General features: G+C 42.8%; 1 protein-coding gene across 3 annotated transcripts; it reads right to left on the minus strand.

Moving 5' to 3' along the window:
• Nucleotides 1-29,020: 29,020 nt before the first annotated feature.
• Nucleotides 29,021-60,579, minus strand: syk (spleen tyrosine kinase). 3 transcript variants are annotated; one of them, XM_058057264.1, is made up of 15 exons: nt 60,560-60,579; nt 59,780-59,923; nt 52,128-52,579; nt 51,488-51,648; nt 42,092-42,230; nt 39,560-39,641; nt 39,422-39,477; nt 38,127-38,189; nt 37,483-37,558; nt 36,610-36,769; nt 36,199-36,408; nt 34,800-34,989; nt 33,706-33,846; nt 31,001-31,113; nt 29,021-29,167 (listed from the first exon to the last, which is right to left on the minus strand). In XM_058057264.1, exons 2-15 carry the CDS (start codon nt 59,814-59,816, stop codon nt 29,095-29,097), a joined length of 1,953 nt encoding a protein of 650 aa, XP_057913247.1. In that variant the 5' UTR covers nt 59,817-59,923; nt 60,560-60,579; the 3' UTR covers nt 29,021-29,094. The 3 variants fall into 3 exon arrangements, with proteins under 3 accessions (XP_057913247.1, XP_057913248.1, XP_057913249.1); XM_058057265.1 differs by lacking the exon at nt 60,560-60,579 and having other exon boundaries at nt 59,780-59,939; XM_058057266.1 differs by lacking the exons at nt 59,780-59,923; nt 60,560-60,579 and adding an exon at nt 55,116-55,286.
• Nucleotides 60,580-60,948: the final 369 nt, after the last annotated feature.

Genomic DNA, 60,948 nt, shown 5'->3' on the forward strand with positions numbered 1-60,948 from the left:
ATATTGCACATGTGTGCCACGTCCAAAAAGGCACTCCACTTGCTCAGCGAAGAGCGTTTTGGCACTTATGGAACACATTTAGTGTGATGTGCTTTATTGCTTGGCGCACACAACCATTGTTCGAAAATGCACTTTATTCACTCTCAATAGCATTATGAGGAAAGGATAATACGGCGTGTCATTGTGAGCCAGCTGAAAGTGCCAGGAGGCTCAATCCAAGTGTGCCTGATGCGGCTTCGCATCCCGTTCTATCTGCAACAGTTTCATGGGTCTGAGAAGCACTGCTGTGGCGTTAGAGCAAAAATGACAAAAAGTGTTTCACTAGCTGTAATAATGTATTTCAAGCAACCTATAGGCTTTGTGGTAAAAAATCTTCTCCACATATGGCACATGTGTGCCACGTCCAAAAAAGCACTCCACTTGCTCAAAGAAAAGCGTTTTGGCACTTATGGAACACATTTAGTGTGATCTGCTTTATTGCTTGGCTCACACAACCATTGTTCAAAAAAATCACTTTATTCGCTCTCAAATGCATTGTGAGCAAAGGATGATACGGCGCGTCATTGTTAACCAGCGGAAGGTGCCAGGAGGCTCATTCCAAGTGTGCCTGACGCAGCTTCTCATCCCGTTCTATCTGCAACAGTTTCGTGTGGCTGAGAAGCACTGCTGTGGCGTTAGAGCAAAAATGACAAAAAGTGTTTCACTAGCTGTAATAATGTATTTCAAGCAACCTATAGGCTTTGTGGTAAAAAAATCTTCTCCACATATGGCACATGTGTGCCACGTCCAAAAAAGCACTCCACTTGCTCAAAGAAAAGCGTTTTGGCACTTATGGAACAAATTTAGTGTGATCTGCTTTTTGCTTGGCTCACACAACCATTGTTCAAAAAATCACTTTATTCGCTCTCAAATGCATTGTGAGCAAAGGATGATACGGCGCGTCATTGTTAACCAGCGGAAGGTGCCAGGAGGCTCATTCCAAGTGTGCCTGACGCAGCTTCTCATCCCGTTCTATCTGCAACAGTTTCGTGTGGCTGAGAAGCACTGCTGTGGAGTTACAGCTAAAATGAGAAAATGTGTTTCTCTCGCTGTAATAATGTATTTCAAGCAACCTATAGGCTTTGTGGTAAAAATTTTCTCCATATATGGCACATGTGTGCCACGTCCCAAAAAGCACTCCACTCGCTCAGAGAAGAGCGTTTTGGCACTTATGGAACACATTTAGTGTGATGTGCTTTATTGCTTGGCGCACACCACCATTGTTGGAAAATGCACTTTATTCACTCTCAATAGCATTATGAGCAAAGGACAATACGGCGTGTCATTGTGAGCCAGCGGAAGGTGCCAGGAGGCTCAATCCAAGTGTGCCTGGCGCAGCTTCGCATCCCGTTCTATCTGCAACAGTTCCATTGGTCTGAGAAGCACTGCTGTGGAGTTAGAGCAAAAATGAGAAAACGTGTTTCACTCGCTGTTATAATGTATTTCAAGCGACCTATAGGCTTTGTGGTAAAAATCTTCTCCGTATATGGCACATGTGTGCCACGTCCAAAAAGGCACTCCACTTGCTCAGCGAAGAGCGTTTTGGCACTTATGGAACACATTTAGTGTGATGTGCTTTATTGCTTGGCGCACACAACCATTGTTCGAAAATGCACTTTATTCACTCTCAATAGCATTATGAGGAAAGGATAATACGGCGTGTCATTGTGAGCCAGCTGAAAGTGCCAGGAGGCTCAATCCAAGTGTGCCTGATGCGGCTTCGCATCCCGTTCTATCTGCAACAGTTTCATGGGTCTGAGAAGCACTGCTGTGGCGTTAGAGCAAAAATGACAAAAAGTGTTTCACTAGCTGTAATAATGTATTTCAAGCAACCTATAGGCTTTGTGGTAAAAAATCTTCTCCACATATGGCACATGTGTGCCACGTCCAAAAAAGCACTCCACTTGCTCAAAGAAAAGCGTTTTGGCACTTATGGAACACATTTAGTGTGATCTGCTTTATTGCTTGGCTCACACAACCATTGTTCAAAAAAATCACTTTATTCGCTCTCAAATGCATTGTGAGCAAAGGATGATACGGCGCGTCATTGTTAACCAGCGGAAGGTGCCAGGAGGCTCATTCCAAGTGTGCCTGACGCAGCTTCTCATCCCGTTCTATCTGCAACAGTTTCGTGTGGCTGAGAAGCACTGCTGTGGCGTTAGAGCAAAAATGACAAAAAGTGTTTCACTAGCTGTAATAATGTATTTCAAGCAACCTATAGGCTTTGTGGTAAAAAAATCTTCTCCACATATGGCACATGTGTGCCACGTCCAAAAAAGCACTCCACTTGCTCAAAGAAAAGCGTTTTGGCACTTATGGAACAAATTTAGTGTGATCTGCTTTTTGCTTGGCTCACACAACCATTGTTCAAAAAATCACTTTATTCGCTCTCAAATGCATTGTGAGCAAAGGATGATACGGCGCGTCATTGTTAACCAGCGGAAGGTGCCAGGAGGCTCATTCCAAGTGTGCCTGACGCAGCTTCTCATCCCGTTCTATCTGCAACAGTTTCGTGTGGCTGAGAAGCACTGCTGTGGAGTTACAGCTAAAATGAGAAAATGTGTTTCTCTCGCTGTAATAATGTATTTCAAGCAACCTATAGGCTTTGTGGTAAAAATTTTCTCCATATATGGCACATGTGTGCCACGTCCCAAAAAGCACTCCACTCGCTCAGAGAAGAGCGTTTTGGCACTTATGGAACACATTTAGTGTGATGTGCTTTATTGCTTGGCGCACACCACCATTGTTGGAAAATGCACTTTATTCACTCTCAATAGCATTATGAGCAAAGGACAATACGGCGTGTCATTGTGAGCCAGCGGAAGGTGCCAGGAGGCTCAATCCAAGTGTGCCTGGCGCAGCTTCGCATCCCGTTCTATCTGCAACAGTTCCATTGGTCTGAGAAGCACTGCTGTGGAGTTAGAGCAAAAATGAGAAAACGTGTTTCACTCGCTGTTATAATGTATTTCAAGCGACCTATAGGCTTTGTGGTAAAAATCTTCTCCGTATATGGCACATGTGTGCCACGTCCAAAAAGGCACTCCACTTGCTCAGCGAAGAGCGTTTTGGCACTTATGGAACACATTTAGTGTGATGTGCTTTATTGCTTGGCGCACACAACCATTGTTCGAAAATGCACTTTATTCACTCTCAATAGCATTATGAGGAAAGGATAATACGGCGTGTCATTGTGAGCCAGCTGAAAGTGCCAGGAGGCTCAATCCAAGTGTGCCTGATGCGGCTTCGCATCCCGTTCTATCTGCAACAGTTTCATGGGTCTGAGAAGCACTGCTGTGGCGTTAGAGCAAAAATGACAAAAAGTGTTTCACTAGCTGTAATAATGTATTTCAAGCAACCTATAGGCTTTGTGGTAAAAAATCTTCTCCACATATGGCACATGTGTGCCACGTCCAAAAAAGCACTCCACTTGCTCAAAGAAAAGCGTTTTGGCACTTATGGAACACATTTAGTGTGATCTGCTTTATTGCTTGGCTCACACAACCATTGTTCAAAAAAATCACTTTATTCGCTCTCAAATGCATTGTGAGCAAAGGATGATACGGCGCGTCATTGTTAACCAGCGGAAGGTGCCAGGAGGCTCATTCCAAGTGTGCCTGACGCAGCTTCTCATCCCGTTCTATCTGCAACAGTTTCGTGTGGCTGAGAAGCACTGCTGTGGAGTTACAGCTAAAATGAGAAAATGTGTTTCTCTCGCTGTGATAATGTATTTCAAGCAACCTATAGGCTTTGTGGTAAAAATTTTCTCCATATATGGCACATGTGTGCCACGTCCCAAAAAGCACTCCACTCGCTCAGAGAAGAGCGTTTTGGCACTTATGGAACACATTTAGTGTGATGTGCTTTATTGCTTGGCGCACAACACCATTGTTGGAAAATGCACTTTATTCACTCTCAATAGCATTATGAGCAAAGGACAATACGGCGTGTCATTGTGAGCCAGCGGAAGGTGCCAGGAGGCTCAATCCAAGTGTGCCTGGCGCAGCTTCGCATCCCGTTCTATCTGCAACAGTTCCATTGGTCTGAGAAGCACTACTGTGGAGTTAGAGCAAAAATGAGAAAACGTGTTTCACTCGCTGTTATAATGTATTTCAAGCAACCTATAGGCTTTGTGGTAAAAATCTTCTCCGTATATTGCACATGTGTGCCACGTCCAAAAAGGCACTCCACTTGCTCAGAGAAGAGCGTTTTGGCACTTATGGAACACATTTAGTATGATGTGCTTTATTGCTTGGTGCACACAACCATTGTTCGAAAATGCACTTTATTCACTCTCAATAACATTATGAGCAAAGGATAATACGGCGTGTCGTTGTGAGCCAGCTGAAGGTGCCAGGAGGCTCCATCCAAGTGTGCCTGATGCAGCTTCGCATCCCGTTCTATCTGCAACAGTTTCATGGGTCTGAGAAGCACTGCTGTGGAGTTAGAGCAAAAATGAGAAAACGTGTTTCACTCGCTGTTATAATGTATTTCAAGCGACCTATAGGCTTTGTGGTAAAAATCTTCTCCGTATATGGCACATGTGTGCCACGTCCAAAAAGGCACTCCACTTGCTCAGCGAAGAGCGTTTTGGCACTTATGGAACACATTTAGTATGATGTGCTTTATTGCTTGGTGCACACAACCATTGTTCGAAAATGCACTTTATTCACTCTCAATAACATTATGAGCAAAGGATAATACGGCGTGTCGTTGTGAGCCAGCTGAAGGTGCCAGGAGGCTCCATCCAAGTGTGCCTGATGCAGCTTCGCATCCCGTTCTATCTGCAACAGTTTCATGGGTCTGAGAAGCACTGCTGTGGAGTTAGAGCAAAAATGAGAAAACGTGTTTCACTCGCTGTTATAATGTATTTCAAGCGACCTATAGGCTTTGTGGTAAAAATCTTCTCCGTATATGGCACATGTGTGCCACGTCCAAAAAGGCACTCCACTTGCTCAGCGAAGAGCGTTTTGGCACTTATGGAACACATTTAGTGTGATGTGCTTTATTGCTTGGCGCACACAACCATTGTTCGAAAATGCACTTTATTCACTCTCAATAGCATTATGAGGAAAGGATAATACGGCGTGTCATTGTGAGCCAGCTGAAAGTGCCAGGAGGCTCAATCCAAGTGTGCCTGATGCGGCTTCGCATCCCGTTCTATCTGCAACAGTTTCATGGGTCTGAGAAGCACTGCTGTGGCGTTAGAGCAAAAATGACAAAAAGTGTTTCACTAGCTGTAATAATGTATTTCAAGCAACCTAATGGCTTTGTGGTAAAAAATCTTCTCCACATATGGCACATGTGTGCCACGTCCAAAAAAGCACTCCACTTGCTCAAAGAAAAGCGTTTTGGCACTTATGGAACACATTTAGTGTGATCTGCTTTATTGCTTGGCTCACACAACCATTGTTCAAAAAAATCACTTTATTCGCTCTCAAATGCATTGTGAGCAAAGGATGATACGGCGCGTCATTGTTAACCAGCGGAAGGTGCCAGGAGGCTCATTCCAAGTGTGCCTGACGCAGCTTCTCATCCCGTTCTATCTGCAACAGTTTCGTGTGGCTGAGAAGCACTGCTGTGGAGTTACAGCTAAAATGAGAAAATGTGTTTCTCTCGCTGTGATAATGTATTTCAAGCAACCTATAGGCTTTGTGGTAAAAATTTTCTCCATATATGGCACATGTGTGCCACGTCCCAAAAAGCACTCCACTCGCTCAGAGAAGAGCGTTTTGGCACTTATGGAACACATTTAGTGTGATGTGCTTTATTGCTTGGCGCACACAACCATTGTTGGAAAATGCACTTTATTCACTCTCAATAGCATTATGAGCAAAGGACAATACGGCGTGTCATTGTGAGCCAGCGGAAGGTGCCAGGAGGCTCAATCCAAGTGTGCCTGGCGCAGCTTCGCATCCCGTTCTATCTGCAACAGTTCCATTGGTCTGAGAAGCACTACTGTGGAGTTAGAGCAAAAATGAGAAAACGTGTTTCACTCGCTGTTATAATGTATTTCAAGCAACCTATAGGCTTTGTGGTAAAAATCTTCTCCGTATATTGCACATGTGTGCCACGTCCAAAAAGGCACTCCACTTGCTCAGAGAAGAGCGTTTTGGCACTTATGGAACACATTTAGTATGATGTGCTTTATTGCTTGGTGCACACAACCATTGTTCGAAAATGCACTTTATTCACTCTCAATAACATTATGAGCAAGGATAATACGGCGTGTCGTTGTGAGCCAGCTGAAGGTGCCAGGAGGCTCCATCCAAGTGTGCCTGATGCAGCTTCGCATCCCGTTCTATCTACAACAGTATCATGGGTCTGAGAAGCACTGCAGTGGAGTTAGAGCAAAAATGAGAAAACGTGTTTCACTCGCTGTTATAATGTATTTCAAGCGACCTATAGGCTTTGTGGTAAAAATCTTCTCCGTATATGGCACATGTGTGCCACGTCCAAAAAGGCACTCCACTTGCTCAGCGAAGAGCGTTTTGGCACTTATGGAACACATTTAGTGTGATGTGCTTTATTGCTTGGCGCACACAACCATTGTTCGAAAATGCACTTTATTCACTCTCAATAGCATTATGAGGAAAGGATAATACGGCGTGTCATTGTGAGCCAGCTGAAAGTGCCAGGAGGCTCAATCCAAGTGTGCCTGATGCGGCTTCGCATCCCGTTCTATCTGCAACAGTTTCATGGGTCTGAGAAGCACTGCTGTGGCGTTAGAGCAAAAATGACAAAAAGTGTTTCACTAGCTGTAATAATGTATTTCAAGCAACCTATAGGCTTTGTGGTAAAAAATCTTCTCCACATATGGCACATGTGTGCCACGTCCAAAAAAGCACTCCACTTGCTCAAAGAAAAGCGTTTTGGCACTTATGGAACACATTTAGTGTGATCTGCTTTTTGCTTGGCTCACACAACCATTGTTCAAAAAATCACTTTATTCGCTCTCAAATGCATTGTGAGCAAAGGATGATACGGCGCGTCATTGTTAACCAGCGGAAGGTGCCAGGAGGCTCATTCCAAGTGTGCCTGACGCAGCTTCTCATCCCGTTCTATCTGCAACAGTTTCGTGTGGCTGAGAAGCACTGCTGTGGAGTTACAGCTAAAATGAGAAAATGTGTTTCTCTCGCTGTAATAATGTATTTCAAGCAACCTATAGGCTTTGTGGTAAAAATTTTCTCCATATATGGCACATGTGTGCCACGTCCCAAAAAGCACTCCACTCGCTCAGAGAAGAGCGTTTTGGCACTTATGGAACACATTTAGTGTGATGTGCTTTATTGCTTGGCGCACACCACCATTGTTGGAAAATGCACTTTATTCACTCTCAATAGCATTATGAGCAAAGGACAATACGGCGTGTCATTGTGAGCCAGCGGAAGGTGCCAGGAGGCTCAATCCAAGTGTGCCTGGCGCAGCTTCGCATCCCGTTCTATCTGCAACAGTTCCATTGGTCTGAGAAGCACTGCTGTGGAGTTAGAGCAAAAATGAGAAAACGTGTTTCACTCGCTGTTATAATGTATTTCAAGCGACCTATAGGCTTTGTGGTAAAAATCTTCTCCGTATATGGCACATGTGTGCCACGTCCAAAAAGGCACTCCACTTGCTCAGCGAAGAGCGTTTTGGCACTTATGGAACACATTTAGTGTGATGTGCTTTATTGCTTGGCGCACACAACCATTGTTCGAAAATGCACTTTATTCACTCTCAATAGCATTATGAGGAAAGGATAATACGGCGTGTCATTGTGAGCCAGCTGAAAGTGCCAGGAGGCTCAATCCAAGTGTGCCTGATGCGGCTTCGCATCCCGTTCTATCTGCAACAGTTTCATGGGTCTGAGAAGCACTGCTGTGGCGTTAGAGCAAAAATGACAAAAAGTGTTTCACTAGCTGTAATAATGTATTTCAAGCAACCTATAGGCTTTGTGGTAAAAAATCTTCTCCACATATGGCACATGTGTGCCACGTCCAAAAAAGCACTCCACTTGCTCAAAGAAAAGCGTTTTGGCACTTATGGAACACATTTAGTGTGATCTGCTTTATTGCTTGGCTCACACAACCATTGTTCAAAAAAATCACTTTATTCGCTCTCAAATGCATTGTGAGCAAAGGATGATACGGCGCGTCATTGTTAACCAGCGGAAGGTGCCAGGAGAATCATTCCAAGTGTGCCTGACGCAGCTTCTCATCCCGTTCTATCTGCAACAGTTTCGTGTGGCTGAGAAGCACTGCTGTGGAGTTACAGCTAAAATGAGAAAATGTGTTTCTCTCGCTGTGATAATGTATTTCAAGCAACCTATAGGCTTTGTGGTAAAAATTTTCTCCATATATGGCACATGTGTGCCACGTCCCAAAAAGCACTCCACTCGCTCAGAGAAGAGCGTTTTGGCACTTATGGAACACATTTAGTGTGATGTGCTTTATTGCTTGGCGCACAACACCATTGTTGGAAAATGCACTTTATTCACTCTCAATAGCATTATGAGCAAAGGACAATACGGCGTGTCATTGTGAGCCAGCGGAAGGTGCCAGGAGGCTCAATCCAAGTGTGCCTGGCGCAGCTTCGCATCCCGTTCTATCTGCAACAGTTCCATTGGTCTGAGAAGCACTACTGTGGAGTTAGAGCAAAAATGAGAAAACGTGTTTCACTCGCTGTTATAATGTATTTCAAGCAACCTATAGGCTTTGTGGTAAAAATCTTCTCCGTATATTGCACATGTGTGCCACGTCCAAAAAGGCACTCCACTTGCTCAGAGAAGAGCGTTTTGGCACTTATGGAACACATTTAGTATGATGTGCTTTATTGCTTGGTGCACAACCATTGTTCGAAAATACACTTTATTCACTCTCAATAACATTATGAGCAAAGGATAATACGGCGTGTCGTTGTGAGCCAGCTGAAGGTGCCAGGAGGCTCCATCCAAGTGTGCCTGATGCAGCTTCGCATCCCGTTCTATCTGCAACAGTTTCATGGGTCTGAGAAGCACTGCTGTGTAGTTAGAGCAAAAATGAGAAAACGTGTTTCACTCGCTGTTATAATGTATTTCAAGCGACCTATAGGCTTTGTGGTAAAAATCTTCTCCGTATATGGCACATGTGTGCCACGTCCAAAAAGGCACTCCACTTGCTCAGCGAAGAGCGTTTTGGCACTTATGGAACACATTTAGTATGATGTGCTTTATTGCTTGGTGCACACAACCATTGTTCGAAAATGCACTTTATTCACTCTCAATAACATTATGAGCAAAGGATAATACGGCGTGTCGTTGTGAGCCAGCTGAAGGTGCCAGGAGGCTCCATCCAAGTGTGCCTGATGCAGCTTCGCATCCCGTTCTATCTGCAACAGTTTCATGGGTCTGAGAAGCACTGCTGTGGAGTTAGAGCAAAAATGAGAAAACGTGTTTCACTCGCTGTTATAATGTATTTCAAGCGACCTATAGGCTTTGTGGTAAAAATCTTCTCCGTATATGGCACATGTGTGCCACGTCCAAAAAGGCACTCCACTTGCTCAGCGAAGAGCGTTTTGGCACTTATGGAACACATTTAGTGTGATGTGCTTTATTGCTTGGCGCACACAACCATTGTTCGAAAATGCACTTTATTCACTCTCAATAGCATTATGAGGAAAGGATAATACGGCGTGTCATTGTGAGCCAGCTGAAAGTGCCAGGAGGCTCAATCCAAGTGTGCCTGATGCGGCTTCGCATCCCGTTCTATCTGCAACAGTTTCATGGGTCTGAGAAGCACTGCTGTGGCGTTAGAGCAAAAATGACAATAAGTGTTTCACTAGCTGTAATAATGTATTTCAAGCAACCTATAGGCTTTGTGGTAAAAAATCTTCTCCACATATGGCACATGTGTGCCACGTCCAAAATAGCACTCCACTTGCTCAAAGAAAAGCGTTTTGGCACTTATGGAACACATTTAGTGTGATCTGCTTTATTGCTTGGCTAACACAACCATTGTTCAAAAAATCACTTTATTCGCTCTCAAATGCATTGTGAGCAAAGGATGATACGGCGCGTCATTGTTAACCAGCGGAAGGTGCCAGGAGGCTCATTCCAAGTGTGCCTGACGCAGCTTCTCATCCCGTTCTATCTGCAACAGTTTCGTGTGGCTGAGAAGCACTGCTGTGGAGTTACAGCTAAAATGAGAAAATGTGTTTCTCTCGCTGTGATAATGTATTTCAAGCAACCTATAGGCTTTGTGGTAAAAATTTTCTCCATATATGGCACATGTGTGCCACGTCCCAAAAAGCACTCCACTTGCTCAGAGAAGAGCGTTTTGGCACTTATGGAACACATTTAGTGTGATGTGCTTTATTGCTTGGTGCACACAACCATTGTTGGAAAATGCACTTTATTCACTCTCAATAGCATTATGAGCAAAGGACAATACGGCGTGTCATTGTGAGCCAGCGGAAGGTGCCAGGAGGCTCAATCCAAGTGTGCCTGGCGCAGCTTCGCATCCCGTTCTATCTGCAACAGTTCCATTGGTCTGAGAAGCACTACTGTGGAGTTAGAGCAAAAATGAGAAAACGTGTTTCACTCGCTGTTATAATGTATTTCAAGCAACCTATAGGCTTTGTGGTAAAAATCTTCTCCGTATATTGCACATGTGTGCCACGTCCAAAAAGGCACTCCACTTGCTCAGAGAAGAGCGTTTTGGCACTTATGGAACACATTTAGTATGATGTGCTTTATTGCTTGGTGCACACAACCATTGTTCGAAAATGCACTTTATTCACTCTCAATAACATTATGAGCAAAGGATAATACGGCGTGTCGTTGTGAGCCAGCTGAAGGTGCCAGGAGGCTCCATCCAAGTGTGCCTGATGCAGCTTCGCATCCCGTTCTATCTGCAACAGTTTCATGGGTCTGAGAAGCACTGCTGTGGAGTTAGAGCAAAAATGAGAAAACGTGTTTCACTCGCTGTTATAATGTATTTCAAGCGACCTATAGGCTTTGTGGTAAAAATCTTCTCCGTATATGGCACATGTGTGCCACGTCCAAAAAGGCACTCCACTTGCTCAGCGAAGAGCGTTTTGGCACTTATGGAACACATTTAGTGTGATGTGCTTTATTGCTTGGCGCACACAACCATTGTTCGAAAATGCACTTTATTCACTCTCAATAGCATTATGAGCAAAGGATCATACGGCGTGTCATTGTGAGCCAGCGGAAGGTGCCAGGAGGCTCTTTGCATGTGTGCCTGGCGCTGCTTCGAGTCCCGTTCGAGCTGCAACAGTTTCCTGTGGCTGAGAATCACTGCTGTGGAGTTAGAGCAAAAATGACAAAAAGTGTTTCACTCGCTGTGTATTTCAAGCAATCTAGGGGCTTTGTGGTAAAAATCTTCTCCATATATGGCACATGTGTGCCACGTCCAAAAAAGCACTCCACTCGCTCAGAGAAGAGCGTTTTGGCACTTATGGAAGACATTTCGTGTGATGTGCTTTATTTGCTTGGCGCACACAACCATTGTTCGAAAATGCACTTTATTCACTCTCAATAGCATTATGAGCAAAGGATAATACGGCGTGTCATTGTGAGCCAGCGGAAGGTGCCAGGAGGCTCTTTTCATGTGTGCCTGGCGCAGCTTCGCATCCCGTTCTAGCTGCAACAGTTTCCTGTGGCTGAGAAGCACTGCTTTGGCGTTAGAGCAAGAATGACAAAGAGTGTTTCACTTGCTTTTATAATGTATTTCAAGCAACCTATAGGCTTTGTGTTAAAAATCTTCTCCACATATGGCACATGTGTGCCACGTCATTCCAAAAAAGCACTCCACTCGCTCAGAGAAGAGCGTTTTGGCACTTATGGAACACATTTAGTGTGATGTGCTTTATTGCTTGGCGCACACAACCATTGTTCGAAAATGCACTTTATTCACTCTCAATAGCATTATGAGCAAAGGATAATACGGCGTGTCATTGTGAGCCAGCGGAAGGTGCCAGGAGGCTCTTTTCATGTGTGCCTGGCGCTGCTTCGAGTCCCGTTCGAGCTGCAACAGTTTCCTGTGGCTGAGAATCACTGCTGTGGAGTTAGAGCAAAAATGACAAAAAGTGTTTCACTCGCTGTGTATTTCAAGCAATCTAGGGGCTTTGTGGTAAAAATCTTCTCCATATATGGCACATGTGTGCCACGTCCAAAAAAGCACTCCACTCGCTCAGAGAAGAGCGTTTTGGCACTTATGGAAGACATTTAGTGTGATGTGCTTTATTTGCTTGGCGCACACAACCATTGTTCGAAAATGCACTTTATTCACTCTCAATAGCATTATGAGCAAAGGATAATACGGCGTGTCATTGTGAGCCAGCGGAAGGTGCCAGGAGCCTCTTTTCAAGTGTGCCTGGCGCATCCCGTTCTAGCTGCAACAGTTTCCTGTCGCTGAGAAGCACTGCTGTGCAGTTAGAGCAAAAATGACAAAAAGTGTTTCACTCGCTGTGTAGTTCAAGTAACCTAGAGGCTTTGTGGTAAAAATCTTCTCCATATATGGCACATGTGTGCCACGTCCAAATAAGTACTCCAGTCGCTCAGAGAAGAGCGTTTTGGCACTTATGGAACACATTTAATGTGATGTATTTTATTTCTTGGCGCACACAACCATTGTTCGTAAATGCACTTTATTCACTCTCAATAGCATTATGAGCAAAGGATAATACGGCGTGTCATTGTGAGCCAGCTGAAAGTGCCAGGAGGATCAATCCAAGTGTGCCTGATGCGGCTTCGCATCCCGTTCTATCTGCAACGGTTTCATGGGTCTGAGAAGCACTGCTTTGGAGTTAGAGCAAAAATGACAAAAAGTGTTTCACTCGCTGTAATAATGTATTTCAAGCAACCTATAGGCTTTGTGGTAAAAAAAATCTTCTCCACATATGGCACATGTGTGCCACGTCCAAAAAAAAATCCACTCGCTCAGAGAAGAGCGTTTTGGCATTTATTGAACACATTTACTGTGATGTGCTTTATTGCTTGGTGCACACAACCATTGTTCGAAAATGCACTTTATTCACTCTCAATAGCATTATGAGCAAAGGATAATACGGCGTGTCATTCTGAGCCAGCGGAAGGTGCCAGGAGGCTCTTTTCAAGTGTGCCTGGCGCAGCTTCGCATCCCGTTCTAGCTGCAACAGTTTCCTGTGGCTGAGAAGCACTGCTTTGGAGTTAGAGCAAAAATGACAAAGAGTGTTTCACTTGCTGTTATAATGTATTTCAAGCAACCTATAGGCTTTGTGGTAAAAAAAATCTTCTCCACATATGGCACATGTGTGCCACGTCCAAAAAAAAATCCACTCGCTCAGAGAAGAGCGTTTTGGCATTTATTGAACACATTTACTGTGATGTGCTTTATTGCTTGGTGCACACAACCATTGTTCGAAAATGCACTTTATTCACTCTCAATAGCATTATGAGCAAAGGATAATACGGCGTGTCATTGTGAGCCAGCGGAAGGTGCCAGGAGGCTCTTTTCAGGTAAGTGTGCCTGGCGCAGCTTCGCATCCCGTTCTAGCTGCAACAGTTTCCTGTGGCTGAGAAGCACTGCTTTGGAGTTAGAGCAAAAATGACAAAGAGTGTTTCACTCGCTGTTATAATGTATTTCAAGCAACCTATAGGCTTTGTGTTAAAAATCTTCTCCACATATGGCACATGTGTGCCACGTCCAAAAAAAAAATCCACTCGCTCAGAGAAGAGCGTTTTGGCACTTATTGAACACATTTACTGTGATGTGCTTTATTGCTTGGTGCACACAACCATTGTTCGAAAATGCACTTTATTCACTCTCAATAGCATTATGAGCAAAGGATAATACGGCGTGTCATTGTGAGCCAGCGGAAAGTGTCAGGAGGCTCAATCCAAGTGTGCCTGATGCGGCTTCGCATCCCGTTCTATCTGCAACAGTTTCATGGGTCTGAGAAGCACTGCTGTGGCGTTAGAGCAAAAATGACAAAAAGTGTTTCACTCGCTGTAATAATGTATTTCAAGCAACCTATAGGCTTTGTGGTAAAAAATCTTCTCCACATATGGCACATGTGTGCCACGTCCAAAAAAGCACTCCACTCGCTCAGAGAAGAGCGTTTTGGCACTTATGGAACACATTTAGTGTGATGTGCTTTATTGCTTGGCGCACACCACCATTGTTGGAAAATGCACTTTATTCACTCTCAATAGCATTATGAGCAAAGGACAATACGGCGTGTCATTGTGAGCCAGCGGAAGGTGCCAGGAGGCTCAATCCAAGTGTGCCTGGCGCAGCTTCGCATCCCGTTCTATCTGCAACAGTTCCATTGGTCTGAGAAGCACTACTGTGGAGTTAGAGCAAAAATGAGAAAACGTGTTTCACTCGCTGTTATAATGTATTTCAAGCAACCTATAGGCTTTGTGGTAAAAATCTTCTCCGTATATTGCACATGTGTGCCACGTCCAAAAAGGCACTCCACTTGCTCAGAGAAGAGCGTTTTGGCACTTATGGAACACATTTAGTATGATGTGCTTTATTGCTTGGTGCACACAACCATTGTTCGAAAATGCACTTTATTCACTCTCAATAACATTATGAGCAAAGGATAATACGGCGTGTCGTTGTGAGCCAGCTGAAGGTGCCAGGAGGCTCCATCCAAGTGTGCCTGATGCAGCTTCGCATCCCGTTCTATCTGCAACAGTTTCATGGGTCTGAGAAGCACTGCTGTGGAGTTAGAGCAAAAATGAGAAAACCTGTTTCACTCGCTGTTATAATGTATTTCAAGCGACCTATAGGCTTTGTGGTAAAAATCTTCTCCGTATATGGCACATGTGTGCCACGTCCAAAAAGGCACTCCATTTGCTCAGCGAAGAGCGTTTTGGCACTTATGGAACACATTTAGTGTGATGTGCTTTATTGCTTGGCGCACACAACCATTGTTCGAAAATGCACTTTATTCACTCTCAATAGCATTATGAGCAAAGAATCATACGGCGTGTCATTGTGAGCCAGCGGAAGGTGCCAGGAGGCTCCTTTCATGTGTGCCTGGCGCTGCTTCGAGTCCCGTTGTAGCTGCAACAGTTTCCTGTGGCTGAGAATCACTGCTGTGGAGTTAGAGCAAAAATGACAAAAAGTGTTTCACTCGCTGTGTATTTCAAGCAATCTAAGGGCTTTGTGGTAAAAATCTTCTCCATATATGGCACATGTATGCCACGTCCAAAAAAGCACTCCACTCGCTCAGAGAAGAGCGTTTTGGCACTTATGGAAGACATTTAGTGTGATGTGCTTTATTTGCTTGGCGCACACAACCATTGTTCGAAAATGCACTTTATTCACTCTCAATAGCATTATGAGCAAAGGATAATACGGCGTGTCATTGTGAGCCAGCGGAAGGTGCCAGGAGGCTCTTTTCAAGTGTGCCTGGCGCATCCCGTTCTAGCTGCAACAGTTTCCTGTCGCTGAGAAGCACTGCTGTGCAGTTAGAGCAAAAATGACAAAAAGTGTTTCACTCGCTGTGTAGTTCAAGCAACCTAGAGGCTTTGTGGTAAAAATCTTCTCCATATATGGCACATGTGTGCCACGTCCAAATAAGTACTCCAGTCGCTCAGAGAAGAGCGTTTTGGCACTTATGGAACACATTTAATGTGATGTATTTTATTTCTTGGCGCACACAACCATTGTTCGTAAATGCACTTTATTCACTCTCAATAGCATTATGAGCAAAGGATAATACGGCGTGTCATTGTGAGCCAGCTGAAAGTGCCAGGAGGATCAATCCAAGTGTGCCTGATGCGGCTTCGCATCCCGTTCTATCTGCAACGGTTTCATGGGTCTGAGAAGCACTGCTTTGGAGTTAGAGCAAAAATGACAAAAAGTGTTTCACTCGCTGTAATAATGTATTTCAAGCAACCTATAGGCTTTGTGGTAAAAAAAATCTTCTCCACATATGGCACATGTGTGCCACGTCCAAAAAAAAATCCACTCGCTCAGAGAAGAGCGTTTTGGCATTTATTGAACACATTTACTGTGATGTGCTTTATTGCTTGGTGCACACAACCATTGTTCGAAAATGCACTTTATTCACTCTCAATAGCATTATGAGCAAAGGATAATACGGCGTGTCATTCTGAGCCAGCGGAAGGTGCCAGGAGGCTCTTTTCAAGTGTGCCTGGCGCAGCTTCGCATCCCGTTCTAGCTGCAACAGTTTCCTGTGGCTGAGAAGCACTGCTTTGGAGTTAGAGCAAAAATGACAAAGAGTGTTTCACTCGCTGTTATAATGTATTTCAAGCAACCTATAGGCTTTGTGGTAAAAAAAATCTTCTCCACATATGGCACATGTGTGCCACGTCCAAAAAAAAATCCACTCGCTCAGAGAAGAGCGTTTTGGCATTTATTGAACACATTTACTGTGATGTGCTTTATTGCTTGGTGCACACAACCATTGTTCGAAAATGCACTTTATTCACTCTCAATAGCATTATGAGCAAAGGATAATACGGCGTGTCATTGTGAGCCAGCGGAAGGTGCCAGGAGGCTCTTTTCAGGTAAGTGTGCCTGGCGCAGCTTCGCATCCCGTTCTAGCTGCAACAGTTTCCTGTGGCTGAGAAGCACTGCTTTGGAGTTAGAGCAAAAATGACAAAGAGTGTTTCACTCGCTGTTATAATGTATTTCAAGCAACCTATAGGCTTTGTGTTAAAAATCTTCTCCACATATGGCACATGTGTGCCACGTCCAAAAAAAAAATCCACTCGCTCAGAGAAGAGCGTTTTGGCACTTATTGAACACATTTACTGTGATGTGCTTTATTGCTTGGTGCACACAACCATTGTTCGAAAATGCACTTTATTCACTCTCAATAGCATTATGAGCAAAGGATAATACGGCGTGTCATTGTGAGCCAGCGGAAAGTGCCAGGAGGCTCAATCCAAGTGTGCCTGATGCGGCTTCGCATCCCGTTCTATCTGCAACAGTTTCTTGGGTCTGAGAAGCACTGCTGTGGCGTTAGAGCAAAAATGACAAAAAGTGTTTCACTCGCTGTAATAATGTATTTCAAGCAACCTATAGGCTTTGTGGTAAAAAAATCTTCTCCACATATGGCACATGTGTGCCACGTCCAAAAATAAATCCACTCGCTCAGAGAAGAGCGTTTTGGCACTTATTGAACACATTTACTGTGATGTGCTTTATTGCTTGGTGCACACAACCATTGTTCGAAAATGCACTTTATTCACTCTCAATAGCATTATGAGCAAAGGATAATACGGCGTGTCATTGTGAGCCAGCGGAAAGTGCCAGGAGGCTCAATCCAAGTGTGCCTGATGCGGCTTCGCATCCCGTTCTATCTGCAACAGTTTCATGGGTCTGAGAAGCACTGCTGTGGCGTTAGAGCAAAAATGACAAAAAGTGTTTCACTCGCTGTAATAATGTATTTCAAGCAACCTATAGGCTTTGTGGTAAAAAATCTTCTCCACATATGGCACATGTGTGCCACGTCCAAAAAAGCACTCCACTCGCTCAGAGAAGAGCGTTTTGGCACTTATGGAACACATTTAGTGTGATGTGCTTTATTGCTTGGCGCACACCACCTTTGTTGGGAAATGCACTTTATTCACTCTCAATAGCATTATGAGCAAAGGACAATACGGCGTGTCATTGTGAGCCAGCGGAAGGTGCCAGGAGGCTCAATCCAAGTGTGCCTGGCGCAGCTTCGCATCCCGTTCTATCTGCAACAGTTCCATTGGTCTGAGAAGCACTGCTGTGGAGTTAGAGCAAAAATGACAAAAAGTGTTTCACTCGCTGTAATAATGTATTTCAAGCAACCTATAGGCTTTGTGGTAAAAAATCTTCTCCACATATGGCACATGTGTGCCACGTCCAAAAAAAATCCACTCGCTCAGAGAAGAGCGTTTTGGCACTTATTGAACACATTTACTGTGATGTGCTTTATTGCTTGGTGCACACAACCATTGTTCGAAAATGCACTTTATTCACTCTCAATAGCATTATGAGCAAAGGATAATACGGCGTGTCATTGTGAGCCAGCTGAAAGTGCCAGGAGGCTCAATCCAAGTGTGCCTGATGCGGCTTCGCATCCCGTTCTATCTGCAACAGTTCCATTGGTCTGAGAAGCACTGCTGTGGCGTTAGAGCAAAAATGAGAAAACGTGTTTCACTCGCTGTTATAATGTATTTCAAGCAACCTATAGGCTTTGTGGTAAAAATCTTCTCCGTATATTGCACATGTGTGCCACGTCCAAAAAGGCACTCCACTTGCTCAGAGAAGAGCGTTTTGGCACTTATGGAACACATTTAGTATGATGTGCTTTATTGCTTGGTGCACACAACCATTGTTCGAAAATGCACTTTATTCACTCTCAATAACATTATGAGCAAAGGATAATACGGCGTGTCGTTGTGAGCCAGCTGAAGGTGCCAGGAGGCTCCATCCAAGTGTGCCTGATGCAGCTTCGCATCCCGTTCTATCTGCAACAGTTTCATGGGTCTGAGAAGCACTGCTGTGGAGTTAGAGCAAAAATGAGAAAACGTGTTTCACTCGCAGTTATAATGTATTTCAAGCGACCTATAGGCTTTGTGGTAAAAATCTTCTCCGTATATGGCACATGTGTGCCACGTCCAAAAAGGCACTCCACTTGCTCAGCGAAGAGCGTTTTGGCACTTATGGAACACATTTAGTGTGATGTGCTTTATTGCTTGGCGCACACAACCATTGTTCGAAAATGCACTTTATTCACTCTCAATAGCATTATGAGCAAAGGATCATACGGCGTGTCATTGTGAGCCAGCGGAAGGTGCCAGGAGGCTCTTTTCATGTGTGCCTGGCGCTGCTTCGAGTCCCGTTCGAGCTGCAACAGTTTCCTGTGGCTGAGAATCACTGCTGTGGAGTTAGAACAAAAATGACAAAAAGTGTTTCACTCGCTGTGTATTTCAAGCAATCTAGGGGCTTTGTGGTAAAAATCTTCTCCATATATGGCACATGTGTGCCACGTCCAAAAAAGCACTCCTCTCGCTCAGAGAAGAGCGTTTTGGCACTTATGGAAGACATTTAGTGTGATGTGCTTTATTTGCTTGGCGCACACAACCATTGTTCGAAAATGCACTTTATTCACTCTCAATAGCATTATGAGCAAAGGATAATACGGCGTGTCATTGTGAGCCAGCGGAAGGTGCCAGGAGGCTCTTTTCATGTGTGCCTGATGCAGCTTCGCATCCCGTTCTATCTGCAACAGTTTCATGGGTCTGAGAAGCACTGCTGTGGAGTTAGAGCAAAAATGAGAAAACGTGTTTCACTCGCTGTTATAATGTATTTCAAGCGACCTATAGGCTTTGTGGTAAAAATCTTCTCCGTATATGGCACATGTGTGCCACGTCCAAAAAGGCACTCCACTCGCTCAGAGAAGAGCGTTTTGGCACTTATGGAAGACATTTAGTGTGATGTGCTTTATTTGCTTGGCGCACACAACCATTGTTCGAAAATGCACTTTATTCACTCTCAATAGCATTATGAGCAAAGGATAATACGGCGTGTCATTGTGAGCCAGCGGAAGGTGCCAGGAGGCTCTTTTCATGTGTGCCTGGCGCAGCTTCGCATCCCGTTCTAGCTGCAACAGTTTCCTGTGGCTGAGAAGCACTGCTTTGGCGTTACAGCAAAAATGACAGAGTGTTTCACTCGCTGTTATAATGTATTTCAAGCAACCTATAGGCTTTGTGTTAAAAATCTTCTCCACATATGGCACATGTGTGCCACGTCATTCCAAAAAAGCACTCCACTCGCTCAGAGAAGAGCGTTTTGGCACTTATGGAACACATTTAGTGTGATGTGCTTTATTGCTTGGCCCACACAACCATTGTTCGAAAATGCACTTTATTCACTCTCAAAAATGAGAAAACGTGTTTCACTCGCTGTTATAATGTATTTCAAGCAACCTATAAGCTTTGTGGTAAAAATCTTCTCCGTATATGGCCCATGTGTGCCACGTCCAAAAAGGCACTCCACTTGCTCAGCGAAGTGCGTTTTGGCACTTATGGAACACATTTAGTGTGATGTGCTTTATTGCTTGGCGCACACAACCATTGTTCGAAAATGCACTTTATTCACTCTCAATAGCATTATGAGCAAAGGATAATACGGCGTGTCATTGTGATCCAGCGGAAGGTGCCAGGAGGCTCTTTTCAAGTGTGCCTGGCGCATCCCGTTCTAGCTGCAACAGTTTCCTGTCGCTGAGAAGCACTGCTGTGCAGTTAGAGCAAAAATGACAAAAAGTGTTTCACTCGCTGTGTAGTTCAAGCAACCTAGAGGCTTTGTGGTAAAAATCTTCTCCATATATGGCACATGTGTGCCACGTCCAAATAAGCACTCCACTCGCTCAGAGAAGAGCGTTTTGGCACTTATGGAACACATTTAATGTGATGTATTTTATTTCTTGGCGCACACAACCATTGTTCGAAAATGCACTTTATTCACTCTCAATAGCATTATGAGCAAAGGATAATACGGCGTGTCATTGTGAGCCAGCTGAAAGTGCCAGGAGGCTCAATCCAAGTGTGCCTGATGCGGCTTCGCATCCCGTTCTATCTGCAACGGTTTCATGGGTCTGAGAAGCACTGCTGTGGAGTTAGAGCAAAAATGACAAAAAGTGTTTCACTCGCTATAATAATGTATTTCAAGCAACCTATAGGCTTTGTGGTAAAAAAAAAAATCTTCTCCACATATGGCACATGTGTGCCACGTCCAAAAAAAAATCCACTCGCTCAGAGAAGAGCGTTTTGGCATTTATTGAACACATTTACTGTGATGTGCTTTATTGCTTGGTGCACACAACCATTGTTCGAAAATGCACTTTATTCACTCTCAATAGCATTATGAGCAAAGGATAATACGGCGTGTCATTGTGAGCCAGCGGAAGGTGCCAGGAGGCTCTTTTCAAGTGTGCCTGGCGCAGCTTCGCATCCCGTTCTAGCTGCAACAGTTTCCTGTGGCTGAGAAGCACTGCTTTGGAGATAGAGCAAAAATGACAAAGAGTGTTTCACTCGCTGTTATAATGTATTTCAAGCAACCTATAGGCTTTGTGTTAAAAATCTTCTCCACATATGGCACATGTGTGCCACGTCCAAAAAAAAATCCACTCGCTCAGAGAAGAGCGTTTTGGCACTTATTGAACACATTTACTGTGATGTGCTTTATTGCTTGGTGCACACAACCATTGTTCGAAAATGCACTTTATTCACTCTCAATAGCATTATGAGCAAAGGATAATACGGCGTGTCATTGTGAGCCAGCGGAAAGTGCCAGGAGGCTCAATCCAAGTGTGCCTGATGCGGCTTCGCATCCCGTTCTATCTGCAACAGTTTCTTGGGTCTGAGAAGCACTGCTGTGGCGTTAGAGCAAAAATGACAAAAAGTGTTTCACTCGCTGTAATAATGTATTTCAAGCAACCTATAAGGCTTTGTGGTAAAAAAATCTTCTCCACATATGGCACATGTGTGCCACGTCCAAAAAAAAATCCACTCGCTCAGAGAAGAGCGTTTTGGCACTTATTGAACACATTTACTGTGATGTGCTTTATTGCTTGGTGCACACAACCATTGTTGGGAAATGCACTTTATTCACTCTCAATAGCATTATGAGCAAAGGATAATAAGGCGTGTCGTTGTGAGCCAGCTGAAGGTGCCAGGAGGCTCAATCCAAGTGTGCCTGATGCAGCTTCGCATCCCGTTCCATCTGCAACAGTTTCATGGGTCTGAGAAGCACTGCTATGGAGTTAGAGCAAAAATGAGAAAACGTGTTTCACTCGCTGTTATAATGTATTTCAAGCGACCTATAGGCTTTGTGGTAAAAATCTTCTCCGTATTTGGCACATGTGTGCCACGTCCAAAAAGGCACTCCACTTGGTCAGGGAAGAGCGTTTTGGCACTTATGGAACACATTTAGTGTGATGTGCTTTATTGCTTGGCGCACAGAATCATTGTTCGAAAATGCACTTTATTCACTCTCAATAGCATCATGAGCAAAGGATAATACGGCGTGTCATTGTGAGCCAGCGGAAGGTGCCAGGAGGCTCTTTTCAAGTGTGCCTGGCGCAGCTTCGCATCCCGTTCTAGCTGCAACAGTTTCCTATGGCTGAGAAGCACTGCTGTGGAGTTAGAGCAAAAATGACAAAAAGTGTTTCACTCGCTGTGTATTTCAAGCAATCTAGAGGCTTTGTGGTAAAAATCTTCTCCATATATGGCACATGTGTGCCACGTCCAAAAAAGCACTCCACTCGCTCAGAGAAGAGCGTTTTGGCACTTATTGAACACATTTACTGTGATGTGCTTTATTGCTTGGTGCACACAACCATTGTTCGAAAATGCACTTTATTCACTCTCAATAGCATTATGAGCAAAGGATAATACGGCGTGTCATTGTGAGCCAGCTGAAAGTGCCAGGAGGCTCAATCCAAGTGTGCCTGATGCGGCTTCGCATCCCGTTCTATCTGCAACAGTTTCATGGGTCTGAGAAGCACTGCTGTGGAGTTAGAGCAAAAATGACAAAAAGTGTTTTACTCGCTGTAATAATGTATTTCAAGCAACCTATAGGCTTTGTGGTAAAAAATCTTCTCCACATATGGCACATGTGTGCCACGTCCAAAAAAGCACTCCACTCGCTCAGAGAAGAGCGTTTTGGCACTTATGGAACACATTTAGTGTGATGTGCTTTATTGCTTGGCGCACACCACCATTGTTGGAAAATGCACTTTATTCACTCTCAATAGCATTATGAGCAAAGGACAATACGGCGTGTCATTGTGAGCCAGCGGAAGGTGCCAGGAGGCTCAATCCAAGTGTGCCTGGCGCAGCTTCGCATCCCGTTCTATCTGCAACAGTTCCATTGGTCTGAGAAGCACTGCTGTGGAGTTAGAGCAAAAATGAGAAAAAGTGTTTCACTCGCTGTTATAATGTATTTCAAGCAACCTATAGGCTTTGTGGTAAAAATCTTCTCCGTATTTGGCACATGTGTGCCACGTCCAAAAAGGCACTCCACTTGCTCAGCGAAGAGCGTTTTGGCACTTATGAAACACATTTAGTGTGATGTGCTTTATTTCTTGGCGCACACAACCATTGTTCGAAAATGCACTTTATTCACTCTCAATAGCATTATGAGCAAAGGATAATACGGCGTGTCATTGTGAGCCAGCGGAAGGTGCCAGGAGGCTCTTTTCATGTGTGCCTGGCGCTGCTTCGAGTCCTGTTCTAGCTGCAACAGTTTCCTGTGGCTGAGAAGCACTGCTGTGGAGTTAGAGCAAAAATGACAAAAACTGTTTCACTCGCTGTGTATTTCAAGCAACCTAGAGGCTTTGTGGTAAAAATCTTCTCCATATATGGCACATGTGTGCCACGTCCAAAAAAGCACTCCACTCGCTCAGAGAAGAGCGTTTTGGCACTTATGGAACACATTTAGTGTGATGTGCTTTATTGCTTGGCGCACACAACCATTGTTCGAAAACGCACTTTATTCTCTCTTAAACACATTATGAGCAAAGGATGATACAGCGGGTCATTTTGAGCCAGCAGAAGGTGCCAGGAGGCTCATTCCAAATGTGCCTGATGCAGCTTCGCATCCCGTTCTATCTGCAACAGTTTCATGTGGCTGAGAAGCACTGCTGTGGAGTTAGAGCAAAAATGAGAAAAAGTGTTTCACTCGCTGTTATAATGTATTTCAAGCAACCTATAGGCTTTGTGGTAAAAATCTTCTCCATATATGGCACATGTGTGCCACGTCTAAAAAAGCACTCCACTCGCTCAGAGAAGAAGGGTTAGGGCAGGGGTGAGCAAACTACGGCCCGAGGGCCACATCAGGCCCGCCAAGTGTTTGAATACGGCCGTTCTTTCCAAAGTATTTCATTTAAAGTCAACATACAAGCTGGCATCATGGTTTGAGACGACATTTTCATGGTTTTATCAATTTCGTTATTTGATGGGATCTGTTGTTTACAAAGTGCTCCTGAAAAAAGGGAAATGAGCACATAATAATAATATTAAATAATAAATGTATTCTTCTTATTATAAATTGATAATGCACTTTACATCAAATAAATGATCTCAAAGTGCACATATAGCAGATTGCATGACACTTTTACAGATACAATAATTTCGTTATTTGATGCGGTCTGTTGTTTACAAAGTGCTCCTGAAAAAAGGGACACAGGCACATAATAATAATAATAATAACAAATAATAATAATAATAATAATAATATAAAATAATAATAACAAATAATATAAAATAATACTAAATTTATTCTTCTTATTATAAATGTATAACGCACTTTACATCATAATAAAAATAATAATATAAAATAATAGTAACAAATAATATCAAATAATAATAAATGTATTCTTATTATTATAAATTTATAACGCACTTTACATCAAATAAATTATCTTAAAGTGCACACATAGCAGATTACAATAATGTCGTTATTTGATGCGGTCTGTTATTTACAAAGTGCTCCTGAAAAAAGGGACACAGGCACATAATAATATTAATAATAATAATAATAACAAATAATAATAATAATATAACATAATAAAAAAATATTCTTATTGTAAATTTATAACACACTTTACATCAAATAAATTATCTCAAAGTGCACATATAGCAGATTGCATGACACTTTTACATATACAATAATTTCGTTATTTGATGTGGTCTGTTATTTACAAAGTGCTCTTGAAAAAAGGGACACAAGCATATAATAATAATACAATTAATAATAAATAATAATAATATAAATAATAATGCATTTATTATTATAAATTTATAATGCACTTTACATCCAATAAATGATCTCAAAGTGCCCATAAAGCAGATTGCATGACACTGTTACAGATACAATTTAGATATTTTAAGATATGCCTTTATTTGTCCCTCAGTGGGGAAATTTCTAATCGTTCAATCATTCCACGTGGCCTCTTACGTGTAAAATATCGAGTCTGGCCCCTCGTCAATTTTGTTAAATCAATGCGGGCCGCCAGTCAAAAAGTTTGCCCACCCCTGGGTTAGGGTTAGGTTTAGGGTTAGGGTTAGGGTTGAGGTTAGGGTTAGGGTTAGGGTTAGGGTTAGGGTTAGGGTAAGGGTTATGGTTAGGTTTAGGGTTATGGTTTTGGCACTTATGGAACACATTTAGTGTGATGTGCTTTATTGTTTGGCACACACAACCATTGTTCGAAAATGCACTTTATTCACGCTCAAACACACTCTGAGCAAAGGATGATACGGCGGGTCATTGTGAGCCAGCGGAAGGTGCCAGGAGGCTCATTCCAATTGTGCCAATTGTGTTCTATCTTCAACAGTTTCTTGGGGCTGAGAAGCACTGCTGTGGAGTTAGAGCAAAAATGAGAAAAAGTGTTTCACTCGCTGTTATAATGATTTCAAGCAACCTATAGGCTTTGTGGTAAAAATCTTCTCCATATATGGCACATGTGTGCCACGTCCAAAAAAGCACTCCACTCGCTCAGAGAAGAAGGGTTAGGGTGAGGGTTGAGGTTAGGGTTAGGTTTAGGGTTAGGGTTTTGGCACTTATGGAACACATTTAGTGTGATGTGCTTTATTTCTTGGCACACAACCATTGTTCGAAAATGCACTTTATTCACTCTCAAACACATTCTGAGCAAGGATGATACGGCGGGTCATTGTGAGCCAGCGGAAGGTGCCAGGAGGCTCATTTCAAGTGTGCCTGACGCAGCCTCGCATCCCATACTATGTACAACAGTTTCACGTGGCTGCGAAGCACCGCTGTGGAGTTAGAGAGAAAATAAGACAAAGTGTTTCACTCGCTGTTATAATGTATTTCAAGCAAGCTATAGGCTTTGTGGTAAAAATTTTCTCCATATATGGCACATGTGTGCCACGTCCAAAAAAGCACTCCACTCGCTCAGGCATCAGAAGAGCGCCTTGGCACTTATGGAACACATTTAGTGTGATGTGCTTTATTGGTCGGATAAATGGGGAAGTGACACGTGATTAGGAAGACATGCTCGTCAGTTTGTGCTCAAAAGCTCCGTTTATCTGCCACGTTCTAAATAAAAGCTTGCTCCATGCTCCATCTTCCCTATGACATGTAAAATTACAACATTACCGTAAAACAGGGTTATAAGGGATGGTGGGGTAATAAGGGACAATTTTCGGGAAAATGTTTTTTGAATGATTTGTTGAATGCTTCTTTGAAAAAAGCGACACAAAGCAACTTCCTGTTTAACATGAAAAGGCAGAATTACGTTTAAAACATTTTCCTGAAAAGTGTCCCTTCTTTCATCGCCGTCCCTGATAACCCCTTTTTACGGTACTCTAATGATATTGTGACTTTTCTCATAAATGTATAACTTTATTGTCAAAATGTGTTAGTTCCGGGTCCCAAGCCTGGGCACTGTAAGGCAGATAATTTGCCTGAATTGGAATACAGGCAGGACAGCGGAGTGACAGCCAATTCACGGCAGAGTGAATTGGACTACAGCCAAGACGGCAGAGTGAAGACGATGCGTGGCACGCCCTTGCAAATTGCGTCTGACGCAACCCAGGAGTGTCCCCGTATAGCAGTCCGGCTGCAACCGGAGAGATACAAAAGTTTCCGCCTCGCACCGAACCACACAAACTGCAAATCCACGAATGTCAGCAATGCATAGCACAATAACATCCCAGAAGCATCAACAATCACCACACCGTCAAATAGTTTATTAATATAAACACAAAATTATACCTTACAAAAATATATGTGGACACTATATTTTCAAGTGTGCCACTGCTTTTTTTTCCAATGTGGCCCTAATACTTGCAAATGCTTTTTATGCCACTGAAAAACAAATTATCCCAATGGTAAATGGAAATCAGATGAATCGAGATAAAAAGTAAATCGAGATAGAAAGTCGAAATTACGAGATAGAAAGTCGAAATTTTAAGATAAGAAAGTCAAAATTACGAGATAGAAGTCGAAATTATGAGATACCAACTGCACATGTGCCGCAGGTGCTGTCTTTTTCAAGTTGTCTTCGTCACTTGGCAAAATGGCTAGACCAGTGATTCCCAAAGTGTGGGCCGCGCCCCCCTGGTGGGCTTGGGTTTCAAGCAGGAGGTGTCAGAAAATTTACCACAGTGATAACTAGCTTGTGGCGGCCAAGCGTTCATAGCGACGTCGCTTTTTGATCCTTCGATGTCAGCTCTTCATTGTGAAGCAGAATTCACCAAGCGTTGGATTGTTCACCCACTAATAGGGAACATGAGCTGGGTTTAGACCGTCATGAGACAGGTTAGTTTTACCCTACTGACGATGTGTCGTTGAAGAATTGGTAACTGCAGGTGGGCCATGAGCGGTCATTAAAAATATGATTAATTTTTTTGCAAATTTTTATTATATATATTTTTAATTATAGTTTTGTAAAATATTTATTAAACGATAAAAAGATATATATTTATAGGCTGGAGTAATAACTTATTGAGTATTATTGACCTGTCATAATATTTTAGGAACCTTATATAGTTGAGCTGATTGGAACGTAGCTCTCTGGTCATCATGCCAGTCTTGAATGCAGTTATGAAAAGTTGAAAAGTATGAAAATTAATTCTGGCTTGTGTGTACACCACAGATTAAAAGTTTGGGCTTCCTTTATCCACCTGCTCTCATTTCAATCCTGAATCTTAATAATATTATTATTATTATCATTATTATTATTAACAGCATTATAATAATAATAATAATAATAATAATTATTATTATTATTATTATTATTATTATTATTATTATTATTATTATTATTATTATTATTATTATTATTATTATTATTATTATTATTATTATTATTATTATTATTATTATTAGTGCTCTGAGGACGCAGCATTTCGTCTATGTACTGGGGAGGTGTCGTCCATGGCATCCATCACCTGCTTCTCTACCTCCCACTGAAGCCCCCCCAGGATACGGGACTGAGGAAGGATGGTCTCTTTGGGAGGTGCGTCCGAGGGAGGGGAGTACATCCTGGAGAGGGCGTCAGGCTTGCCGTTTCTGGAGCCAGGGCGGAAGGTCAGGGAAAAGTCAAACCAGGTTAGGAAAAGCGCCCAGCGTGCCTGCCGGGGGTTGAGCCTGTGAGCCGAACGAAGATAGGCCAGGTTTTTATGGTCCATTAATACAACAAAAGGGACCACAGAACCCTCCAGCCAGTGCCTCCACTCCTGCAGCGCCAATAATTCCCTATTGCCAATGTCGTAGTTTCTCTCTGCCGGGTTCAGGCGACGTGAGAAGAAGGCGCAGGGGTGCAACTTGTGGTCGGTGGTGGAACGCTGGGAGAGGACAGCCCCCACGCCGGTGTTGGAAGCATCGACCTCGACAAAAAATTGAGACAGGGGGTCAGGGTGAGCAAGGACAGGAGCCGAGGTGAAACGCGATTTAAGGTCTTCAAAAGCAGCATTGGCATCTGGGGTCCACACAAACGGATTCTTAGGGGATGTGAGCCTGTTCAAAGGTTCTGCAACCCGACTGAAGTCCTGAATAAAGCGGCGGTAAAAATTAGCGAAGCCCAGAAACCTTTGAAGGTCTTTCCTTGATTTAGGAGGGGGCCACTGGACCACAGCCTGGATCTTGGCAGGGTTGGCTCGAAGTTGCCCCTTCTCCACAATGAACCCCAGAAAAGAAACCGAGGGAGCGTGGAACGTACATTTCTCCGCCTTGACAAAGAGTTTGTTAAGTACAGGACAAGGGTCATCAGCTTCCGGTGCATTCAACAGCTCCGCCTCCAGCCAGGTGCAAGAGATCTGGAGCTACAGAAAAGGACAGGAGGGAGACCGAGGCACAAAACAAGGGCAACCGGACGTGACAAAATGGAATTGACACCGACACTGGATCCTAGTGTGTGAGCTGTGAGATGCTAACGTTTGTATTAAATAGCTCATAGGAGACAAGCGAAGACGTCATCTGAATGATTGAATACACGACACAATAGAGAGTACACACAAACTTTTATTGCATAAGCTTGTTGCATCTGAAAGCAGCAGACTTCCAGTCCAATGTGTGATTGATAGTTTTCCTATCATGACATTTGTGGGGAGATTCACTGTGCAATGTCATAATAATATTGCCGTAGTCTTGGCTCGATAACAGCAAAGGTGGGTCTTTTCTCAACCCTGAAAGACATAAAAAGACAGATGCGTCCCAGGTCAAAGAAAGAAAGAGTAGATGACATGATGAAATAAGTCATTCATTGGTTTCTTAATGACCAGTCCAGGGTGTTCCTCCGCCTCTCGCCCGAAGTCAACTGGGGGACTCCAGCTTGCCCGCCACCCTAGTGAGGATAAGCGGTATAGAAAATGGATGGATGGATGTATTTCTTGATTTCTTAATAACTTTGCTTTTTGCAGATGATGTTGTCCTGTTGGCTTCATCAAGCTTGGACTATCAACTCTCATTGGATGTGTTTGCAGCCGAGTGTGAAGTGGACTGGATGAGAATCAGCACATCCAAGTCTGAGTGTTTCTTGCCCGGAAAAAAGTGTAGTGCCATCTCTGGGTTAGGTTGCTCTCAAAGACGTATTTATATGTCTTGTATGTTTTATTTCAAAAGAGGCACAAAGAGGTGATGATGCAACTCCACAATAAAAGAGAACATGTGTAGTGCAGTTTTAAGATTAAAAAAAAAACGGCCACAAGGTAGGAGTGAAGTGGGTAGGGGGGTGAAAAGGAAATTTGTTGCGAAGGAGGTTACGCATTGAAAGGACATTTTAACGCATGCACCTGTGTGTTGTGTACACACTAGTGGTGGGCAAAACCGTTCATTTCAGTGAACCGGATAATTCCGATTCATTCAGTAAAAAGTTCCGTTCATGTCAGTCAATTAGTCGTAAGCCTGAGATCTCCCCTAGTGGTGTGTCCCATGAACGAATGGGTCAAAAGAACTAGTTGAGTCATGAATGAATCAATCTCTCTGTGTCGGTCTTTCAGTCAGCTAACCCCACCCACCCACAGAGCGAGGCGTGACGATAGGATAAGACAGGCAAGCACGCAGATAGTCCCACCCTGGAAAAGGGACAGTGAACTGACTCTCCGGCCAATCAAAAAAAAAGCATTTGCAACTGAACGGACTAAACTGGTATTTTAGGGGTGGCCTAAGTGACTAACTACTTAGGCCTAACTGACCTCGTTCATTCCATTCACAAAAAAGAACTAGTTCTTTTGACCCGTTCCTTCATGACCGACACACCACTACAGAGTTGCAAATGTGAAAATTGTAAATCGTTTATGGCGTTATATTTGTTAAAAAAAAATATTTTCATGTAAAACAACCATTTTTGTGTTGTTTATGTTGTGTCACTGTTGTTTCGACATTTTGGCTAAATATTTATGGCTAGATTTGTGTCACAGTGAAAGTTATGCTTGAAATGTATCTTTTCACAAAAAGCCTTTTTTACCGATGTTCTACTACTGATTACTAAAGAATGGAAAAAGGTAGAAACTAACTTTTTTTTCGGATTAAAGATAAGAGTGATCTTTCTCTTGGTATATGCTAGGGATGTTTCGATCAGGATTTTATGCTGCTGATTTTTATGCTCCTGATAATCCAGGAGTAAAATCAGCCAATACCAATACCTATCACATAGGTGAAGCATACATGTTTAAATGTACTACTGGCTATATTTGGGGTCACCAAGGTTTCTTCTTGTGAGTCTGACTAAAGTTCCCCCTGCACGAAAAGTACTACATAGTGTCTGCATGCTCCCAAATCCGTACTGAGACGGTATTCATCCCCAATTTTTTCCCATACTAGCAAGTACAGCGGGTTGAGACTGGGGCTTTAGCGGCTGCTTGACAGATAACATTGCGAGCCTCAAAATCACCACACCCTTCTAAGTGTTGGGCCGATGTCGATACCGTCCTTTTTCACTGATATCGACCAATTCCGGTCGAGGGCCGATCGATCGGAGCACCCGTAGTTTATACCTTGTCTATGAATGTTTGGCTTACTCATAAATCCAGCAGGTCTTCATTAGGCCATACATCTCTTCTGGACAGTCTGGCGGGGCGTCCATTCGCATTCCACTCTCGATCATTTGCAAAACCATGTTGCCTTTCATCCCCTGTTTGAAACAACCACATTCAGATTACTCTCATTTCCAGGATGTAAGCTGCTACTTTTTTCTTGAACTTTGAACCCTTGCGCTTTCTTTGGCAGGGGTCAGTTACAAGCTAGATGTGAACTTGTGACTGTCTTGCCAACCCATTGGAAATCACAGGCGGCTACTACTCCATATAACAGTCTGACTCACAGTGTCATCTTACAAGCTTGTGTAAGTTGCTGTGTGATGATTTAAGCCTTCAATGTATGATAAGTCGGACTGTTATATTGAGTAAATGACCTCCTGCCTTCTCTAATAAGGTTGACGAGATCATCGTGATATTTTTCATTGCTCATGATTGGCTCCCATCAAATAAAGAGCTGCCTGGTCCTCACGGACTCATGCATGCCACAATATTTTATATTTTATGACATGGACATGTGCAGCTTTTATGACATGGACATGTGCAGCTTATACACCGGTGTAGCTTATAGAATTTATGGTAGATGTAAATACCAAGGCATGAATCACTATATTGGCTAGTACTCAGTAACTTGTAGTAATCTACCTTGCCTACACTATGGGTGTCAAACTCACACCTTGCGGAACCATATTATGAGGCCCCCTTCTTGACACCAAAGTTAAGTGTAATTTCTGCCTGTGCACCCTGAGGAGATGCTCAGAACAAGTGCCAGCATCACTCCTGGTCCTAGGAGCACTGTTGTTAACAGTTCCTCAAAGTATATGTTTAGAGTTAGCAAAACTTGTTCTTGCTCTTTGGGCTTTTCAGCAAATTATCTCCTCCATCCAACCCTGTATTCTGCATCTGTCTCTCTCACACCAACTACCCTCATGTCAGAACACTTCACTCCAGCAGCCCTCTCTGAGACCCCTGCTGTATAGACACACAAACATGAACGTCTAAGCCATGATTGGCTTTTCAGATCTTTGAAGTACTATTTATCTAGGTCGCAGCAGTTGCGCAACATCTTACTCAGAACTAGAGAAGGCCATTTCTTTAGTGATTGCGTGTGAATTCATAAGTATTGAGGTTGAGCTGTGAGGCTGTCGAAATGTCTTGAAATGTAGAAGATGAATGTGGGAATCAGGGAAATCACCAAAAAAAAGTTAAAGTAGCGTGAATATTGAGCGGGGAAAATGAATATTTCAATTAATATACTAAGTTTACCGCCATAACCATAAATGGCATCCGGCTTAAAAACAAAACCGAAAGCATTCATGTGATGGACTTTTATGGTAGGTTTATTTTAACAGAGAGACAGAATGGAAAACAAAATAACATTTAATAAAATGTTATATTCCTTATTTATAAATGAAACATAGAGCAAGAAAACCTGTTCATGACCTTCTAAAGACGTTTTTTAACATTATTAGAGACCTCCAGACATGAAATAACACCCTTATAGTCCCATTTACACTCCAACTACACAATATAGTTGTAGAATATTATAATAGTATAATAGTATAATATATAGTAGTAGTATATAGTAGACATACTTGAGGAGAAAATAAGCCATTTAAGGCATAAATAAGACTTGCTATAAATGTGATACGAACGTGTGCAGGACAGGAAAGTTCAGTGTAGGTTGTAGCTTGGAGTAGATTACGACCGCAACAGTAGCTTGTTTTATTATTACTATGGTTATTATTGTGGTTATTATAATTACTTGGGATGTCCGATATTGGGTTTTTGCCGACAACCAACATGCTGATATTGTCCGATTCTGATATAAACCAATACCTATAAGTGTAACATCACCTATATTTTTCTTGAGTAAAATTGGTGTAAAGCAGCAATACTCTTAAATGAGTACAACACAGGCTCTGCAGTTTTGGGGAAACTTGTTGGCGGTGGCCAGCATATAGAGGACGTGGGGAGTGTGTCGTACTTATGGGGCAAGTAACTCCCCCTTAAAGGCGACTTGTTATTCTTTTCTGACCTAGATAGAATGTTGTATTCTGGTGTGAAACGATGCCAAAGTTTCAGATAATGAGGTTTTTGCACATTTGGAAGTGAGCCCTGAAAGAAGTTTGGGATGGCTCAAAATGCTCAGTTTCAGAGGGCGTTGCAAAACTGAAACTTTTGTGATGTCACAGAGGAGCAGGCTTCCTTATGGGCATGGCTGTAGGTACAATACACTCTCTGCACTCCCGCAAGCTCTGCTGGAAGATCTATAAAGTTTTCTGCATGGGTTATTGTGTGTAACTGCTCTGTAGGTGTCCACAACGCAATAAAATGTGTTGAAAAATGAGTATAATAGGTCACCTTTGGAGAAAGGCGCTTAATAAAAGAAAATACATTTACTTGTATTCACTTACAGAGCAGCCTGGCCACATCAATATGGCGGCGACGTTGACGTATGAACGCTCAGCACTCGATGCCAGCTCCACGTACATGGTAAGATTATTGTACTTGATTATTGTGTAAGGTTCAAAATGTATCAAAGTGCCCCTCCCCCCTTTCATTTGGACCTCTGCGGAAAAAGTTTGGACACCCTTGTACACTAACAATGAACATAATGAATGCTTCTTTACTGCTACTTGTAGTTTTGAGATGAGTTTAGCTGACAGTTGTGGGACGAAGTTTCATACCTTGTATGGCTTCTCCCCATAGGAGTACGCCTCCCACATGAACACGCCGAAGCTCCACACGTCACTTTTGGTTGAAAATTTGAAGTAATTGATACACTCGGGGGCATACCACTTCACTGGCCACTTTCCATGTCTCTTGGCCTGGAAAAACACAGAACATTCTAAACAGCCACACCCACAGTTCTTTTGTTCAGTAGATCTTGGTAAAGATAATACATGAAAAAAATGGTCATTTTTATTGTAATACATTCAAAAAGGCGGAGCTTTAGTTCCCAAGCATTGTGATGGAATGAGTCAGTGACCATTTGAAAGAGGAGTTTTCTCAATTTTGAATGGCTGCCACAGGGGCGCTGTAGCCGCGTCGTTCCTCTGGCAACGTTGTTCCAAGTTTTTAGACGAGCTTGAGTCTTATTTATGTCTGAAATGGCTTATTTTCTCTGATTATATCACTAATAGGAATAGTTTCAGTGAACTATGTAATTGGGAGTGTAAAGGTGTTTCATGTCTAGAGAGCTCTACTAATGTTAAAATCTGTATTTTGAAGGTTCTATGGTACATTCATTCATTATCCTCATGAGGGTTGTGCGTGCTGGAGCCTATCCCAGCTGTCTTCGGGCGAGAGGCGCGGTACACCCTGGACTGGTCGCCAGCCAATCACATGGCACCTATAGACAAACAAACATTCCCACTTACATTCATACCTATGGACAATTTGGAGTCGCCAGTTAACCTAGCATGTTTTTGGAATGTGGGAGGAAACCGAAGAACCCGGAGAAAACCCACACATGCACAGGGAGAACATGCAAACTCCACACAGAGATGCCCGAGAGTGGAATTGAACTCGGGTTGCCTAGCTGTGTGGCCGGCACGCTAACCACTCGGCGCCATGCAGCCCCTTCTATGGTACAACTACAAAAATATTCCATTTATAAATCAGGTATGCCACTTTGCGGATATTTCCTTGTCACAGTCAGGTCTGGAAGCAATTAACCGCCATTATCAACGGATTACTGTATAACATAATTACAAACTTTATAACACAACTTGTCTTTTTTCCACTGGGCAATGTCAGAGTAGCCACTGTGTCCATTTACCTTGTAGTAGTTCTGGTCATCAGCCACTGCTTTGGAGAGGCCAAAGTCACTGATTTTGGCATAGTGCTGCGTGACCAAAAGAACATTCCTGGCAGCAAGATCTCTGTGGACAAAGTTATGTTCCTCAAGGTACTTCATGCCCATAGACACCTGGTGTACCAGCTCGGTGATGTTGGCGATGCTTGTTTGTCTGCAAAGGAATCAACAGCTCATCACTATTAGTATATGAGTTTATTTTTATTTGTCATTTACATATCCATTGTTAATACTAACAATACCAGAGAAGCTCATTTGTGTCGAAATTACACGTGAATGCTGAAGAACGAGACTGAAATGCTGTATGGAAGATGTGCAATTACAGGAAATGGTAATGGTTTTATTTCATTTGAACATGCATCAGATTACAATTGAGTGCATCACATAATCAGTTCACAGTTCCACATGTCCAAAAGGAGTAGGAAGAAGCAAAGCTTATTAAATCCTACCCCTCCATCTGGTACTTTTACAATCAGTAACTGTTCCATTTGTTCACTTCCTGCTTTCCTAATATAGTTTAAGTTTTTATTTATTTTTTTAATTCATTACATTTTTTTTGTCACGTACCAAAGTACAAGGTGATATGACCATACAATGACATAATGGGTACCATAATAACTGTCAATATAGTGAAATGTGGTCATGTTGGGTGCTGAAATGTTCGAATGTGGGCACACTCCCCTGGGGGATGTTTTGAGGGGGCCGTAAGAGGCAGGGAGACTTTCAGCATTAGTGAAGACCTGCCAACATGAATGCGTTTTTCATACTCTGCACACATTTTACTCTAGGGACACATGATGCCAGTGTTTCCAGCAGGCTGGTTGGAATGTTGCTCCAGGTGATGTAGATGGCTTCACGCAGGGCATCCACTGTCTGGAACTGATGTCCATTTTTGTAAACGTCCTTTGCCATCCCCAAATGTTCTTTTTTAAAAAGCCTTCTCTCACATATGCCATCTGATGGTTATTGGACTGCACTCGGCACCAGTAACAGAGGATGGTCCTGTGTCTTGATGACAGCTAATCTGATATACCCACTCAGGGCATATTTTTGCTTCTGCCACTTGACTTTTTGGTCCATAATCCTCAGGATCTTTGAAGAATTTCCAAATGACTGTCTTACTGCATCCAACCTCAGCAGAAATGGCGTGCTGCGAGAGTCCTTGCTATGCAGCTCAAGAACTCGACCGCGTTCAAAGCTTTGCCGTCAAAAGATCGTGACGGTGTGAATACGTGACAGAAAATGACATTGAATCCATATTTTTGCCAAGATTGCGTTAACTCTGTGCAGTAAGTCCACATTTGTGTCCACACTTTAGGGATACCCTGTAGTTTTATAGCAAGTAATGCTGGAAAGCACCTACCTGTTTTTCTGCAGGAACTTGTGAAGCGGACCCAGCTCGGCCAGTTCCATCACCAGCATGAGGTTTTCTGCCTCACATATGCCGATCATCCGCACGATGTACGGATTGTCCAGCTGCTGCATGACATTTGCTTCTCGCAGCATCTCATCACGCACCGAGGGCCCGCCGTCCTCATTTTTCAGGATTTTGAGCGCAACATGCTGCACTGTCCTAACACACAGCGAAGACGAGTGTTAGGTTGACTGAAAGGCTTTTTAAAAAAATATCCCTTAACTTAAACCCTGAGCTTAAGAGCGCTATCTTGGGTATATCATGATCAGTCAGTCTGTTCTTGCTTGACAGATTATTGTCAAATTGTCCCAGAGAAGTGGGCTATTAAAGTGTTCCAAAAGTACAATAAAAAAGGCTTACGTTTTGGTCTTGTAGATGCCCTTCCTGACTGTACCAAAATTCCCAGAACCCAACTCCTCGTCCTCCAAAGTGAGCTGTTCACGGTCCACTGTGGAGCTCCTGAGTTCATCTGGATCTGCGTACGTCCTGTCATATACTGGGGTGTCCATCGGTAAGGATTCTGATGAGACAATCAGGATAAACACTTACTGCCCAATACGCAAGGCAGTATGTATTTGTTACAGTATGGAGGAGCTACTACTGGCGTAGTGACACAGTGCCTAGCTCACACAACGAGAACTAGCTACTGAAGCTGCTGTTGCATCGTCTTTGAGTTCGGAAAATGTCATTCTAGTTTATGAATTATGCCTCGCCCGTGTATAGTAGACGTTTGTGGCATTAAGCAGAAAAGTTGGTCAAATTTGAGATACCATATGCTTCCAAGTAAAAATCCGGACAGACTGTAGCAGCAGGTACTGGATCTCAACATGGACCCAACAACATCGCGAGGAAGACTCAGGTAGATGTTTCTGCTCTAACCATTTTCAAATGAATTACACTCATATTTCATAGCTGATTATTGGCAAATGACAAAATATGACTTTCATTTTTATTGGGTTTTTTTCAGAGCTTTTGGTGTCAATTGTGCCTGTTTGGGTGTCTGTCCATCCAACTGTCTATACAGCTACTGTATCTATCCACCCATCCTCCATCCATAAATCTATGTATCTTTGTATGGTGTCTGGAAATTGCTAGGACAACTACATAGAAGTATTTTCCCTAAATTGCACTCAGTATTGTCTGACACCAGGAAATGAGATGTGTCGGATTGTATACAAAAATAAAAAATAAATACAAGTGCACGTCCATACAACATCAATAGATTTGACATACCTCTGGTTACTGCTCCATTATTTGTCATTTCATAGGGGTTGAACTTATCAGGGGTATTGTGTCGGGATCCACGGCTCTGAAGGAAGGACAAAAAATGTTTTTTATGGTTTTTAATTTCCTTAAAATTGATATTTCAGATGTTAATTTTTTGCAATTCAAAAGCTCTCATTCGATTAACATTAAGATCATAAAAAGCAATATTTAATACAATACAATAATAAATGAAAGACAATGATATGAACAATGCTATCATTCTATCCCACAACCACCAGACTTGATTGCCAGAACAGGCTTTTATTGGTCTTACATCATGTATAATGACCCCCAACGATGGCTACTGTTGTGGCCGTAACCCACGCTAACTATGATCCCCCGACATCACTTACTCTCTGCCACACAGTATAAAATGGCCTATTTTCAACTATTATGTCTAGTACTATCTTGGGTAATAGGCATGTAAAGGTGACTATAGGGGTGTTATTTCATGTATAGAGGGCTCTAATAATGTTAAAATGTACTGCTCTTGCTAAGTAAGCGTTAAATGAAAGAAGAATGTAAAGCAAGGCACTAAAATGGCACTGAATGAGAAGTGTTGGGGGCCCTCAGTGGCTTTTAGGGAGGAGGTAGGAGGTGTGTTAGCGTACCTTTTGACGACCAGGTGTGGAACCAATTTTGATTTTGGCAAAGAATCCACCTGCTGCAGTTTGCTGAAAAAAAATCGTCAGAGAGGTTAAATGAATTTTTATGGAATAAGAATGGTAAAAGTTATATACGAATGGATGAGTGGATGGATGGATGGATAGATGGATAGATAGATGTGCGGTGAGCCGGTGTTCAGGGAGATGACATTGGATGTGTTGTTGCCCACTCTGACATACTGGGTTCTATTTGTAAGGAAGTCAAGCAGCCAGTTGCACAGGGAGGTCTTGAGGCCCAGTGGCTCCAACTTGCATACCAGGTCTTGGGGAATGATTGTGTTGAATGCTGAGCTGAAGTCCAGGAACAGCATCTGTACGTGAGTGTTTCTCTTCTCCAGGTGCTCCCGGCTCAGGTGGAGAGCAGTGGAGCGGTTTGGCTGGTATGCGAATTGGAGTGATGGGGGGGAGTATGGAGGTAACCACCCTCTCGAAGCATTTCATAATGGTGTATGTGAGTGCAATGTGCTTTAGGCATGTGATTGATGATTTCTTGGGCACTGGAATTATTGTGGCAGACTTGAAACACGGGGGGACGACAGCCTGGGCCAGTGAGGTGTTGAAGATGTCCGTGAGCACGTGGGCCAGCTGGTCTGCACATTCCTTGATCACCCGTCCTGGAATGGCGTCGGGGCCTGCAGCTTTCCGCACGTTGACCTTCCGCAGGACTCTCCACACTGCAGCGGCATCCAACTTGACTGCCTGTTCATCGGGGTGGGGGGTGGCCTTCCTCGCAGGGTTGTTGTTTAGATCCTTGAACCTTCCAAAGAAGTTATTTAGCTCATTGAGGAAGCTGATGTCATTCTGGCAGGTGCAGGTGTGGCTTTGTAGCTAGTGACAGACTGGATGCCCTGTCACAGTTGTCTGGTGTTGCATGGGTCCTGGAAGAAGCTTTGGATCTTCTACTTTTGATAGTCACATTAAAGGCAACAAAGGAGTGGCTCAACAAGCACCTTTGAAACCTGGAGAGGCCTTGTCAGTCTCTAGACCTACAGTTTTGGATTCTGTGCTTTTGACTATGAAGCTCAATATATATATCCGTGGGCTTGTGTGGATGATGGATGATAGGCCAAATGGTGGAAATATAACTTCGTTTTAGGAGATGCCCGCCTCCATGTGGACAAGGCTTTGTGTATCTGACAAGGAGGACACTGCTCCAAGTGACTCCACGTGTCTTGATATACACGGAAAATATATTTATACTTTACCACCACCAGCATGCACAGCACACACATTAAACTTACAAATAAAGAACCAAATCTGGGGGTGTCCCGTGGCAGCAGCGATTGTCCTAACACATCTGTGAACAAGAACATATACGCTATATGCAATACTGTATACACTCTATTAGTATGAGTATACTTTGTGTGATGGCTTCGTACCTGAGTCTCCATCAGGTCGTGGACAGGTCTCAGTCAGCACTTGTAGCAGTCCATCTGGTTTGTACGAGTAGTGTTCCACCAGCTAATAAGAACGACAGACTTAGTGTGTTCCTCAAACCAAGACTTGCTGTCTTGTGTTGTATTGTTTTCTGAGATGTTGCCTTTGAAATGGAATGATCATATGTTAGAAGAAAATTTGTATGTATTAATGGCAGCGTCCTATGATGGACCATTAGTGGGTGTTGGGGAGGTGAGTGATATGTTTAATGGAGAGCGTTGAGCTTTTTTCCTTCTTTCTTTTTTCTTTATTAACTCATTCACTACCAAAGATGTTTTTTTTGTTAGTTTTTTTAAAACAAAAAGCTCACTCCCAAAGATGCATTAATAAGTTTTCTTGCATGAGAGGCACAAGGAGGTAAAGACGTGCACAATAGAAGAGATGGTGCAGTTTTAAGCCGATTAAAACGGTTACAAGGTGGCAGAAGTGCATTTTATAAGAGCTCGGCATGCATCTCCCCCAGGAGGTGAAAAGGCATACATGGGGTTATGCATTGAAGGCAAATGCTAACGCGTGCACTAAGGGTGTGGAAAATAATCGATATTCATCGATACATCGATGCACATGCGCGCGATGCGAGTGCATCGGCTTATTCACTGGGTATGGATGCAATTGACAGGTGAAATCTAGATTTATCGTGATGCGTTTGTGGGTATTGGTAAAATCCGATGCAAGCGCTGTTTTATTAATGTTCAACTTCATCCCATATGCTGTTCCCCAGGTGCAATGCAGCATCATTATTTCCCCTTTTATATTGAATACGGACGGAAGCCGTGAGGCACATACAACTACTAGTAAAACAGCATGGACGTTTGCACGCAAGCAGCAGCGAGGAAGTTTCTATATTTAACCCCCCCGCAATGGTTAAATGGTATGTTTGGAAACACTACGGATTCGATGAATGATGGAAAGCTCAACAAAACGGTCGTCATTTGCAAAGAATGCCGCGTTGAGAAGCCGTACAATGGCAGCACGACAAACATGCAGACCCCCTTAAATAGGGGGACACCACAACACGGACAAGTCTACCCCCGCCACCCCGTCTAGTTCTTGGTTGGACACCGGGGAAACTAAACAGATCAGGTCAGAACAAGTGGATCTTCCTCTGCTTTCCAAATTGTCCAGGAGCTATTTGTTCGTCCCTGCAACAAGTGTCCCCCCCCCCCTCTGAACGAGTGTTCAGCACAGCAGGTGACATTAAAAACAATTAGAAACAATTTTAAAAGGGTAGAAGTTGTTTTCCACTTTCTGCTCCTCACTAGTGCATTCCTATTAGCAGTATGTTTTGCAAACCGGAATATAAACAAACATTGATTGCACTGTTGAAAGTGTCACTTTAACTTTGTTGTTGCTGTACTGTATTTATTGGCATTATTGTTTCATTGTTTTACTCCACCACTGAACCACTGCTATTGTAATTGCATAGCCAATGTGAAAGTGGGAGGAAAGTTGTTTTTGTTGCTGTTTTAAGATGGCAAAAAGAATGATCAAGAAGTGGTGCATAGTAAAAAAGACAAACAGCACCTTAGTTGAATTTACTGTCAAGTGCCGAGAAGGAATAAAGCCAAATCCTTTTTGTAGGACCATACTGAATTACATTTTTTCCTGTTGCTTATTTGCATCATGTTGAATTGCATCATATCGCAAGAAATTGCACCATATCATATCGGATTGCTTTGATTTGAACCAAATGATTATTGCAACATATCGCATCATGTCGCATCGTGAAGAGGGTGAATCGTATTGCATCGTATCGCCAGAAAATTCCATGTATCATTAAAGTATCGTATCGCTGGCAGTGCATCGAGATGTGTATCGAATCGTCCTCAGTGCTGAGATTCACACCACTAGTGCACATTTTAATAGTTCATGGTGTTATATTTGTAAAAACGGTTGTTTTCATTTAAAACAACCATTTTTGTGTTGTTTACGTTGTGACATAGTGGTATAAATATTTTGATCAAAGATGAGAGTCTAATCTTTAACCTACAAGAAAATGTTCTGTGTGCCTTGAAATATCATCCTAAGTCATCCTAAATGGTCAGCTGGCTTTTGAAAAAGTTCTACTCGGTTAGCCAAGTTTGTTGCCATGCTTGAACTTCCCCAAGCATAGCTTTTGTAGTTAGAACTGAATCTTCTTATCAGCAATTTCCTTTAAATCTATTTTCAGTTTTCTTAAATTGCTCAGGATGTGCTCATCATGTGAGTCAGCACAAATCTCCAACTTTGCTATCACCCAAAGAACACAAGCTGAGCTTTCTGAGAAATGTTATGGAAATGTTTAATGATGTTTTTGAATATAGCGTGGACCGATGAAAAAAAAGTTGCCGGCCCCCAGGCTGAATTTCGGACACCCCTGGTTTCTGGGAATTGTGTACCATGAATGAGCATTGAACATAACAGTGGAGGGTAAACTAAAACCAACCAATCAGGCACATAAGATGAAGATCAAATAAGTAGAAATATATTTTTACCTGCCAAAGAGTGTCAAACACCTTGCCATCTGGAATGCAGAACTTGCCAGCCCTGTCCTGGTCGATGCGGTAATGCATCACTTGGCCTTCATGTAATAGACAAAGAGCATAGGATCCATTCACATCCCTCTGACGGATACTACGCAGAAAAACAAAGCACAGAACCGATGTCAAAAAGGAGTAGCACTTTGATACATGTGGTGCATTAAAGGTGCTAAAACCAATCCATTCTAGGCCAACATATGCCCGGCGGATGCCTGTCTGTAAATCATGCGGCGGAAAAATACATCGGCGAAAAGGGTGAAAAAGGGTGAAAATGTTGTGGAGAACTGGATAAAGGCAGTTTGATAGACACAGCCCGGGTTGTATTCATCAACCACGTGACCTATGAACTCTGCTCTATGCTTGTGAGACTTAGACGCTGTACCGTAGTGACATCAAGTGCCTTGAACGCTTTCAGGAATCGTTCTATAGATCCTCAATATTCGCTGGAAGACCACATTATCAGCCACCAAGTTCTTTGCCGGGCCTCACTACCAAGTACCAAGTTCGTCACCAGCGTCTCTGCCGGGTAGTTTCCGTACAGCAAATAGAGCCCTCTCGTCTTCCAACGATCATCCTCTGCTAACAATGGGAAGAGGAGCCAGAGGAGGAATCGCTCAAACAGACCTTGGCTTAAACTAACATCCAGTCCTCCTCATTGGAACAGATTGCTACAGATTGGACAGCCCGGAGGACCTCTGTCTGCATTGGAATCCTCCCTCGCTCTCCTCTCCTTTGAGCAGAACAGACAACAGAATGAGGAAGAGAAACAAAGTGTCTTCGGCATCCTCGACCCCAGTGGACCCTCAATGCAAATCCTACCCACGTCTCTTTCATCTTGGGCGCTGACACAATGAATGAAGCAGATGACAATTGTAACAGTCTAATTCCACTTCTAACATGTCTATCTGCGTTATTTGGCAGTGTGGTTTTCCCCCAAACAATCACAGGTGAATAAGGCAAGGTTTTACATGTACGTAACTTTGCCATTTTATTTGCTTGCAACAGAACATCTTGGCGATATATTAATTGTGTTTATGGAATAACTGGCCACTTACCCAGATGGAACATTAAGATGAAGGAATACGTATATGAGGAAATGACAAATCTTTGGTTTTCTGTTACATTTGCGACATCAACAACAACAACTGTGGATGTCAATAACAGTTTTAGGGTCTTGCTTTCCAGCTCTCACAATGTTGATGTTTTTCTTGGTCTCCCTGGTTGATGCCTGTTACTTAGTACGCCAGGGGTTTCTTTCCTCATCGGGACATTCCAGATGGTTGGATTTGCTATATTTGCTATATCCAGTGTACAATGGTTCCGATTCATTTTCCGTCTTTTCTCAGATTCACAATTGCATTATAGTTTTACAATGAGTATTAAACATGATTATTAAACATTAAACAACACGCCCCCTCCTATGGGAGGGGGCGTCATCTTCCATCTTCTTGAAGTAAATTGTGTTTCTCACTTTCTTTATTAGGCCCAGTGGTTAGTGCGCAGGCCACACAGCTAGGTTAATTGGTGACTCCAAATTGTCCATAAGTATGAATGTGGGTGTGGTTCGTCTATATGTGCCCTGTGATTGGCTGGCGACCAGTCCAGGGTGTACCCCGCCTCTCGCTCAAAGACAGCTGGGATAGGCTCCAGCACCACCGCAACCCTCGTGAGGATAAGCGGAAGAAAATGAATGAATGAAACATGCCCCATGGCATGTTATTTAGCTGTTGCATTCAATTAAAAAATGCACAAACTGGGAGTCAGCAAAGCGTAGGATGCTTTGCTTGGGAGCTCAGTTCCATGAAATGATACAGTACTGGGCAAACAGACTAGTTTCCATGGGCAATATTGTATAATAATCCAGACAATATATGTAATCCAGGGCACAATTTTGGTGTAAATGTCAAAAACCGAATCATACAAAAGCTTATTAGAACACCACAATATTCATTCATTCATTCATTTTCTACCGCTTATCCTCACGAGGGTCACGGGGGTGCTGGAGCCTATCTCAGCTGTCTCCGGTGAGAGGCGGGGTACACGCTGGACTAGTGGCCAGCCAATCACAGGGCACATATGAAGAGCTTGCAACCAAAAGGCGCTAAATCCAATTTTCACTAAGTTGCATGTTTTTCATGAGTTTAATAGACCTCTGTCATGTGTATCCAAATCACATATTTTGGTCTTGAAATCATTTTAAAAAATATGAAAAAAAGTGATATGAAATTTATGCTTTCAACCAAAAGGCGCTATTTCCATTTCAGATTTCAATCAAAAGGAGCTAAATCCCTTTCTTTATTCTTTATTCTGATTGGCCCAAGTTTCCCATCTATTGATAATCTGACCAATCAGAGAGAAGAATACAATTCAGTCAAATATGAGCACTGCTTTTAATAAAATTTTTATTAATTTAATTAATAATAATTATTTTGTATTGTATGTTGAGAATGGCTTCTGTGTTGTAATTATTTTATTAACATAGCACATTAAAGCACCTTACATTCTTTTACAACAATGCCATTGAAGAAGTTAAAGGTGACTTCAAATTTATTTCAGCCAAAAGGCGCTAAATCCGAAAAAAAAATTAATTTAAAAAAATATATAAAATACATGTTGTGTGCAGGATTTTTATAGCATGCATTTTTATGACCTATATTGATAGCTCTTTCATTTGCAATATAGACTTGATGACCAAATAGATTGATATGTGCGTAGTTAAAAATCATTGATTTTCTCAAAATCAGTCAAAATGGATTTAGCGCCTTTTGGTTGCAAGCTCTTCATATAGACAAACAACCATTCACATTCATACCTATGGACAATTTGGAGTTGCCAATTAACCTAGCATGTTTTTGGAATGTGGGAGGAAACTAGAGTACCCGGCGAAAACCCATGTACCCCAGCAAAGCATTTGCCATTTTTGGAGCTTCGCCACATCAGTGTTTGTCAGCCAGCCTAGAGGTCAAAATCATTGAGGGGTCGGTGGAAAAATTAATCCATGTGCACATGCAGAAATTGCCTGTATGATGAATTCCATGGTTGCATACTTCTGTCAATGACAAGCTTAATTCGAAGGTCAAGTCATGTCTTCTGATGCCAAACATCTACTGTCTACATAACTGTCTGTAGTGCTGGAAGAAATAAGCCAACATTGGTGGTTGCCTTGCTCTCCAACTGTGAGAAGTAGAATTTCAGCTGTACATGGCGGCGTGGTTGCATTTGTGTTGTAATGTTACCCAAGCTTGTATCAATACATCCATGCATGGAACATTATGGAAAGTAAGCCAAAAGGTCAACCAAAGTAATTTTAGAAAGACAATGCAAGTACTTTAAGTTCTCATGATTTGGCTGATGTTTGGCAAGCCATTTGAAAAGCTTTGATGGGATGGATGTGACCAATGTGCTGCCTATTGAGAACCCCTGATGGGAGCCCTTGTGTATGCACACAAAGTATGACTTATTTTGTATTTTCCGAGCCAACCTCTCAACCCAGGGTTGAAGATCTTGAAATCTTGAAAGGGTTGAAGAACAGAAAATGCAGTTTTTAAATTTAATGTAATTTATTATTAAGGGAGAAAAAACATCCAAAGCTACATGGCCCTGTGTGAAAAAGTGATTGTACCCTAAAGCTAATAACATAGGTTGAGCTACCAGTTGGGCAAAAACAACTGCAATCAAGCATTTGCCATAACTTGCAATGTGTCTCTTACAACACTGTGGATGAATTTTGGTCTACTCATCTTTTTTAGAATTGTTGTCATTCAGCCAAATTGGAGGCTTTTTTTTAGCATTAAGCGCCTTTTTAAAAGGGAACTACACTTTTCCAACAGATGACTAGACACTCTTCGTCAGGATTTTTTGGTAGACAGGATCATTCACATGGTTCCATTTTTCACAGCAAGTTTTCTGAGTGCTAAAATGGCAATACAGGCCCAGTCCATCACACTACTACCAACATATTTTACTGTTGGTATGATATTCTTTGTCTGAAATCTGGTGTTACTTTTACGGCAGATATAATGGGACACACACCTTCCAAAAAGTTCAACTTTTATCAGACCACAGAGTATTTTCCCAAAAGTCTTGGGGAATCACCAGGATGTTTTCTGGCAAAATTGAGATGAGCCATCCATCCATCCATCCATTTTCTATGCAGCTTATCTTCACTAGGGTTGCAGGGGTATGCTGGAGCCTATCCAAGCTGACTTGGTACACCCTAGTCTGCCAACCACAGATTGAGATGAGATTTTGGTCTTGGAACTCTGCCATGCATGCCATGCATACTTTAGTCAAGTAATGATAAAAAGTTTTATTTAAAAAAATGTTCATGTTGCCGGGCTGCACGGCGGTCGAGTGGTTAGCGTGCAGACCTCACAGCTAGGAGACCCAAGTTCAATCCCACCCTCGGTGTGGTGTTTACATGTTCTCCCCGTGCATGCGTGGGTTTTCTCCAGGTACTCCAGTTTCCTACCACATTCCAAAAACATGCTAGGTTAATTGGCGGCTCCAAATTGTCCATAGGTATGAATGTGAGTGTGAATGGTTGTTCGTCTATATGTGCGCTGTGATTGGTGGCCAACCAGTCCAGGGTGTACCCCGCCTCTCACCCCAAGCTGGGATAGGCTCTAGCACCCCATGCGACCCTCGTGAGGATAAGCAGTAGAAAATGAATTAAGGATCGACCGATACATCGGCCGGCCAATATATCGGGCTGATATTTGCGTTCTTTACTTGAATCTGTATAGGCTGATAAGCGCGTGGTTTTGCCGATGTATTTTTCCGCCGCATGATTTACAGACAGGCATCCGCCGGGGAGTTTTGTGTTGCCGGAGGACCCTTTGAAATAGGAAACATGAATGCCAAGTGCATGCAATATATGTCCATCCATCCATCCATTTTCCTCCGCTTATCCGGGTCTGGGTCGCGGGGGCAGCAGTCTTAGTAGGGAAGCCCAGACTTCCCAGTCCCCAGCCACCTCCTCCAGCTCCACCGGGAGGACACCAAGGCGTTCCCAGGCCAGCTGTGAGACATAATCCTCCAGCGTGTCCTAGGTCTGCCCCGGGGCATTTTCCGGGCTGGGCATGCCCGGAACACCTCACCAGGGAGGCGTCCGGGAGGCATCCGGACTAGATACCCGAGCCACCTCAACTGACTCCTCTCGATGTGAAGGAGAAGCGGCTCTACTCTGAGCCCCTCCCGGATGACTGAGCTCCTCACCCTATCTCTTAGGGTGAGTCCAGCTACCCTCATTTCAGCCACCTGTATCCGCGATCTCATTCTTTCATGACCCAAGGCTCATGACCATGGGTGAGGGTGGGCACATAGATCGACCGGTAAATTGAGAGCTTTGCCCTCTGGCTCAGCTCTCTTTTCACCACGACGGTCCAGTACAGCGACCGCATTACTGCCGAGGCTGCGCCGATCCGTCTGTCGACCTCACGCTCCCACTTTCCCTCACTTGTGAACAAGACCCTGAGATACTTAAACTCCTCCACCTGGGGCAGGACCTCATTCCCAACCCAGAGGGAGCACTCCACCCTTTTCCGACTGAGAACCATGGCCTCTGATTTAGAGGTACTGAGTCTCATCCCAGACGCTTCACACTCAGAGGCAAACCGTCCTAGTAAACGCTGAAGGTCACAGCCGGAAAAGGGCATAAGAACCACATCATCTGCAAATAGCAGAGATGAGATTCTAAGGCCCCCGAACCGGACTCCCTCAACACCTTGGCTGCACCTAGAAACAGGCTCGACTTACTACTGGCAATGCAAACCAGACTCCTGCCCCGTTTGTACAAGGACCGGATAGCACGTAGTAGCACGCCACCAATCCCGTACTCCCAGAGCACCCCCCCAAAGGACGCCACGAGGGACATGGTGGTATGCCTTTTCCAGATCCACAAAGCACATGTAGACTGGTTGGGCAAACTCCCATGCACCCTCAAGCACCCTCGTGAGGGTGTAGAGCTGGTCCAGTGTTCCACGACCAGGACGAAAACCGCATTGGACCTCTTGTAACAAAGGTTCGACCAACGGTCGTACCCTTCTCTCCAGCACCCTAGAATAGACTTTTCCAGGGAGGCTGAGGAGTGTGATCCCCCTATAGTTGGAACACACCCTTCTTGAAAAGGGGGACCACCACCCCGGTCTGCCAATCCAAAGGTACTGTTCCCGACTTCCACGCAATGTTGAAGAGATGTGCCAGCCAAGACAGTCACTCAACTTCCAGAGCCTTGAGGCTGGGCAGAACTCGTCCACCCCCGCAGCTTTGCCACTGAGGAGCGTTTTAACCACCCCAGATACCTCAGCCACGGTGATGGCACTGTCCACGTATGTCTCCTCAGACTCTGCTTCCTCTATGGAAGATATGTCAGTGGGATTGAGAAGGGCCTCAAAGTATTCCTTCTACCGTCCGACTACATCCCCAGTCGAGGTCAGCAAGCCCCCGTCTCCACTGTAAACAGAGTGGACCGGGCACTGCTTCCCTTTTCTGAGGCGCCAGATGGTTTGCCAGACTCTTCGAGGCCGACTGAAAGTCGTGCTCCATGGCCTCACCGAATTCCTCCCACAACCGAGTTTTTGCCTCGACAACCGGCGAAGCCGCGAACCATTTGGCCTGATGGTACCTGTCAGCTGCTTCCGGAGTCCCACAAGCCATCAATGCTCGATAGGACTCCTTCTTCAGCGGCCCTGACGTCTGGTGTCCACCATCGGCTTCGAGGCCTGCCGCCACGACTGGCACCGACCGCCTTGCGGCCACAGCTCCAGTCAATCGCCTCAGTCATGGCGGCACAGAATATGGCCCATTCAGACTCAATATCAGCCTGGACTCAATTGACAGCTCAGCCCCTCTCTTCACCCGTGTGTCCAGAACATGCGGACGCAGGTCTGACGATACGACTACAAAGTCGATCATAGACCTGCGACCTAGGGTGTCCTGGTGCCAAGTGCACTTATGGACATCCCTATGTTCGAACATGGTGTTAGTTATGGACAAACTGTGGTTCACACAGAAGTCCAGTAACATCACACCGCACGGGTTCAGATCAGGGAGGCCGTTCCTCCCAATCACGCCCCTCCAGGTCACACTGTCATTGCCCACATGGGCGTTGAAATCTCCCAGTAGAACGACGGAGTCACCAGCTGGGGTGCTCTCCAGCACCCCCCTGATGGACTCCAAGAAGGCCGGGTACTCCGAACTGCCGTTTAGCGCGTAAAGACAAATGACAGTCAGGACCCTTTCCCCAGCCCGAAGGCGTAGGGAAATGACTCTCTCATTCACCGGGGCTGACTCCAACACAGAGGCACCAAGCCAGGGGGCTATTAATAAGCCCACACCAGCTCGCCGCCTCTCCCCTGCAGCAACTCCAGAGTAGAACAAGGTCCAGCCCCTCTTGAGGAGTTTGGTTCCAGAACCCAAACTGTGGGTCGAGGTGAGTCCGACTATGTCTAGTCAGAATATCTCAACCTCTCGCACAAGTTCAGGTTCTTTTCCCACCAGAGAAGTGACATTCCATGTCCCAAGAACCAGATTAGGCGACCGAAGACCAGGTCAATCCTTCTGTGTTCAGTGTTTACATTTAAATAAATATTTGTTGAAACTTGAGACCTGTGATATTTGTTATCATTGTAATTTTTTCATGTAAATTGAGGCAGCAAAAGCAGTATCGGCCACAAGTATCGGCCCAAGCAAAATCGGCCATCGGCTAAAAATCGGCATTGGCCCGAACAAAACATATTGTTCGATCCCGAGAATGAATGTTATGTTCTCATTGACTATTATGAAAATTTGTTTGATGATGTGAAACATTTAAGTGTGACAAACATGCATAACAAATTGGAAAGGGGGCAAACCCTTTTTCACACCACTGTACATTTCTAAATGTGTTGTTTTGTGCAGTGATTCGGATCAGAATCAAAACAGTATAAACTATATCCCATATGTGTCCTCTTTTGAGACTATAAATATGCTCCTGCTATTTGTTATCTATCTTAATCACTGAATGATTCACTCAAAACTGTGTCACAATAATAACAAATATTCCACCCACTGACAGTACAACATGTATGCACTTCAGATTATGATGTTTAAAGTAAAACAGTCTTGGGTGGTGACACGAGAGACCCAACAGCCACATCATTCTTCCTCTTTTAAGGCTATTTCAGGAAGTCCTTTGCAAACCGGAAACCAGTGGGTCTGCATGTATGTGTGTATGTACTGTATATGTATATATATATGTGTGCTGGTGTGGTCTCTGTTTCTTCAGCCAACCACGACCGCTTAGCAGAATGAGCAGCATGTACTTTACATGTACTCTATACTATGTGCCACACACTCATAAAGTACATTTTGAAGTGAATCCATTTCATAATAACAATAAGCCAAATGTACACTTTTGTTCAATCCTGGTTCACTTAATACACGAAACAACTGACATGAGGCGTCTGTGTACATTGGAGAACATACGGTAAGTGTTTAATTCCCTGCTGAAGTTCATCCCCTTACAAATACAAATGACTGTACAGTCTTCCTTATTTAGCTCAATTAATTGGTTCCAGAACCGGCCGTGATAATTGAATTTCCACTAAGCAGGATTCCTTATTTATGAATGGAGTATTTTCATTCAAAAAAACTGTTTACGTCCTTCTAAATGCAGGTTTTAACATTATTAGGGCCCTCTAAATATGAATTAACACACCTATACGGCCTTGATTGTCTTAGAATCAAATATAGTAGACATAATCAGCCATTAAATAAAACTCATGCTTGTGTGTGTTGCAAGAAATGTGTTCCTGACGTGTGGACAGGAAGTAACTTGGGGGGTTCAGGACTGAGTTTTAGTTGGATAACGGCCACAACAGTAGACTATATTATTATTATTGTGCCTGTCGTTCTGGCGATCAGGTCTGCTGTTTACAGTAACATTACTGACTCAGTGGAGAATATTACATTTCATCATTATCATCATCATAATTCATCTTTCAAATGCCTTAAATTTTTATTTTAGTTAATTTAGCCATTTTATGTTAGTAAAATGCTTAGTTTCTGAAAGAAATCATGTAAAATTTGCTTAAATATGCAGAATATTTTTACTAATAGGCCGTATTAAACCACAATACAGCATGATATATTAAATATATTTGAAGTGCAGTGTAAGGAACAACTGCATAACATTTATTTCATGTGGGTTGTTTTTGTTTTTTTTCTTACACACATTACACCATAAAAATGATAGACTGTCCATTTCAAGGGGCTAAAGGTACTAAATGTCTGATCTCTTTTCTGACAGTCCTTGTGGATTTAATACTTTTCTGTCCCCAATTATTGGAATCATATGAGCTAAGTACTCACAGGAATTTTCCATTGGTACGGGGGCCATTTTGAAGCCTGGCCTCCGAGTCCTCTCGTGTTATTTTGCCATGGAACCAGGGCATCCGTTCATGAGCTGTGGTCGCAATGAGCTTCTCCAAATGTGGCCTCTGGCTGATAATGGCTTGTTCTAGAGCTGTACCCTGCACACACGGCCATCTTTAGTCATCTTTACACATTTGAACTGGCTAACACACAAATGTGTGTCTGTTTATGCACTTTTCAGCACTTATACTTGTACTTACACTTATACTACGTGTATACACCTATCACTAATACTAATACATCTATCACTTATACTGTCAAGTAACAATGCTTGTATGCAGACAAAGGTCCAAACCCACAGTGTCATATACTCTGAGACAAAAGTGTCACTCAACTGCACTTTTAGGTCTGAGTTATTATCTCGCCAAAGCAAAAGCCACACTTCATCTGGTGGTTCTTTTTTTTCCTCTCATTCTCCCATGCATATCAGCAGCAAACACAATGGCTGTCTAAAATGCGGCCATTTTTGCGATGCAGCTCATTTTCTGTTTGGCCCTGGGCATATTGTAAAAATACATATTTATTATGAATGATATACTGTATATACTGTGATTAGATGTTACGTGTTGAAACCAACCTGTAGATTCCATGTCTGCCTGACATACTCCTGGATCAGTTTTTCCTTCAAGTCCTCAAAGGGCCCCACCTTGGGCTGCATGTTCTTGGGCCGGTTGCAGGGTTGCTTCAAGCGACACACGAGGCCGTCCATCTCTTGGGCGTGGTAGTCAATCAGCTCCATCGGGCTGCTGTGGCTCTGCCCGCCATCAATGGCGTACGTTTCATCCGATTCCCTCTCAATGGTGTAGTGGTAGCAGCGGCCCGAATACAACACTGAGAGGGCAAAGCCTCCAAGGTGGTTGCGACTTTGCCGTAGCAAATATGTGCCGCTTGCCACGCCCATCTGCTGCAGATAACCCTCTGCCTCTTCTCTGGTAATGTTGCCATAAAAAAACGGCAGCCTGTTCACTCTGTCAGCCATCTTGGCTTGAGGATGCCTTTGCAAGGTCCACTCACACGGTGCAGCTATGCCTGAAAAAAAAAACATTTATTCAATGATAATACAATTTTACAACCCGTTAAATGCCTTGGTGGAAAAAGCAAAGTGCATAACACAGCAATGGGGTCACATGACTACTAGAAGCCCAGTCTAAGATGATTTAGCTACCATGTAAGTAGTTGTTGCCTTTTGTAACTGCTACAAAACATGCTAACTGGAAAAACGAATGAAACAAGCATTTAATTTACATTTTGCATTTGTTGGATCTTTACAAGGTTCTAAGTGGAGCTTCAAAATGCAAATAGAAGAAATGGAAGTGAAACAAAAAATTTTTTGAGTGAGCAATTAATTGCAAACAAGCATTAATGTAAAATAATAAATAAATAATAATTAAAGTAAAATAGGCTGCTCATCAGCTGAGTGTTAAAAAATGTTTAAAAAAATGTTCTGCATCAATCTTGTTAATCAGCTCAAAAATTTTCCAGGAGGCTAGTGGGACTGTTGCTCCAGGTGGTGAAGATGGCTTCACGGAGGGCATCCACTGTCTGGAACTGATGGCAGCATTCATCTGGAAGAAGTCCTTTGTCAGGCGGGCATTGTGAAGTGCAGCGTTGTTCTGTTGAAAAAGCCAGTCATTCGAGAGCCTTCAGTCATGAGGGATGCCCCTGCAATATCTCCCCGTAGCCAGTTGCCGTTTGATGCCCCTGTACAACCTGCTCTGTTGTTCCACTGAAGGAAAAAGCAGCCCAGATCATGATGGTGCCCCCTCCACTGTGCCGTGTAGAAAACATCTCAGGTGGGATCTCTCTCCAGTAACGTTGGAAGTCATCTCATCAGAGAGTAAAACTTTTTTCCACCTTTCAATGTCCCAAAGGGCAATTTCGTGATGTTGGGAAAGACAAGGCCTTTTCTTCTGAAAACCCTTCTCTCACAGATGCCATCTGGTGGTCAGTGGACCGCACCCGGCACCAGTAACAACCTTCATTTGAGCTCATGATGGTCTTGTGTCCCGTGTCTTGACCGACAGTCAATTGCATCCTCCGGGTCAGGGCCGGTGGCATTTATTTGGGGTCCACAACTTGACTTTTTCATTGCATAACCCTCAGGATGTTTGAAGAAGGTTCAAATGACTGTCTCACTGGGTCCAACCTCAGCAGCAATGTCACGCTGTGAGAGGCAGCTCGACAATCCGACTGCGTTCAAGGATCAAAAGTTTTTCTGCCTTCGCCAACCAGAAATGACAGTGTGACTACCTGAAAATTGACATTGATTTTGGCTTTTAAAGGCTGTAGTCTTAAACTTTTGATCAGCTGATGAACAGCCTATTTCACTTTTAATGTTTTCTTGCAATAAATTACTTCCTTTTTTTCCCTCGCTCCCATTTCTTCTTTTTGCATTTTGAAGCTCGACTTCAAAATGTAAATTCTTGCATCGGAAACTTTTGATCACGAGTGTACGCAGGAACTCACATAAAAACCTCAACAGCATCAATAAGATAAAATTCACACACTAAAAAGAAACAGACAGGCCCACAGACTCTTTGGGCAAAAAATCCACCACAGAGACTGCAGCAAATTAAATAACCATACAGAGAAAACCGACAAACGCTGAACAGTACTGATTGCGGACTTCCCAACATGACACTAATTATTTTTATTCACAAGATGCCCCGCTTTTAGCCTTGTTTTTAGCTCTTAATGAATGTATGGATGTTATATTTTAATGTCTACTGCACTGTTTTTACTCAATTATATTTTTCTTCAATGCAAAGCGTCTTTGAGTATTCTGAAAAGTGCTATACAAATAAAATGTATTATTACTATTATTATTATTAAGAGCACACTAAACAGCAAATGCTCTTCACGGCCCAAAATCTGTTTCATGGAAGTTAGGGGTCATTTGTGAGCACACGCAATCTTATATTTGTTTATCCTGTAATAAACAGTTTTTTTTGTGAACTGGATAACTCTATGGATAATGGCTGGTCTGATATTAAAGACTTCAGAATCAGCGCTATTAATCTCTGTGTGGAGTTTGCATGTTCTCCCCGTGCATGCGTGGGTTTTCTCCAGGTACTCCGGTTTCTCTCACATTCCAAAAACATGCTAGGTTAATTGTCCATAGGTATGAATTTGAGGGTGAATGGTTGTTGTACCCTGCCTCTCGCCCAAAGACAGCTTGGGATAGGCTCAAGCATATACCACCGTCACCCTGGTGAGGATAAGCAGCCTTAGGGCAGAGAGCCGGGTCACCTGTTGATTGGCTTGCCTTCAGGCAATGAAGAAATACAATCAACCAAGTAATTAGTTAAGCTAAAATCAACCATTTCAAGGTCTTATTCTGTGGCACAACTCACAAAAGGAAGAATGTCAAGAATAAGATGACAAATCTCGTAATTCCTGTAATCAAAGGTAATAACAATGATCACATTTCTGTCCTTTTTCTCTGCGTTTCCATAGTGGTTGAGTTATTCCTTTTCTGTTGCTTTATTGCAATAGCTGCAAAGGAAAAACTCACAGATGAAAAAACAGTATTTGACTTATCGCGGAGGAAAGAAAGGACACTTACACGAATGAGAATCACATCACAACGTGGTCGACGGCTCGCATTCCGCTGCTAACTGACAAACGTTTGCCGTTGAGACATCAAGGCGTTTGACGGAGCTCGGTGGCGCTTTCTAGCTTCCTTATTCTCAGACGCCTTTGACAAGTAGATGCCCTAACTTCCCTTTTTCTGATAAGAACATACAATACAACCCCGCCGCACAAAGTAATATGCAATACTTAAGGCAACAGTTACTAAAGTCAGTACGTTGTTTTGTTGCACACAATATTGATTCAGATTTTGTTTTTTAAATGACAATAAAAGTAAAAAAAGCACTGTACCTACATATGGTAGAATAATTACAATTATAACATGTTAAAGTATCACATTCTAATATGCACCAGATAAGCAGGAAAATACTTGAATGCTGCAGTAATACTGTACAGAGAAGCCATTTAAAATACTACTAATTGATGTGAAGGCTGAAAGCTACAGGCCAAAAAGCGTCATAGTGATATTTTCCGAGCTTGTTTTCAATGAATTAATTGAGGAAATATCGTAAGAAGAGTAGAGAAGTTTGGGGGAAATTGTTCATTGTAAATGAACTTTTATGGCAGACATGCATTTTTGGCAATGAGCTAGCTTACCTGACACACTGCCATTGTGGGGAAGCCATATCCTTGGATAGTCACATGACAACCACACAATCCAAAATGTTTCCTATACAGGGACTTGAAGAGTTTAAGTTAAGCATGAAGCTGTATACCACAAAATAGAACACATTTCCTAAGTCTTCTAATGGTTTCACTTGGACAAACGTTACATATAATTAGCTTGCTGATATTGATAAACTTAAATATTTAGTCATTTTATAAGACTACATGAGCAAAACAGAATATAAACCCACAGGGTTAGCGCTGCGCTGATCATAATGTCAAGCCTGCATAAAACAACAACACAAATTGTGTGTGTGTGTGTGTGTGTGCAATGGCCAAACACTGTTTACCACTCAGGAAGTACCATCTGACAGTATTTGCTCTCTCACATCTCATAAAGGAAACAGTTGACTTCATCGAAGTTGTGTATTTTATTTAGTTGTGTGTGCTTAAAAGGTTGCTGGCATAATTGGTCATATGACTTTTTGTTGTATTGGTACACTAGAAGCTCTTTAGTAAAAGAAAATATGGCTAAAATTCATTTGCATCTACTAAAACCACTGCTGAACAAAAAGAACATTAAAGCTCATATCAGTTTTGCCATCTTGAAAATACTCCCAGGTCTGATGAGGCAAGAGTTGAACTTATTTGGAAGGTGTGTGTCCCATAAAAGTAATGCCGCATCATACCAACAGCAAAATATTGTGGTGGTGTGATGGTCTGGGGCTGTGTTGCTGCTTCAGGATCTGGAAGATTTGCTGCGATACACATGACGATGATTGCTGCTGTCTACCTTAAAAAGTCCTAAAGGGGAATGTCCGGCCATTTATTTGCAGCCGACAGGACAATAATCCAAAAGCACCTCTGAATGGCTGAAATACAAAATTATGCAAATAATTCAGCTCTCAGCTCAGCAAGCTTTTGCCAGAGTTGAACCAAAAAAATACAACCCACTGTGAAGCCATGACAATGGAAAACAAAAGCTCTGGAAACCGACTCTGAAGCAGCTTTGAATGAGCCACAGTGGGAAAGGGGTAATAGAGAACCTTGCCATGCACTGCCCATGGTGTAAGCCTGTCTCTATCCCTGGGAATGACCAGCCAATCCCTGCCAATTTTCCTCATGTTTGTTGATGCATGTTGGAAATGGCCAGCGGTATTTACCACAGGCTCCGCCACATCAGGCACTGAAAGGACTGTTTTCCAAGAATGAGGGAGATGATTGGGAGATGGAAATGAGAGAGGTTTATCCCTGGATTCGTCAGAAAATCCTGAGCTGCAGCTCATTTGTGTTGCGAAAAATAGTACAAAACACAACAGATTCATTTGCTTCTTCCGAGGGAGCCCTTTGTGTTCACACCAGTTTGACTTAGAAAACACCATTTGATTTATAAACTAAATATTTTAACCACAATGTCCTGTTTTTATTTTTAAAGAAATCTAACAACCTTCAGGCTTGCCTCGTTGAATGTTTCGAGAATCTGCTACGTTACTGTGAAAGCCTTGACACATGACAATTTTTAAAATCCTGTGTTAGACTTTGAAAACCGTGAGCTCCAGTACATTTGCAGCCCTTTTTTTTTTTTTACCAAAGAACGTTCCAATGTTTGAGTATTCACATCAAATGCACTAAAAGTTCACTACAAGACAATTTAAGAAGAGTTAAACGTGTCAATAGCCACGTTTACGTGAGGAGTTTTTCCTCTTTCCAAATGACCTTTCCGAAAACAATGGTATACATGGAAAGGCATATTCAAACAGAATAGTCAATGGGGTGTGCCCAGGAAAGCGTAAACATCAACATCACGTGATACCGACTTCCCCGAGTTTTTCTTTCTCTTGTTGGAATAACTCCATATTGCCAGTTTTCCGTTCAGTTTTTGTTTGGATCAAAAACAAACATTCCGCAGCAATCCAGTGCCGATTGCTCGCCTCCATTTTTAAAAGCGAAGAACGTCTGGAGCTGCGTGTTACATCATATCTGAGCATGCGCTGAAAGAATCTTTTCTATTTCTATTCAATCTTGCTAATATTTTGTAATTAAACTGGGGAAAGGTTTTATATAGATATATATTTTCTTTTTATGAATAAAGTATAGAAGGGTTTAGATTCTGTTCCACAGATGGCGGTAATGGACACCGAAAGCTGCTTGCCAACCGCCAATAAACAACAGAAGAAGAAAAACACCACAAAGAAGAACGCACCCTGACAACTTTCCGTTTGAGCGAGTAGAAGATACCTCAATCGGATTGGGGAAAGGAATATTCCACCCCTGGGAATCCCATTATATGTTCATTGGTATTGGCACTTTTCTTTCGGAATGAGGTGTATATAACGGTTACATTCTTTCCGTTTGAGCAAATAAACCAAATGCAATTGGAATATTTGGGTCCATGTGTAGGTGGCTAGTGTTGAAAATCATTACATTGACCAACACAGCACAAAACACGCTTAGAATCTACACAGCCACAAAAGAAATCTTGCATGATGAAATATGACCTGCCCAGAACTGCTCAGTGAGAAGCAGCAATATGGTGACGTACAGTCCATTGCTCTGCTGCCAGCGGCTGAAAGTGAAAGGTCATTGACCACATTCACTGCCATCACCAAAATGTTTTCAGTTATTTAGCATGTTTCTTTTAAAGCCGAGGTTCCCAAAGTGGGGTAACCAATTGTCACAGGGTGACCAAAAATAAAAAACAATTAGCTCTTAACACTCACAATTACGGGTGCACCTGAATGCCTCACAGTGCAAGGAGAACAGGGCAGGAAATAAAGCATGAAGTTGGTAATTGCTCTGTGTGCATCATATGAACAAAAAAGTTTGATGACTATTTTATGCATTAAGAGTGTTTAATGGGGCTGCATGGCAGACGAGTGGTTAGACCTCACAGCGAGGAGACTCGAGTTCAATCCCGCACTCGACCATTTCTGTGTGGAGTTTGCATGTTCTCCCTGTGCATGCGTGGGTTTTCTCCGGGTACTCCGGTTTCCTCCCACATTCCAAAAACATGCTAGGTTAATTGGCGACTCCAAATTGTCCATAGGTATGACTGTGGGTGTGAATGGTTGTTTGTCTATATGTGCCCTGTGATTGGCTGGAGGCCAGTCCAAAGTGAACCCCGCCTCTCGCCCAAATACAGCTGGGGTAGCACCCCCACGACACTTGTGAGGATAAGCGGTAGAAAATGAATGAATGAAGAGTGTTTAATGTTGAAGATTTCATTTGTATTGGTGCCAATACAAGCATATGGAAGGATCCCAACAAAAAAAGATATGTATGTTTATCAGGGCTCATGTGAAACTTTATCAAAATCACCATGCAAAATACACATTTTTGACCAGGCATTAATATAAAATTGATTAACCATTTAATTATGTTAATAACTCTAATTTAATCAATCTAATTTAATAACTCTATTAATAACATAGAGTAGACAGGGCACATATAGTAGACAAATAACCATCCACATTCATACCTATGGACAATTTTGAGTGGCCAATGAACCTAACAGGTTTTTGGAATGTGGGAGGAAACTGGAGTACCCGGAGAAAACCCAAAAATGGGGAGAACATGCAAACTCCACAGAGATGCGCAAATGGAAATTCAAATCCAACTCTTCTCATCTACTGACTGTGTCGCCAACATGCAAACGGCTAGTCCATCTTGCGGCCCGCAAAAAGTTTCCTTGAATTAATCATTCATAATGAATGAAAGACTGTACTTATTGCATAATTTAAGAAATAATGACAATGACATTAATTTGAAAGTGAAAATGTCATAAATATAAATAACAACGTAAATAAACATTGATTTAAATTAATAGATTCACTGAAAATATATGTATATTGTTTTATTGGGTGATATAATCGTATAATATATGCATGTTTACCTACTGCATGTGTGATTCCTTGTAATGACACGAGCCTGCCAACTGCCAAGCTGCACCACTGTGCTCCATTAAAGTGGTGAATGAGTGACATCTGCTGGACGTCTTTGTCAAATCTAAAAAGCTATGGAGGTCATACTCACGCCACGGAACGTAGAACACGAAGGTCCTCTGCTCCATTTGTGTATCTTATTGTGTGGAATTCATCTTAGCATCCCAATAGCATCCCATCATCGCCATCCTCTTCATCCTCCTGTCCCATAGACGCGAGATTCCTAAACCACTTCCTATTGGTCCACAGACACAGCCATGTCATCATTCAAGCGACCAATAGAAATGGAGGACACAGCATGTATGTCGCATACAAACATCACCACTAGATGCCAGTGTTGCTTAATTTAAAAATATATATATATATCGCGTCGACTGATTTGTCATGTTATGTACTATATGTTGCATTGTTCGTGGTAAATGTATTTCTTGTTGAAAAGAACTTGTTGTAGAGCACAGATGTACTTTGAATTGACGTAGAGAACTGATTGTATTCATTTAAACAAATTGAAACAGCAACATTTATTGAGTGATTTATTAGCATTTTTGCTACTATGACAAAGACGTCACGTCAGGTTTTCAATAACACCTTAAAACTTAAAAGACAATTATATTTGGTATATTTGTTATATTTAGGTGTATTTTGTACTGCTTAACCGATTCTGTACTCTTGCTGCTGTGCAATGCAAATTTCCCCACTGAGGGACGAATAAAGGCATATCTTATCTTATCTTCCCATTTTTATTTTATATACAATAATTGAATAAATATTGTAAGAAGAGTTTACATCACATCCAATTGAATCATTACAATTGTTCTATGGTTTTAAAATGAGCTTTCATGGTAAAAGATAAGGCAATGAGCTATCTTACCTGAAGCGCTGCCATTTTGGGGATGACATGTCCTGGGATAGTCACATGACAATAATGTGTCAATAACGATGCCTCTACACCAGGGGTCGCCAACCGACAAGTGAGAATATAATATAAGAAAAAGAGAACTTGAACTCCTCTTCGAGAGCGACCACTGAACATGCCCATAAGCCTCGCAGCTCTCAAGGCAGCAAGCCCCAGCCAGGAATCCAGTGTGCACACCATCGTAATTATTGATGGTTAATATGGCTCAAAATATGCCTCAAAGATATGGCACAAATATAACTCCATGAACGTGCACAAAAAATCCTTAAAGCGGCGACGACACAGCTCGTTAGCTGTAACGCATCGACCAGCCCCTCTCTCCTCAACCACCATTGCTCACCCAC

This window comes from Doryrhamphus excisus, chromosome 19 (assembly GCF_030265055.1).
Source record: "Doryrhamphus excisus isolate RoL2022-K1 chromosome 19, RoL_Dexc_1.0, whole genome shotgun sequence".
Lineage (NCBI taxonomy): Eukaryota > Metazoa > Chordata > Actinopteri > Syngnathiformes > Syngnathidae > Doryrhamphus > Doryrhamphus excisus.

Bases quoted from the DNA above. Each gene is read 5' to 3' on its own strand.
- syk (XM_058057264.1), bottom strand. From the start codon at position 59,816: ATGGAGCAGAGGACCTTCGTGTTCTACGTTCCGTGGC. The intron at 36,770-37,482 runs GTATGTCAAATC...TTGTCTCATCAG, and splicing joins TAATGGAGCAGTAACCAGAG to AATCCTTACCGATGGACACC. The intron at 31,114-33,705 runs GTATGAAACTTC...TGTTTCAAACAG, and splicing joins ATGGGGAGAAGCCATACAAG to GGGATGAAAGGCAACATGGT.